The sequence below is a fragment of the Muntiacus reevesi genome, chromosome 2, assembly GCF_963930625.1.
Source record: "Muntiacus reevesi chromosome 2, mMunRee1.1, whole genome shotgun sequence".
NCBI lineage: Eukaryota > Metazoa > Chordata > Mammalia > Artiodactyla > Cervidae > Muntiacus > Muntiacus reevesi.
In genome coordinates this window covers 200,630,230-200,687,143 of record NC_089250.1, presented here as the reverse complement: position 1 = coordinate 200,687,143, position 56,914 = coordinate 200,630,230, and the positions used below count along the sequence as shown (strand labels likewise).

The 56,914-nt window shown below is 40.0% G+C and overlaps 1 protein-coding gene across 2 annotated transcripts; it reads right to left on the bottom strand.

The window, feature by feature from the left end:
- Positions 1-218: 218 nt before the first annotated feature.
- Positions 219-31,843, bottom strand: RBBP6 (RB binding protein 6, ubiquitin ligase). Of its 2 annotated transcripts, XM_065924514.1 has the most exons (18): positions 30,575-31,843; positions 25,758-25,857; positions 23,405-23,441; positions 18,962-19,006; positions 16,844-16,932; positions 16,624-16,720; positions 16,131-16,270; positions 13,107-13,279; positions 11,548-11,651; positions 11,100-11,437; positions 9,229-9,325; positions 9,054-9,132; positions 8,892-8,946; positions 7,203-7,271; positions 5,605-5,967; positions 5,215-5,316; positions 2,589-4,346; positions 219-2,223 (listed from the first exon to the last, which is right to left on the bottom strand). In XM_065924514.1, exons 1-18 carry the CDS (start codon positions 30,738-30,740, stop codon positions 639-641), a joined length of 5,397 nt encoding a protein of 1,798 aa, XP_065780586.1. In that variant the 5' UTR covers positions 30,741-31,843; the 3' UTR covers positions 219-638. The 2 variants fall into 2 exon arrangements, with proteins under 2 accessions (XP_065780586.1, XP_065780587.1); XM_065924515.1 differs by lacking the exon at positions 5,215-5,316.
- Positions 31,844-56,914: the final 25,071 nt, after the last annotated feature.

Genomic DNA, 56,914 nt, shown 5'->3' with positions numbered 1-56,914 from the left:
TAGATTTATTCAACCAGAAATCAAATTAACCACGATTCCTTATTTCTGGCCACCTATTATCAGCCCACAAATGAAGTACATTTTCCACGTTTACTTCAGAATTTATACATACAGTTCAGTTCATACTAAAGACTCAAAGGATACTTTAAATAGGGAAATGGAAGGGGGAAGTGAAAGGTCATGACACAGTTTCCTTCAAATAAGGCAAACATTCAACATTTGAAAAGTTTACTGAAAACTTTTATTGTAATCAAAAAGTGACATAACAGGGTTGTAATGAATTCAGCAAATCATTCTGCTGATATTTTAGAACTGATATCAGCTTTTGCCAGGCAATTAAAAAAATTCAAATGTGAAAATTTCACAGTACAGTAAACTCCACCCCAACTAATTAATGGTGGTTAAAAATAATAGGCCCTAGCAAAACCTCTCATGTTACATGGTCACAACTCACAATTCTGTACAAAAGTTCGTGTTATAAAGCTCTGATGTAAAAATCAAATAATCAAGCAGCAATATTTTAAGTGCAGCACAGGGTCTTCCGTATCATTATTTACAAGGCTTGAATCTCTTTACATTATAACAAAATTTAATACAGATGACTTAGGAATTAAGTCAATTTTTTAAAATCTGCCCTTCTACACAGTGACAGATTTCACTTTTTGGTCATCCTTCTCCTTCTCCTTTTCTTTATCTTTGTTCTTCTTTGACTTCTTTTTCTTATGTTTGTGTTTTTGGCTTTTTTCCAATTCTGCTTCAGTGCCTGCATGCTTCTTATGCTTCTTATGTTTTTTATGTTTCTTGTGCTTTTTCTTTTCCTTTTTTTTCTTCTTCTTCTTGCTGTCCTGACTTTCTGCAGAGCTGGCACTGCTGCTGTGGCTCCGGGTCTGGCTTCCAGAAGGGCTGTGACTTCTGCTCGGACTGACACTCGGGCTGCTCTGACTATGGCTCCTGGGGACGCCTGCCTGGCTGACTGTTGCTGTGTCCAGGCTCTCCTTTGCTTTCTCTACTACTTTATCTTTCAGTTCCTTAGAAACCTTTCCTGCAGTTTCTTCCTCTTTTATAGACACATTGCTTTCACTGTCACTTTCATTATAGTCTGGTTCAAAAGCAGCTTCATCAGTTTCTCTAGTTAAGTCAGAGGACAGTCGAGAGGAGTGACTTAACTGGGGCTTAGGTTTGATGGTGTTCTTATCAATTTGCCCAATAACTTGCTCTTTCTCAATCTGTGGGTCAGGTGGGTTAAGTATATAAAGTGATTTATTGCCACTTGACTCTTTATTGTTCTTTGCCTCTAACATATGTTTCTCACGATCTTTACAAGGATTTTTATCTACAGATTTTGTCTCTTCACTTAAGCGTTTAGTATCATAAGTGGCTTTAGGGTCATGAGGTTTTTTGTCTCTCGTGGGACTGGAATTACTTTTTTTGGACTCTCCTGTTCCTTTTTTAGGCAAATCTCTCTCCTCCCTTGGCTTAGCTTTTTGTCCAGATGCAGAGTCTTTACTCCGAGAAGGAGAGTCTTTTCTTCTTGTTAATTCATTCCTTTCATCTCTACGTTTGGAACTTGAATACTCTCTGTTGTCATAATCTGTTTTTTTGTCTCTGTTGGGAGTGAAGTCTTTATTTGAGGAACCTCGAATGGAATCATGCTTATCTTCTTTTCCAGAAGTTCTAGTCTCTTTGGAAGACTGAGACAGACTTTTAAAATTTCCTTGCTCATTCAGACGGTCCAGATTACCATCTTTCTCTGGCTGAGTGCTGTTGTTCTTCCTCTTTTCTTGGTTTTCCTTTTCCAATACTGAGTGCTCTCGATCTTTGGTTTTCCCTTTTTCACTAGATGCAGAGTTTTTTGAACTTTTCACCTCATGCTGTGCAATTTCATGGCTCACCTCCTTGGTGAGTTTCTGAATTTTCTCTGATGACTCACTTTCTTTTTCAGCATACTTGACTGCGTTTGGTGGTTTAGTGCTAACATTTTTTATAACACTGGCAGGTTTTCCCACACTCGATACAGGCTGTGAGGTGGATTTAACATCTTCTTCTTCAGATTCAAAGTCATCTTTATCCCATTTGGATTGGGGAACCTGGATCATAATAATAACATCTTCAGCAGGAGCTGTGTTATCATTATTATATTCTTCCATTGTTTTAATGACAGTTCGCTTTGTATCTGTTTTTTCTTCAGATTTCCGCACAGGACTGCCTCCAGTTGAACTGGTACTAAAAAGAATTAAAATATTTTTTTATTCAATGAAGAACTCATAACTGTTAAACACTAATGAGTATAAAAAGACTTAACTTAAATATGACAAATGCCCTTTCAAGTTTCAAAAGCCCACTTACTCTGCTCTAAGATACATGTGTATGATTACATAAAAATAAGTGTGGCTCACTGCCAAAATCTACTTAACATCTGCTATCTTTTAACAATTGTTATTGTCAAAGACAAGAGTAACCAGCTAATCCCCAACATCAATACATTCTTAAGGAACATATCCTCCCTTTTCTCACTCCCGACATTATCAGATACCTGGTATAATCCACAATGCAACCCCCCCCATCCCCGCCCCCCAATTATCAGATACCTGGTATAATCCACAAGTGTTGAGCTGGATCCTTCAGTTCCAGTCACTTTTCGCCTGACCTTTCCTTTGATTTTTTCTTGTTTCACTTTGCCGGATGCTGATTCCAATTTTTCAGAGGGTTCTTTTGTGTTAGATACATTTTCTGTACTTCCAATTTTTTTACCAGTTTCTCTGTTAAGTTTGATTTTTTTGGCTGGAGCAGCTGATGATGAAGTTTTGTCTTTTTCAGGTGTCCTATCCATCTTTTCAATATCAAGCTCCATTTTGCGCTTGGGTGATGGTTTCACTATTTCAGTCACTTCTAATTTAGAGACTTTCATTGAAGATGACTCAAAATCTTTATCTACACTTTTTTCTTCAGTTTTTCTCTTCCTTTTTTCTCCTTTGCTATCAAGTGGCTTACTTTTCTCATTAGGCTTCCTGGTCTTTTCTTCCTTACTAGTTATCTTCTCTGACTTGATGTCTTTGGAGTAGTCCTTCTTCACTTTTTCTTCTTTGACTGGTTTTGTCTCCTGGTGTTCCTTTACTGACTTTGAGTGAGCTTTTCTGGGGGTACCAACCGTCTTTTCATCTTTTTGAGAGGAAGATGATGATTTCACATTGTCAGTCTTCGGGGTCTCCTCTTTGGCTTTTTTAAGTGGAGGTTCAGATCGAGGAGATTTTTCACGCTCTCCATCTAGTTTTTCTTGGGGTCCTTTAGCAGGTTTTACAACAGTTTCTTTTTTTGATACAGTAGACCCATCATTTTTCCGTTTGGTCTTGTCACCTTTTGCTTTAGGTTTATCTTTTTCTCTCTTGTCTTTTTCAGACACTGATTTAAAAGTAATAGATTCAGCATCCATTGGTTCGTCTCTAACAGGTGTAGCATCATCTCTACTTGGGAGAACAAACAATGAGTCTGTTTTATTTTCTTCACCACTTGTAGGCTCTCTTGATTTCCTAGAATTGTCTAGTAACTCTGGGTTTAGAAAGCCTTCGCTTTCTTCCCCCTTTCTTCTTTTTCTATGTTTCTTATGTTTATTTCCTTTACCATCTCCTGGAGCATTTTCACCTTCCTTGTCTTTTGACTTTGTATTATCCTTCTGATTGTGACTGTCTCTTGATGAAAGCTTTTCTGGATAGTTGCCACCTACATTTCGACTTCTATGACTCTGTCCACCAGAGTAATCCTCTCTGCGGCCTCTTGTGAAGGGAGAATTCCTAAGGTTAAGCGGTAAAAACCTCTCTGGAGAAAAGTTCTCTCTATTTGCTGATGGTCTAGGCTGTGCTCCAGTAGCATAGCCTTTGTAGTATTTCTCATACCACTCTCGGTATTTTCTCTCCCATTCCCGATAACGTTCTTTCTCAAATGGGTCTCTAAAGTCAACACTCCTCCCGTAATAAGCTTTCATGTCGTAAGGTGGTGGGACTTCTCTGAATCTGTTAAAATATTCACGCTCTGTTTCTCCTTGAGGTACATTACGTTTATTAGGAGACTGTCCCCTAAATGCTTGAGGAGATCTTGATCGTGAATGATACCGTCTATATGGAGGTGACCTTGACCTAGATCGATGATACCCGTGTGATCTAGATCGTGAACGGTAATTTCGACTCTTTCCTCTGCCTCTTCTGGGGTATGGAGGTGATCGTGAATAAGAACGAGAATGTGAGCGGCTAAATGATCGAGAATAAGAACGTGACCGCGTTGAACCAGATCTTGATTTAGAATAAGTATATGAACTTCTTGAATAGGATGAACCACTATAGGGAGACTTGGACCTAAAACAAAAACAAAAAACAAAACAATAATTGATAGTTGAGAAATATATGCTAAATAAAATACAGATGCTTGCATTCAAGTATGTTCTCCTCATGGTTCCATATTTCTTTATATCAAGTTTCATCTTAGATGATTAAAGAGGCACAGTGACCTCTATTGGAATGGAAAAAAGTACACAAAGATCAGAGCAATCACTTGTTCCAAAACAAAAGTGAAGTCTTAATAATTAGAGTGAAGTGCATTAATGTACCGTGAATTATATGATCTAATCAACACTAAAGAAAATGCCAATTAAATTTAAATTTTACTTCCTATCTGATTATTTTAAGTAGCAGTGATTTTTTTCTTTTTGTCCTTTATTGGCCAACAGTCTAGCTTTAAAAGGAACCATATTTCAAGCATAAGCTTAAAAAAGAAGTCTTCTAAACAAGCTTCTAGGGAATTTTTATAATTCAGTTTTTCTATCAATAAAGCAATTTGTAGTCTAGTGTTATTTCATAATTACACAGGTTAATGTTCCAGCAGAAAGCTGTAGCCTTAAGTAAGAGGGTCCTCAGAAATGTATTCTTTGGCTACTCCCCTATTTCTTTCCTTCTATAAACATTTCCCAATTTTTTCATACTATAAATAACTTCAAGGGACAAGGGTAATTTAATCCCCATAACTGCTAGTTCTACACAATAGAATTTACAGTGAGATACTATTTCAATAAACAGATACTGGGAAATAAGCTACATTTCCATTTCTATAAACCTAGACCGAATCAGAAAAATTCCATAACTGTGATGTTATTTATATCCATAGCTAATCCCTGGATATTCAAAGTCCCATTTGCAATTCTGTTGTGAAGGCTTGCAAAACACTAACCTGGAAAATGAGCGCCTACGCTCCTTTTGAATCTTTTTGTATTCCATCAATTCCTTAGCAAAATCATTTGTAAACTCATCTAGCTTGGACTTTTTCTTTTCCCTAGTAAAATAAAGTTAAAGAGTGAAAGTTAACAAAAACCATTTAAGAAAACTAACAAGACAAATGTAATTAGATTATGAATGAAATGAATGAAATTGCCATTAGTTTTCCACTTTAAAACTATAAATAACTAGGAATCCCTGAGGAAGTTGCTTGTATGACTTGGTTTAATTTTTAGGTGATTTTTCTTACACTAACTGGAAACACTGGAAAATGCTTCCAAAGATACCTGTTTAATGTTACATCAGAAAATGAAAGTGCAGAGTAATTTCAAATTAGAACACTTACTCTTCTTTTAGTCGTCGTTGCTCTCTATAGAATTCTTCCCTGGACAAAGGTGGTGCTTGTGTTGTTGGGATGGTATTAGAATGAGCAGTCTGTACTCCAGATGACACCCAAGGTGCTGATAAATTGGCTGGAGCTGGAGGAAATCCTGGAGGGGGAACACTATACCCAGCAGGTGGCGGCTGGCCAGGAGGAAACTGAGGAGAAAACTGCGGAGGAGGAACACCTGGAGCGAGAGGAAGTGTGTGGGGAGGAGGAGGATACAAGGGAGGGGGTGGGACAGGTACAAAAACTGGGGTTGCTGGTAGTGACGGGCCTTGAGTTCTCTGTGATCTTTCGCTGTGATGTCGTCCGCGGTTTATACTTCTGGAAAAATAATTCCAAGATATTAAAGCACCTGAGACAAGTAAGCTTATCTTTTCTACCCCAAAACTATTTAAATAAGCATCAGGATACTGATATAAATTGTATGTAAAGGTAACATCATTCGTATGTTAAAAACTTTTCAGGCCAGTTAGGGACTAAGAGGATGTAAGTTTACAAGGCCTTCTTTATATGGAGACACACTATATTTAAAAGTTCTCTTGTGAAGTTCCAATTATCACTTCACAACCATCTCGTTACTTCCTAATCCATCATTAAAAGGAGCTGATAGGTTAAAGTCTCTGTGATCTGGTTCTCCCCAAAATGCCTTCCAAGATCAAGTTTAAATGAAGAAAAACCACTTCCTATAATCTTTTTGAGTAAATATGTAAAGACCCTTCAAACTAGAACATTTGTAATCAGTAACTGAAAATCTGTTTTTTTCTGACACAGTTAAAAAAAGTCAAATTCTGCCTCATCAAAGAAATAGTGGCTTAAAAAAAAAAGTGGGCTTATTTCTGTTAAGTTTTTTAAAAGAATCTTTAAATTATAGGTAACTGGTATACAACAGCAGCAGTAGGGGTTTAGATTTTAAGCCTCTTTTCAGAGAGTCTGATTTAGTAAATATTCTATTAAATATGTGATTTAGCAAAAAAACAGCAGTTATCTTTCATAAGCTTAGCAATTCTCTCTGGTGCACTAGAAGATACCCTTAAGAATGACGCAGAGAGTAAAACTTATACGGGTTACTTCTGAGACTGACACTGCGTGTGTATCTCCAGAGCAAGGGTCCCTAACAATCTCCTGTCTCTTCTTTTGGAAGAAAAGATGGCACAAGACTGGGACAACTGAGTCTAGGGGAGAAAAATGTGCAATTCTTCACACTTAGGAGTTGAACTGGTTAACATTCACTTTAAGTTAATGACACCTTACACATTGCAGAGGCTTTACTGACTTCCCTCTTCACTCAACAGAGATAAGCCAACATTCTGCCATGTGCTGACAAGGAGAAAGTAGCCCTTAAGAAGGAGTAGCAATGATGTAGCCTTAAAAAGTCAACAGTAAAAATACTACATGTAACCTATTCTTTCATAGGCCTCTCAAGCACAACTCGATTTAAGTGAGGTATCTGCAAACCAAATGAACTCACTCCCCTTGCCACTGCTACGCTTTAAGTTTTGTTATATTTTTCAGTCTGTCATCAGATTACTGTTATTCAAGGTTTTTAGCAAGCCTACCTGTAGCAACTCCTCTCTCCTCTTCTAATTTGCTGTGGTGGAGAAACCAAGTATCCAAGTTTGTTGGAACTGTGTAGAAAGATAAAATAGGCTTGAGTATAATTAATACATGATCTTTCTGTGCACAGACTTTAAGATACCTATTTTTTAACTATTCTGGAAACTTTTCCTTACTCCCTGACCCTGATTCTTGCTTGTTCCAGACAGACAGATATAAGCAAGCATTACATGTACTTGAATATTTTTTCTGATTAACATATTATGAACAATGAAGCCTCAATATAAACTTCATGTAGTATATTTTAATTAGCACTCTATAAGTTACCCTGTGAACTTTGTGTTTTTTTTAAAGATTCCATGTACTTAAAAAAATCATGTATTTATTTCCTGGCTGTGCTGGTTTCTGCCCGAGCTCTTCTCCACTTGTGGCGAGCAGGGCTACTCTCTGCTGCAGTCTGCAGGCTTCTCACTGGACTGGCTTCTCTTGTTGCACAGTGTGGACTCCAGGGCCCCCTCGCGTCAGCTGTTGCAGACCCTGGGCTCCACAGTTGCAGTTCCTGGGCTCTAGAGAGCACATGCTCAGCAGTTGGGGTGTATGGGCTTGGTTGGTCCTAGGCATGTGGGATGTCCCCGGACCAGGCATCAAAACCCTGTGTTGGCAGGTGGGTTCTTCACCAATGAGCCACCAGGGAAGCCTTGAACTTAATTGTTACAGAAAAGGAAAAGAGTCCTTTTATATGCTGGGAACTACGTGGAGGTGTCTGACATGTGAGGTAAATAGCACATTTCCAATTCTACAGATGAGGCAATGGAGGCTGAGAGGTACAATCACACACCCACTGTCATACAGCTAGTAAGTGCAGATCAAACCCAGATCTGTCTTCAAATCCCGTTTCTTTCTACTGATATATTCGTATGTGTGTGTGTTAGTCACTTAGTCATGGCTGACCCTGTGACTTCATGGACTGTAGCCCACCAGGATCTTCTATGTAATTTCTTCAGGCAAGAATACTGGAGTGGGTAGCCATTCCCTTCTCCAGGGGAATCATCCCAATTCAGGGATTGAACCTGGGTCTCCCACACTGCAGGCAGATTCTTCACCATCTGAGCCAGCAGGGAAGCCTTTTCTACTGATATATTCTTAACATATTTTTTCTATAATGAGTCTGGTTTATCTTTCAAACAAAAAGATCAAAGTTTTAGAATATAGGCCAGTTTATATAAATTTATGACCTATATAAACAAATATTATATAAAACAATAAATAAATCTGATTTTTAATGCCATAAAAAATTATACCCTATAGAATTTTTTGCTTTTTCTTCTGAGAGGAGGAAGGACTTATTACAGGAACCGTTCACAAAGCATGTCTCTCAAACCTTATAGATTTCAATATGCAATAGAATTTAATTAACTGAGCTACTCAAAATGAGAAATTTTGTGATTGATAGGCTTTAAATTTATGAGTTTATATTTATTTTAGAAAATACATTCTTTTAGAAAACAGTTCTTCACATAGTCTTGTTTGTTACATTTTACATAAAAACTGTAAACTATGGCATATAAAAGACTTTATAATAAAAAACACTCATTTAAAAAAAGGCACTCAGCAACATACTACTTAGACTGTAATTTCTATCCTCTGGTTTGAAAGCAATCACCTGAAGATTATGTGAAACATATACTTACTGTTCCCAACCTGGTCGACCACCACCTGGACGAGCAGCATTTATTCTTACTGGACCTTGGACAGAAAAATAAGAACAACAACTAAATATAAAATTACATGTTAAATACAGCTAGAATTATTTTTTAAGGGAAAAAGTTCAAACCAAAGTGATTTATACTCACCAGTTGTGGGGATCAATTGTCCATGCAGTAATGACTGTCCAAGCAAAGAGGGGGTTCCAAGTACAGGCACCTGGTAACCCTTTAGGAAAAAACACAAACAGTTAAAAAACAAAACAAAAAGCTCTACTGTAATAATATAAAAAGGTCTCCAAATTTAAAAGCCAATGAAACTTACCTTCTCTTCCATAAGAGCAGTAATTGCAATTGAAGAAGCTCCCTTTGAATGTTCTGATGCAAGTGCTGCAGCTGGCAGTATTTTATTATCAGAATCCCTGGAAAATAAAATAGTTTACAACAACATTAAAAGGTCACTAGAAATGGAGATTTAAGGTACAAACTTCTGGTTATATGAGATAAGTGAGTGCTCAGGATGTAACATACAACATGATGACTGTAGGTGACACAGCTGTATGGTACACTGGAAAGCTACAAAGAGAGATGAGATCCTAACAGTTCTCTTCACAAGGAGATGAGAACTCTTTTTTTTCCCCTTCTTACTGTATTTAGGTGAGAAGATGGGTGTTAGCTGATCCTACTGCAGTGATTATTTCACAACACATGTAAGTCAAATCAGCATGCTGTATGCCTTAAACTTCAATGAGAACATTTTCCATATTTTTGAAGAAAAATTCCACTATTACAAAGACTGAGTCATATTTAAGAGAACTCAAACACTTGTAGAGTTTGAAAAATAATAGATCTGCAGAAAATGTCTGCAGTACACAAATATTCTTACTTCAGGAATGCATTATCTGTAATGATAAGATTATAAGGTTTCCCTTTGCATATAGCTAATAAAAATTATTAAAAGAAAAAAAATTAAAAATTATATCCTGTTGTTCCTAACACTGTTCTCCATCACACTTGCATTAAGATGAGTTAAATCAATGATGATGAAAACTTCTGGGGAAAATGAGCCAAACTGGACTTTTGAAGGGTTCTTCATATGTAAGTGAAATGTATGATGAAGGAATCTCCTTAAAAAGTACAGTCTATGAAATGATAGAAATTGGTGCAGTTTTAACACTACTAAAGCTTAGAAACAAAAAAAGTTGCAAAACCAAGAAGAGAAAAAAAGGATTTTTTTCTGGAATTCTACTTCCAGCTCTAATAAATCAAAAAGGTACTCTAAGGTAAGTCAATGAATAGTAGACCATTCCCACTATTAATCAAATAAAACGTTGAACTAGATCAGTGGGATTTTATTCTTTTTCATTATGATTTGTCACATGATACCGAATACAGTAGGACCTTGTTGTTCACCCATCCTATATACACAGTAGTTTGCAGGGATCTCTTAAGTATACTTGTAAAGGTCCTACTCCTAAAAATTCTGCTTTTGGGAACATGCCCCTGGCATCTTAGTTTTTAAAAGCTGGTTCATTTTTTTAAGACTTGGACTTATAGAGCCACTGGACTATATAGTCATAGGTCCCTTTCATTTCAGAAGCGGTAGGATTTAAGTGAGGTTTTACTACTCTCCTATATAATTACACTCCAAAAAAATTACTTCTGATCTTTCTACCAGTGTTTCATCCCCTCTCCTCTGTTCTTAGTTCTACTCAAATCTACTGTTTTTTAATACCATCATTATGACCATAAGTGAACTCTCCCTCCTGTGAACTGCAAAAGCTATTATGGGATACTATTCAACATTTAAGAGGGGCTGCTGACAATCTGTATAGTTTTTGACTTTGGGATATTTAATCATTTACAAATGAATCTCCCTTCATTTGTCTATTCCTCCAGTAAGACTAAGTCATTTCTTTTTTTTTTTTTCATTTGGCCATGCTGTGTGAATTGTAGGATCTCAGATCCCCAAAAGGGATTGAACCCCAGCTCCAGCAATGCAAGAGCCAAGTCCTAATCACTGGACTGCCAGGGAATTCCAAAAGACTAAGTCATTTCTTACAAGTCACCCACCTCACCGAGTACAGTAGGATGCTGCAGACTGCCGGTCACTAAAACAACAATTTAAGCAATATACAATAAAAAAAAGTCACTGGTCTCAGCTGTTTCCTAACAGTGACAGATACACAGACTTACCGAAAAGGTCCATCTGATTTTTCTGAGTGGACTGATATGGAGACTGTTGCAGTTATATCAGGTACGGGGGCTGAGGCAGAAGATGGATTTCCAGGGACAGGAGGGGCCAAAGAAGACTGATTAGAGGTTAATGAAGACATAGATGGAGCCGGGTGAGTTGATGAAGATGTCACTGGAATCATCAGAGGATCTTGTTGTCTTGATATTGGAGATCTCATCAGAGGTTGTAGGTTCCGCTGAATGAGTGGTCTTGGAGGTGGTATTGGGGGAGGGGGTGGGGGTAACTGTTTTCTTAGTCTTTTCGTATAACCAGTTTCATTTTTGAAGTTATTAACAGCCTATAAACACCAAACATAAAAATGCAGAAAAAATATAATATTTACTCAAGTACAGTTAAATTAAAAGATTTTTTAAAATTTTTCATAAAAGGGGATATAAATATAGCTACCTGTCGTAAGAACTTATTGGCAATTAAAGCATCAGGAGAGACATCATTCTGATGACATGTTGGACATGTATGTTCATCTGATTCCAAGAGCGCTGTCCTTATACCTATGTATAAGATTTTAAATATTAACAAAAGCACAGTTAGGAACCCAGTCTTTGGCAATGAATTGAGAAGATGGTTTATATGTGTTCAGTTACACTACTATTTTCCAAGCACACATTACTAATCACTTTTATTCTTAGATTAAGAAATTTAAAAGTAAAATTTCTCTCCTGGTATCACTCCTCTGCTCTAATCTCTACCTTAAACACAGAAGTAATGGATATAAGCTAAACAAGCACTTAAATTGAGAGAAAGGACACTCTTTCTCAAATACCATTCTCTTTGGTTAGCTAACATCTACAGTATTACAGGAAAAAATAGAAATATAGCCTAGAAATAGACATTATGTTGTAAACACAGGGCTTTAAAAAAGCAATCACTTGGGAATACCCCAGTGGTCCAGTGGTTAGGACTCCACACTGCTAAGGGCCAGGGTTAAATACCTAGTCAGGGAGTTTAGATCTTATAAGTTATGTGGCATAAACAAACAAAATTTAAAAAGGCATCACTAAGAAAGGGCATTACATATAGCAGAAGCATTATTTGGGCAAGGAAATCAGAAACATCTATAGCACAGCAGGTAAGAAGGAATACCAAATTACAGATGCACTGATTATGCTTCAGTGTAGTAAAAAAAATCCAGTTATATAAGTGGTTTGTAAAATTTAAGACACACTCTGAAAACAAGCCTTAAGTAACCTCTTGACTTTTGTCTTCACTGAAGAGGCTCTGTAACAAAGATTTGTATTCCAAAACTCTCTTTTCTTGTTTTTCTTCTGGCTGCGCCACATGGCATACAGGATCTTAGTGGAACACCCCCCACTCCAGCAGAAACACATGGAGTCTTAACCACTGGACCACAAAGGAAGTCCCCCAAAACAAACTTTAGAAATGAAAAGGACCAAAGCAGGACTGAGCAACGAAATTTTTAGATGACAACATTTTCATCTGGGTAAGAAGGGAAAAACTTAAGGTAAGTGGCAGAAGAGAATCAAGTGCTAATATAATATAAATGACTAGGAAAAAGAAAGTCACAAGCAACCCCCACGCAAGTGTTTGGGTAATATGTTTACAGACTGTAGTTCTCAATCACCCTTAGGAATTTTACAGTAAGCTATTTTTCACATTCCTAGAAAGGGATTTTTTTTTTTTAAAAATACTTTGGAAATATCTAAGGCCCCCAAAGCTTTTATATTTCTCTATACCATTTAAAACGTATTTGAAACAAAAATCCTACATTTTACAAAACCTCAGTAAAGACACCTTGATGAAGGAAAAGTGGTCAATTCTAAAGGACAGACTTTTTTCTTTAAAAGGAGCAACAAAAAGTTATTAAATGTTCACTGATGTATCAATAATTCATATTTTGTTATTAAAATATATATTGTTGCTAAGAGCCTTTCCAAGGAAATACACACACTGAAAATACATATCTTCAAAGTTTAAACATTTCTTACATTCATCACAGTAACTGTTTCCACAGCAGGGAATGACAACAGCATCAGTCATAATATCTTTGCAGATGAGACACAACAACTCATCTGGGATAGGATCATCTTCTTCTGAAGATGATGATGGTTCCTCTGGTAAAAAAGGTGGTTTTTCTTTCTTCCCAATTGCATATGCTTCTCTGTAAAAGAAGGTCTTAGTGTTTTTAACACTGTTATGGGAAAATATTTCCAAGATATTTATATATTCTACTATACAATAGTGGGAACTTATAACCTAGCATGATGCCAAATTAGTTTATACAAGTGTAGTACTTTCCAAAATAAGGAAGCAGTTATGAACATCCTCCCCTAAACAAAAAGATATAAAACAAAATCCTAAGAGAGTATAACAAACAGAAAAAAAAAAAAAAGCTATATAAAATTGGCTAAAAGGATCTTAGATTCTGTATTTCTAAGAACTGTGAATCAGAGCGGTACAGTGACACAATCAAGTACCACAAAGTTATATTTAAATGGCAGAGACAGGATTTGAGCTTAAGTGATGACAACACCCTAATCACTGTTCTCTAGCCTACCATGTTTCCTGTAAAAAGTTTTTTTCCTCCTGAGTCTAACAGTCTCCAAACCTGTGAAAATACTAGTGTGAATGTCACAATACGGGAAACCAAAATTGGTACTGAGATTACACAATTAAGGTGGATAATTCAAAGGAAATATGTCACTAATTACATCAATAATAAATAAATAGAATTAGACTTCAAAACAGTGGTCTTATACTTAATATTATGAGAGATTAATCTATTTATAGACAGTTGGAGTAGGAAATGGCAACCCACTCCAACATCCTGTCTAGAAAATTCCATGGACAGAGGAGTCTGGTGGGCTACAGTCGATGGGGTCGCAAAGAGTTGGACATGACTGAACACAAGAACTATTACTGACTTAATTAAGAAAAATGTGTAAAAAACTTAAAAGTAACACCTCATTAGACACTTGGGGGTCCATTTTTTGGTAGAAATTTTGTGGAAATGTTGGATATTAAATATATTAAAAAAAACAAAAAATAAGCCCTTCTCAGACTTATCACCGCCTCTTCCAATACCCCCATCTTCTCTGTAATCAGGCACATTTGTAAAACATAGGAATTCCTAGAGAAATCTTTTCTCTTTCATTCAGGAACAGTGTGTTCAACTCAATGCTAAAAATGAAAGAATCTCATCTGGACAGAGCAGGGTACCTTAGGTGTGTTATTTGTGTTGCAGTTGCTCCATAGACATCACCACGATTCCAGAAATAAGTATCAATTTGCTTATGCCCCATTGTTCCCAATTTGTGAAAGAGGAGTCTCCCACTGCCCAAAAGAGAGAAAAGAAGAAAAAAAAAAAAAAAAAAAAGAGGAGAACAGAGGATAGAAAAAGAAACAGAAGAAGAGTCTGAGTTGCTTATCAGTGGTGTTAGTGGAGAGGGTGAAAGTTTCATTTAAAATATTTGGGTTCCCATTTTCCCCAGTATTTGCTGTGTGTTTGGCACAAATGCACTTTTGTATTCCAGTATTCAAATAGCAATGAAGTTAATTATTAGTTATGAGTTTACAGGTGATGTTAATTTTTCCAACAAATTTCTATTTAAATACTTTTACATTTACATCTTATTGTATTAAGATGAAGCGGTCTGCTCTTAAACTTTGTCTGTAAAAAGCCATCAATTTCAACCTAAAACTGTTTGGATGCATGTATGAAACATCTGAATTAGAAACAGCATACAACAAACTGCTCTAAGATGAACCACAAAAACACACAATGGTAGACTGAAAAAATAGATGGGAGTGAAGTTGAGAAAGTGAGCAGGGTTGGGAGTTTAGAAAAGTATTAATTCTTATCTGTTAACTAAAACAATGTATTTACCTACTCAAAAACAATCTTTTTTCAGCATCATTCTGTAAGCATAGCATTTTCGTTGTCCTTACCTGCTCATCACATTTTGATAATACAGCACAAAGCTGACAAAAACTGTTCTTAATAAACATTCTGTCACTGGGAACATGGATATCCATTCTTTAAATTGATGTTTCTCAAGGCATGCCTTGAGCATCCTCTAACCTCGTATTCTCCTGGAGGACTTGTTAAAGATGCAGACTGAGAATAATAATCCCTCGGGGGCGGGGGAGAGGAGTGGGACAGGGCACCTAGACTGTTTAACACACTTTTGCAAGAGCTTCTTATGTACAATAAGGTCACGAAGCCATAGTCCAAAGGAACACTTAATATTGTGTTTTATATTGTGTGAGTTTGCAACTGTTGAGGGTAATCAAAAGGTAATCAAATATATTTTAAAAAGCAGATAAAATGGGAAGTTACCTAGCTGAGCTACGCCACTAAGTTTACTGTCGATTCATTTCATTAAAAATTGGCTCCTAAAATAAAACCTGAAAACATGTGAAAAATAAGCATTAAGGTATGGCTTACAGAGCTACTAACAGTTTATAACAGATAAACAATTCTGAACTGCTATATAACAGATCTGAACTAACGGTTTATTAAATAAACCATACTTTAGAATACATAGTATACCCAAACTAGTCAAGATACTTGAATATTTCCTTTAATCTTCACACTTAAATCTGCCTTGATAACTTGTAGAACTTTTATTGTTAAGCCTCTTGTTTCTTAAAAAGTCTAAGACACTTATCTTGTTCATTTAAAAGATGCAAATAGCATACAAGATTATGTAGGAGTATGTATGTGAATGAGGAAGAAAGCAGGGAATGATAGAAAAAAGAAAAATTAGAAGACCACAAGGAAAGTGGCACTCACTGGCAACAAAAACCCCAAATACATTTTTAATTTGCTTTAAATGGAGCAGACTGCAGCCTCTCATTCTTAACACAGAAATGCAACATATAGACTGAGACTTGGTATACAATGTTTATAAGGAATCCAAGCAGCCAAGTTACAAGCCCAAGATTAAATAAAACACTATCGCCTGGACTGACTGTAATCTCCACAGATCATACCTAATTTGAATACTTACGCATCTATAGTTGGTATGGCATATTTTCCAGTGTTGGTAAGCATTGCACCTTTCATGTTAGGATCTTTCACTTCCATCATAAAACTTCTGGGAATTCCAGTGCTCTTTTTAATCCTAGGACCAGATTCAAAGTTCTTATCCTACAGGTAGGGGAAAGGAGAGAGGAGAAAGAGAAAAAGCAGTTACCATTATTTAATATTAGCTGACACACAGTGTTTACTATCTGCTTGTATTATTTGTAGAGCTTTACATATATGATTTCATTTAATCCTCACAACAGCCATGTGAGGTAAGTACTATCACTATCTTCATGTCACAGAGAAGAAACAACAGGCTTGCAGAAATCAGGTAACTTGCTCACTCAGTGGCAGTGTCAAGATTTGACACCAGTAGTTTGGCTCCAAAAGCTGTGCTCATTTGCCACTGTAACACAGAAGCCAGTATTTACCAAGAAAAATAATATGGCTAAGGAAAAATTTTAGCTTGAACTTACCCCATTTGTTGGGCAATTCTTAATATAATGGCCAGGTTTACCACAACGGAAACAAGTATAAGACGGAGGTGGTGGACCCAGAGGTTTCTTCATGTAACTGAAAGGGGAAAAAAAATTTACATGTACACAAAGACTTAAAAAAACAAAAAAGCTTTTGACATGGGGGGCTGTTAAGTGCCACCCCAAAGTACGTATTGGAATAAAGTACTTATAAACTTACTTGATTGGGTCGTATTCATGGCCAGATTGCGACATCATTGCTTTAATTTTATCTTCTTCAGAAGCATTGGCTTCAGCCAGATTGGCAGTCTGTTTAACAGGTAATTATTTGACACACACATTAGAAACACATTTAAGACCACACAGCCAAAGACAACACCACTCATCCTGTAAAGAGTAATATCTAATCTTGCATAAAAACAGTTATTTACAAGTATAACCTAGAAGAGGCATGGGGAGTTCCTTAGGTCATTACATGACGTTTGGGTGTCTACAGGGTTGAAGAAAGTCCTTCTGGGGGCACTCAAACCTTAGACCCTGTTTGTACCTTACATTAAGATTTACATACTACTCTTCTAAGTTAAAAACTGAGATTAAGTTAGAGAAACACTTGACGTTTTTAAATATTAAAATAATTCAAGTGTCACAGCATTAAGCATCAAGTGTCAAGCACATGACTTAGCGGTAGGGTTGGGGACAGGACACTGAGCACATTATGCAGCAGATACTAGAAATCAGAAGACTCTAAGCAGTGGTGCCAAATTTCAAATTAAGTGCAAAGCACATGCACTGGGCATTCAAATTATAAATCCAACTCTCCAAAGATTTATGAACTTCATCTTTGAGGTATTACATACAGTAGTCTAGATAATAAGCAGGGTCTAAGGGAGTGAGTCCTAATAACTTGAATCTTCAAGCATCTAGCACTCATTATCAGCCATTCATTAGGTTTTAGCTTTACATTCATCCACAAAACAAGCAACCAGTTTTAACATTTTATTGTAATTTTATATACAAAGAATGCTTAACATTAACAGAGCTTAGAACAACAGCAACATTTACAAAAAACTGGATTACAGATGTTGAACAACTAATTTGTTTGAACCCAAACATTAACTTACAAATAGTTAAAAAAAAAAAAAAAGTCACCCAAAGCTCCAAAACTCCCCAACTGCTTCCCACAAAGAAACAATGGAGGAATAGACCAGAACTCAAATATGGTCCTTACAGTACAGAAGACTTTAAACAGTGAACTATAAGTTGCTAAAGATGTTAACTCTATGCTAAACCACTTTGCATTAAAAAATTATTGAGGATGGTTTTAGAATTATCAACTTTAATGTATACTTTTCCCACAACAGTTTAAAAAGCTGTGTTTGTTCCTAGGACATTTTGGGGACACATTCTAGGGGATAAGGACAAAACCTACAACAAAGCCAAGGACGAGATAGGGACAGCACCAATGGAAGCTCGTCTACTCGTTCACTTTGGTTGCGAAATTTAACTTTGTTTCTGACAGCAGGGGAAAAAAGGATTTTTGGAAAGCTTCCTTCTTGGCCCTCAAAGCTGTACCTGTTCTCTATCATGTGCCTTTTTCCCCTAAAGGCATAATCTGCAAACTAAGTCTGTTGTTTAAAGTTAATCCATCGCTAGTGCTTTCCCAAACGAAAGGTACACACTGTCGAGCAGAAAACTGCAAGCAATCTTATTGCAAAACATGGCATACACAATGATTTCAGGAGGTAACAATTTGCCCCTCTGCCAAACATACACATTGGTATATTCCTGCAAACAACTTTATACAGTTACACAATTCATGTAGTCTGTGTTCAAACAAATTAGGTTGTTTAAAACTTTTTCTAAGGCAGACAGACTACAAGTCTATAGCATAGAGAAACAACTGTATCACATTTAAAACGTTAACTTTCAAGGGATCAATTCAAATATTCAAGAAATAACCACGCAATTGTCCATGTAAAGGAAAGCTTCTATTTTGGCTGCATAAAGTCCACATAATTTACAGCCAAAATCAGGGAATTCCTCCAGAAATCTGTTAGTTTCCACTGTATAATTAAACAAAATGTACGAGAAAAAAAGAAAGTAAGTGTAGCTTCATTTGTTTCTTCTGTCTTGAAGATGAATACTCCAATATTATGGTGAAGCAAAATACTCCCCCTATCTTCTCAAAACGGCAGCTACTCTTTACAGGATAGTAATAATATGTACAAATGTTTCTGCCAAGTATTTCCTCCCCCAACCCCTCTTAAAACAACTGCTCCACATTAAAAAAAGTTATGATGTTAGAAAAAGATTTATATTTTCAAGAATATATATATACCTTTGTAAGCTGGGCCAGAGAAATAGACGCAGAAGAGTCATCAATCTGTTCACAAAAAATTAAACACACATTCAAGTTCCACACTGAAAACATCTGAAAGTGATCATTTACTCCCTACTGCCACTTAATGTTCAAATATTGGGTATTTTTATTAGAAGTTTTCGAAAGAATGTTATCTTGTTTTAAGCTGAAATGTAGCTCACCCCACTTATCCTTCTTCACACATCTCACATACAGTAAATAAAGGCTAATGGTTGAAGGGGACTCTATTACAATGAGAAAGCAGTAAAGAAAAGGATAGGAAAGCTGCTCAGTGTGGTGATTAAATACTAAGTAGAGTCCCAGGTCTATCCGTGGTCTCTAAAACTAATGATGCTCAAGACAATGTACACTAGAAGAGAGAATAAGAAATCTTTCTAACTTTCCTATAATGCCAGTATACAACCCTGTAAAAACAAGCAGCTCTTTAAAGGCTCAGATAATTGCTTTAATAAAACAGCTCCCAAATAATTGCTACTTTTCCCCTCTTTTGAGTATGTACTGCTCAGTCTGAATAAGTTGATTCTCCCATACAAAGTATCAATAGCTAATCTTGCCAAAGAAACCACAGCTTTAACAGGGCAAAAATTTTAAGCCAAATAAAGAGAAATAAAAGTCATCCGGGGCAGGGCAAACAGAGCAGTTATAGGATGGACTTCAATATGCAGGGAAAATAGTTACTTTAATCAAAGGGAGCAAGTATTAAACATGGATATAAGAGGGTTTTAAAAATGTATGTTCAAATGTACTTAAAAGTGCTTCATTATTTGTTCCCCTGAAATATATTAATATCAGTTTTTAAAAAGTGTTTATGCATGAGTGTGTATATGTATATACACAATCTTCAGCATGTAATTCTAAAGACATGATTTCCCTACAAGTGTACCAAAAAAAAAAACATTATCAGCTTCCTATGTAGTAAGTGGGTTGCTTATTTAATATGTTACAAATTTCCCATGCATTACTGGTCAGAACTCTTCTTTAAAATGGAGAGAATGTAACAAGATGTCTGGATCAAAGAAAAAAAAAGTGAGTCTTCATCATGCATTTTTCAAGGATTCCAGAGAACTGAGAGTATTTGAAAAAAAAAAAAAAGCAGCATGACTTGGAGCCCCAAATAGAAATGTAACCAGTTTCAATATGTAGTTCTTAGCTTAATGCCACCACAGCAGGAATGCAATAAATGGAAATAAAACTAATGCCGGCTGAATTTAAAATACATCCTATACACGTTAAGAGTTTTAAAAGCCAGTTTGATGGATATTATTGCTGGGATGTTTACCTAAACAAAAGGTTCTCAGCTCCACACTGAGGGACTGTAGAGTCCATAATACACTAGCCCCATATACATTCCTAGCCATATAATCTATCAGTGGGTTGAAGTGTTCTTTCCTTAAAGAAGGAATATCTCAAGAGGTAAATTTAGAAAAGAAAAATTGAAAGAACACAGTCTATTTTTATCCAGAAAAATTCTGACCTATTCAATCTATTTTGAAGAGTGTAACATTTTATATTAACCAAGAATTACCTGAATTTTAAGAAATAAGGACTGAACAAACTGCTGTCAACCATCATCTATATTATGTTTCTAATCAAAGAAACAAATTAATAGCCTTTTAAAATAGACTATTACTATATAGAATATGCATGCTGATCACTTCCTTAGAAAGCAGCAGTTATATTACACTTTTTTTTACTGCTGAAACCAAAAAAACTAACGTTTTTTGTTGTTGTTGTTCTCACTCCTAAAACATAGCTGTCTTTTTGTTATTATGCCAGGCTTTCCTATTCTTCCTTTGGGCCAACTTATTATTATGAGCATATATTTATTTAGTTATGAGTGGTTTTAGATATTCAACAGCATCTAAATCCCTTTTTTCCCACCAAATAATCTGTGGATTCTTTACCAACTGAGCTATCAGGGAAGCCCCTATAGCACTTTAATACCCTATAAAAATACAAGCAGGTAAAATTTACCACAAATTTAGAAAGACATCCAATTGTTTTCTACATATAGCAAGATATTAAGAAATAAGTGTAAAATGCTGACAAGAAGTGACTTAAAAATGAGTAGGAATTTATATGTATTAAACATCAATTAAAAAAACCCCACTTTAAAAAAGTAGTCTCTAGAAACACTGATTAACATGCACACTGTGGACATGATTAAAATTAACCTACCTCTCTCACATCTAATTTGTGGCTTTACTTCTGGGAGCAAGAATCTGAAATCTTTTATGTCAACTATACTTGCCTGAAATTAAAGGATCTTACAAAATGTAATTCTGATGTTAGCAGGAAGGACCCACAGCTTTGGAATAGCAACAGAGAAGGTAACTACAAACAGCAAAGCTGTGGAATATAGAAACAGCCATCCTTGATTAGAGTTGGCTTAAGTTACCAAAAATGTGCATACATTTACTAATCAGAACTTAAAAACCTGGCTTTAGTGATTTTGTCTTAATTGTGAATGTGCATAACATACCTAAGTCTCCTAAGATGGGCACTAATTATGCTTTATGAATATATTTTCTTGTATTTTAAATGTCAGCAAATGTACCCCAAGCAAATAATGGGGATATTATGTTATCTAATTTCTCCACTTCAAATAATTCTACCTAAAAATTAAAGCCACTTTTAGTTATTTTTTTTTTAAAAAGAAGAAAGAAAAGAGAAACCTAAATAAGCATAAAATAAACTGCTTCTTATAAGTGTAATACAGACATGCCAGGGAACACACAAGGCTAAAAGAATGTTAACTTTATTTATGAACATGTGATCTGTGTTTATACACATGCTAATAAACAAAAAGGAAATAATTGTTTTCAAGAAATAAAACTTCATCTGAATTAGTTTAAATACTGTATAAAATGTACTTTATACAAAATGTGTTACATTAACTACTACAGTCACCAGTATAGTCAATCTAATTTGTGCTAGCATTTGGATACATAAAAATCAGTTTTAAACCAATCACCAGCAAAACAGAAACTTGTGGACAGTTTTTACAGCATTATGCTTAAAAAAAAAACAAAAACCCCCAAACCCCCAAAAAACCATATACCCCAAAGAGGGAAAAAACTCCCCAAACACTAAGTTTTGATTTTTGAATCACTATATTTAGTTCCATGAGAACTAAAGGCCATATACTTTAGAAAACAAGTCCAAAGTTCAGATATTCTATGTTATTGTGTTTAAGATTCAATGATCCAAGGTTAGTGAAAATACCTGATACACAATTAAAAGATCACTAGTATTTTAAAAGGATAAAGTTGAAAGAGCAAGCAATACCCTTAAATTCTAAGTGAGGATTTCAGACATCTTGTATTGTGTACAGATCAAGCCTGAGCACTCAAATGTTTAGAGAACCATCAAGTTTTACAGAACTCAATTACTACAGATCTCTGTCCTGGACCAGGTGTTTTACCCTACAACTCAGGAGTGCTGCTACCTTTTACTTAAAAGCTCAAAGTCAGAATGGTGTCATACTTAAGGTTATTAAGACGTTAACCTGCTTAAGGGGAGTTATCTTTGATAAGCTACAGCTTTCAGTTAGCTTACAATTATTGCAGCATTTTAATATCTTATGAGAAGAGGGAAATATTTTAATTTGGACAACTGAGCAGGCTAGAAGTAAAAGACCTCTATTAAAACTTGAGTACTCAATTGTATAAAATCATCGACGAGACATTGATATACTTGTAGGGGGCCCAATTCCAGGTTTCACTTTACAATACAAATGTAAACAAAGAATAGGAGCTCAAAACTGCCAAATAAAGCAAAACTAAATAATAAAAGCTGCGTCAATGGTCTCTGGAAAGCTCTATGACGTGTCTGAACTTGGAGAAAGCATCAAACTTTAAATATAAGCTTTGGATGTTGCTAATGCATTTTCAAAGCCATCAATCAGGCAGAAAAAAAGAAAAAAAACCCAAAAACCGAAAAAAACTAAGTGATACACGTGAAAATGGCAAAATATACATTCCAAACATTTTTTTTTTATTGCAGGAAACAAAAAGCACACAACAGCCTGTACATACATACAAAATACTAACTATAGACAGACAGATGTAGAACATGTTACCATGTTCATTCGTGTAAAACCTACATGATCTAAAAAGGATCATACAGTAACTGTACAACACAGTGTCATACAGGGAGAACGCTATCATAGTTAATATGAAACAGTGCTTTTGGGGCACAAATTACCCATTTCTACAAAATAAAGTGTGCAAATTATGCCACATATATCCATATTCAACTGAGCTGTCATCAAAATACATTTTATTTACAATATGTTCTATGATCAATTGGATATTACGTTCTAAAATGATTTACTTCACTGCTACATTATAAAGGAAAAAGCAACGTGTAGAAAAAGTGTGAGATTGTGTTTTTACATACTGCTTTTGAAGTTCCCATCACTGGTTCAGTTCGACTTCTAAAAAGACAAAAAGAAAAACAGCATTAACTCTCCGAGTAGCTATTAATGAATTTTTGTGCTAAAAACATCTCTCCAACCACACATTTTTTAGGAACACAACTTCTTCTTGGCACAAACATTTAAAAACAACCAATTTCAGAAGTAATCAATATACTACCTTATTTAATTTTTACTACCTTTAAACAGTTTTAAGATGCATTTTTGGTTTAAAAAAAAATCCATACTTGGTAATTAAAGAATAGGTGTGTATCTTTCTACCTACAATAAATGTTTCCTGAAAGGTAGTATGAGGATGTTGTTTTTTAAGAAACTTTGTGGCTATTTCTTAATAGATTGAACAAGTCTATTAATCCTTACTTTTTTAATAGGTACAGATGAGAATTTTCATACCCTGAATTACCTTACAGTAAGACTACTACTGTAAATATCCTATAATTTGGAGCCCTGAGAAATTGTTGTGCTCCAAAAACTATATTTCAGATCTGAAAGACAGGTTGGCAGTTTCATCTTTTTAAAAGTCTCAACACAGTGACCAAGATAAAATGGAACTCTATTTTCCAGAAAAATCAACCGTGTGACAGCATATTTTCGTTAAAAGAATAAGTTTAATAAGTTTGTTATGGAGAATGGAACTGATTTTTAAAAATATATACACAAGTAAGCTCAAGAAGAAATTCCTTTAAAAGTCCACACAAGAAAGGGTATGAGGGTCAAATTGCTAAAATACAGGCTTCAAAGGCTTAGTTTTAGTTTTAAGTTTATGCTATCCTGACAGAAAAACATTAGATAGCATATGAAAGGAATTTCTAGCTTGTACATGACTGGGACGCCCTGAGATAAAAATGAAATTTTCATTTACTAGTATTTGCTCAGCAAATTCAAAAACACTTCAAGAGGCAAGTATGTTATAAAGGAAATCAAATACACAGTGAATTACGCATGCAATTCTGTAAGAAGCAACTATTTTCCCATGTACTTTAAACAATTCTCTCCCTAAAGTTTCTGAATATCAAAACAATCTTCTGAAACTGAATGTTTGCTATTTTTACAAAGTACTTAGTAAATTAAGGGATAACTTCACACTAAATTCTAGGAATTCTTTCTTTCTTTATAATGCCTCAAAATTATATAAAGTTAAAGGTACATAGCTCACTTGGCATTTACAGAAGGAAAAAAAAAGTCTTCAGCTTTTAAAGTTACTATACAGAAGATTTAAGAACCTCCAAATGTTAAAATATGGAATAGAACTTTACACTAAACTAAATGAGAACAGTCTTAGAAAGAAAATGTGCCCACATGAAGCAAAGCTCCAGGAAATGACTTTATTTTACCTCAATTCCAAGAACACATTCCATTTCTTAGGACTGGCAAATTCCAAAATGTTTCATTGACCAAAAGCAGAATTTGCCAGAATTTCAAGTAAGTCTATCTTACCTCTGAGTATTCTTTAAATAGCCCAAGTTGCTATCCTTTTCACAGATTATACTGAGTTGGCCAAAAAGTTTCTTCAGGTTTTGGAATGGAAAAACTGAAACGAACTTTTTGGCCAACCCGATAACTGTTATCAGCATTAAAATTGCAAGAATGTAGAGAAACTTAGATATAAAGTTATAATCCTGCCCTTTTAGTGAACTCCTTAAGCTCTAGACCATTCCTAAAGTATTATCTCTATAATTCTTACTCCAATAAAGGGCATTTGCCATGTGCCAGGCACTAATGAATTCCTCCAATTCCCTGGAGTTACATATATTTTATTTTGAGGAATCTGAGGTACAGACTTTAGGTAATTTACCCAAATACAACTTCATACAACTGGTGTGAAGCAGTAAATGGGAGTCAAATCTAAGCCTGATTCCAGTGTCTGTGCTCATGAATCCTATGAACATTATCACTTCCCAACAAAGTCCCTTATTAATGAGAAGCAAATACTACCATTACTGAATACTCCTGATGCTGACAAAATATTTAGGACAGATCTCAAGATACTTACATTCTTGCAGTGAAAAAATGGTAGAGGGGGAAAGTGTCCAGGTAATAAAAACCAACGAAGGGGAAAGAGTTACTTATTTGAGGATCATTTTCTTTTTGTTAATATTATCTACATAGAGCAAAAAGTCTACTAGCTCTTACTTCTGACTACAGTTTAACTGGGGAAAGAAATCAGGAAAACAAACATTCTCATAATTTTAAGGATTAAAAAGACATACTCACTAGCATAAAGTAGTGAGTTCAGTTCTAAAGCATACCTGTTCCTTCTCACAAAGTAAAAAGTATTTTGAGAACTTGCAAACATGGGATTTAATAAATACTTACATAACATATGTCTTGCTTGTAGATTTAACACCTCCAATAGGAATTCTTCTAACAATTACAGATGAATTTTTAGGAATTAGAGCATTATCATCAGTATATTCTGTAAATAAAAGGATAAAGAGTTGAATTTCTATTTAGAGATTTGGGTAAGTCATAGTCCTCAAGAATTAGAAAACTTCAACCAGACATAAATTTTATGGGAAATCATCTTAAATATAAAGGAGCATTAATAACCACATGTTCCTTGCATTGAGATTACTGATACTGTCAGAACAAATATCCAAAGCCATAAGGAGTTAACACCAAGTATGTCAACAGGTTCTTGGCTCTGGCACCTCTATCAGAGATGGAGGTGGAACCCCAAGTCTCAGGAAGACTAAGTCGTTCTCTGTTTAGCCAGTAATGCTGAACATCTGAACTATATGAGGAAAAAGTTGTTATTTAGAATGAAAATATTTTCTCTCTCCTGGTGGCTCAGACGGTAAAGCCCACAGTGTGGGAGACCTGGGTTCAATCCCTGGGTTGGGAAGATCTCCTGGAGAAGGAAATGGCAACCCACTCCAGTGTTCTTGCCTAGAAAATCCCATGGACGAAGGAGCCTGGTAGGCTATACAGTCCACGGGGTCGCAAAGAGTCAGACGCGATTGAGTGATTCACTTTCACTTTTCCTGGGCTCTAAACGCCAGTACTACTCGGGAAGACAGACTAAAAAGTGTGACACATTTTGAATCCTTTGTATTCAAAGAAAAAAGGGCTTTGTAATAAAGAATTCAAAGTGGGATGCAACTTTGGATAGAATGTTGATTCAAGGAAGGCCCCTCTGAGGAATTGACATCTGAGACTTACAGGAGACTGAGAAGACAAGATGTGCAAAAACACTGGCAAAGAATGTTTCAGACGAGAGAAGCATGGGGAAAGATGACACAAGAAGGCCAGAAGAGCTGAGGAAAACCACACAATGACTAGAAACACAGGCACAGGTTACATATACTTATATTTTGTTTCTAAGCACAAGAAGTCATTGAAAGATTTTAAATAAACATGATGATAATTTGATTCATATTAAAAACAAAAACTTGGGTATCTAAGTGAAGAATGAATCTGTATAGGAACAAGAACAGAAATGGTGACTAAGAAGGAGATTGCTGCATAGTTCAGGTAAGAGAGAATAATGATCTGCTCTGGAAGTGACACAGAAATCAAGAGAATGTTGTAAGGCTTTCTGACAGATGTGGGTGGAATCAGAGATGGAGGAGAAAGAGAAATCAGGCATGTATTCCTAGGTTCCTGGCTTAAGCAACTGGACAAACAGGGATGCTACTTTCTGAGAAGACAGACACGAAGATTATCCTACTCTTGGGACTATTACTTGCAATAGTTCTCTAAGAATGAAATTCAAACAAAAAAATGAATCGATGAATTCAACGATGGTTTAAAAAAAAAATCTGTTATGAAAGGAATTTGCAAAATTACCATAAAGAAAAATAATCCACTATAAGGGGATATATGTAAAAATGTACCCATCTCCCTTAATCACACAATCAAGTATTAGGGTTCACTCTTTTTAAGCTTTTATAGATGTACTGGCTCTATCCTTTCTCATAGCATTATCATAGAATGGGTTTCCCAGGTAGCACAGTGGTAAGTTCGATACAAGTTCGATACCTGGATTAGGGCAATCCCCTGGAGGACGAAATGGCAACCTACCCGGTCTTCTTGCCTAGAAAATTCCACAAAGGGGTGGAGGGCTACAGTTTATAGGGTCATAAAGAGCTGGACATGACTGAATGCACACACACATAAATTGTTCAGGAAAGGGTTCTTTTCAGTATACATATTTCAAGTAGTAAGCTTTATTTTCATAAGTATCCAATTAGAGTGATGCAATTTTCTAATGTAAGACTACCATCATTATCTTTTGCATAGTTCAGGATAGTTCCAAGTTCCAAGCAAGCTCTAAGAAAGAAAAACCCAGAAGCATGGGAGATGAGGCATCTTTAAAAAAAAAAACAACAACTCTAAAACTTGATGTCAAACACCAGATAATTAAGTTGCTGACTATGTAACTGTCAAAAGAGTTCACCATAGGAACAAATAGCAAATGTGCTCAGGAGCTTTCCAAGACAACTTTATTCACCCCATCAACACAGTGTTGTCAAGCTTAGTCTGGCTCTGATACCACATGCTCTCTAATTGACCTTTTAAAGTATCTGAATCACACTGATAATTTCCTACCTTTAAAATACCTCAGTAAGTAACCTGTTAGCTTCAAAAGATCCTCTCTATTTGACATTGCCATTTTTGATCCAAAAACATGAAGAATATGGATGAAATGAAAAAACAAGACGAATTTAAGAAATGGAGAAATAGTCTTTTGAAAATTCTTTTTCCTCAGCTTCCAAATCTTTTTTACCCTAAGTTCAGAATAAAGGCTATTTTGTTGTGTGTATGTGCTTTTTTTTTTTGCTGGGGGGGGGGGGGCGCGAGGTAATAGCAAATAAGCAGAAAAATTACAAAAACAAGTTTATATTGGAAAAACACAAAAAGATAATTTGAGATTCATTTTGAAATGCAGTCTAGAAATAAAGAAGCAGAATTCTTAAACCTGAAACATGAAATTCTGATTCAAGCATTTCAGTCTAAGATTTAAGAGTCCTAAACATGGACAGACTTCCAAAACTGTCCAGAATCTTTTATAGAAACATGATAAAACATCAATTCGAACAAACTAAAGTGATCCAGTTCGGCATTCTTTCCTAGGTGATCTCCTAACTATGAAGCTATAAACATTCATTCTGTCCTCTGCAATTCACTGGATGGTGCTAAAAACAAGTGGCATTCTTCCTCAACTGCCTTGTGACACTGATACTACTTGCCATAAAATTCATTAAGTGCCTAAATATCTTTTTCTCTCCTAATTTGAGGACAGCATAAGATGCAAACTTTCTCTTTTCTTAACCAATCCAACAGCAAAGCTTACTACAGCAAAGCTTTCTCCAATAATGACAGTTCACAAATATACAAAAAACACAGGGCTGGGCAAAGCACTTTCCTGCTTTCAGCATTTGTAAAAATAAGGTAAAAATAATTTCCTAGCTTAGAAAAAATATAACACATCACAAACTCTTAAATTCATGGACAAGAATTCCATCAACAATAATTTATTCCAGTCTAATGCTGTAATCAGTTATTAGATGAAAAAGACTGATGGAGTCTAGTCTTAAAGGAGTAAACTGTGTTATACTCAAGCAAAATATGAAATCTTTATGATTAAAACTGCCTTAATATTCTCTAATTTTACTTAATAGTTTATTTTTTCTCATTCATTAAGTATCATTAACATATCCAGGTGTCCTAAAATTATTATAAATCCATCTGTTAAGTGTGGCTGTAATGCTTAAGGAAGGCTTTTCTGGCCTCAAGAAATATTTCCTTAAAGGTATTTTCTTGAATAATATTTTTAAAAGCTGTTTCTCAACTATTCATGATCACCAGCAATTTTTCCTCACAATCATAATTACCAAAACCTCACATCTCTTAGGTCTGATACACTGGAAAACCGGAAAGGGGGGAAGCGGAGAATATTCCTGCACATGTTATCAAGTGAGTATACAAGGTCTTTCTTACTATTTTTGAGTGCTGTTCCTTAATACAATTATATTTATGTCTGGATGTAAATGTAAAAAAAAAACAGCTCTTGTACTTGACAAGTGGGGTACCTCCCCCAATTTCAACTAAAAGAACCCATGTCCCACTAAGCCAAATTTAGTGATCAATAAACTACCCTAACTAGAACTTCACTTCACTTCTAATCTTATAAAAAATAAACAAAACTCAAGACACAAAACGACACATCAGCATTGCAGTCCTGAGAAAAAGAAACCGAAGTTAAGTTCAAAGCCAGAGTCTGAAAATAGAAACTCTAAGAGGCCATTCTGTCTCATTCTAGTATCTATGTTAAATTCTCAGTATCATATAAAAAGCTTTTACAAAAGAGAAAAATTTAAAGATTCCAATTAGTGGCTTATGTATATTCATATGACAGCAGACTATTTTTCAGTATCCTAGTATCAATATAATCATATAAAATCAAGCAACCACTATTTAAAAAAATCTGTACTTTTGATCTTTCTGAAACTGATAAAATTTACGAGTAATATGATGAACTAAGAGTTCAACTACTTAATTCTGGAAGTTACACAGCAAACAAAAGTGGTCACACCAGAACATACCAAGTTCCAAAAGCAATTCCAACTTTAAAAACTGGCTAGATTAAAAACATCAAAGGGAGGATCTTTCTCCAAAGACAGGCAACTCTAAACTTAAAACTAACTAAATAAATCGGGGAAGGGAGACGAGGAGGACATAAAATTTGCCATCAAAACCCCTACGGTGATTAAGTTAGAAAGTTAGAGATGTTTCTCCAGCGCTGCTTTACAAAGAAGCCTTCCTTCTGCTCTCCTCTCCTGATGGAAAACAGATTAGGAAATGCCCCAGGGTAAGCACTCAAGACAATCTGGATGACATCCCCACCCCCTAACACCAAAACCCTCGTTTAAAAAAATCATTTGGGAGGAATCATCAGACAGTTGGGGATCGCCCGGTTGCAGATGATCCAAGTATAGAGAAAACAAATCAAAGTCAATTAAACTCGGGGGCTGACTGCTGCAACCCCTGGCTATCAATGAAATTCGTCCCCAAAGTGTTAGAACGAACAGTCCCACAAGAGACATAATGGCGGTTAGTCTCCAGCCAGGCACCTCGCCACCAGCATCTCTCTTCCACCAGCCAGGATCCGGAACCCGGGCGGCTCTTACCTTCTTTCGTCTGTGCGTTGGTGATCTGCAGGTCGCAGTCGGCAGCTTTCAGCTTCTCTCTCCCCATTATCTGCTTCTTTAAGTCGCAGAGGGAGATGTGGAGCCCATCAAAGGTGACGGTATCATAGTTGAGTTTAGAAGAAAATTTATAATGCACACAGGACATGGTGCCAAAGGATTCCTAAGGTTCAGCGAGGAGACGTGGACACGCTCAATATATGTATATTTATAAACTTAAGAGCAAAGTATGTACACACACAAAACACTCAAGAGACACCGAAGGAACCTAAAAGGCCTCAGATTAAATACCCCCCAACCACAAGCAGGGGTTCGTAAAAACAGTAATTCAGAACCCGCCCCCCCCGGATATTCAGAATCGCTTCATGTGGGAGGAGGCGTACGAGGACGGGGCAAGGGGGCAAGCAAGAATCCGCCAACCGGCACAATTGTCACCCGGCTGGGCCCCCCTCGCTCATGCTAAGGGCCGGCAGGAGACGGGGGCAGCGGTGCAGTCAGTAGCGGTCAGTCCACACGTTAAGAGTCCGAGTGACCCCGCGGGGTCAGGGGTCCATAGCGCGGCCGCACCTCCCGGATGGTCTCTTTCTCCGTGGATGGGGGTGACCCAGGCCCCGGGAGAAGGCAGAGGGGAGAGGGCCTAGGCCCGGAGTCCACGAGCGGCCTCTCGCCTCCTCCTGGCTTCCGGACGACCGGCGTCGGCTGCCCCAGGCCCAGGCCCCCGCCACGCAACAGACCCCTTTCGCCTGCTCCCCGCAGGGCCACGGGCGGCCCCGCGGCCTAGGCTGAAACGCGCGGTCGGCGGAGGAGAGGCCTTCCCGCAGGCCGCCCCCGGCTCCGCCTCCCCCCCCGCCGCCGCCGCCGCCAACGCCAACGCCGCTCAGACACAAAGCCGGTACTAGGCCTCGGCTAGGCCTCGCAGCACTTCCTCACCACCCCGGGCCCCAGCCAGCGGCCGGGGGGCTTCGGCGGACCCTCGCGACGCCGCCGAAGGCTCCCTGACGCTTCCTCTCGCCGAGTGCTCCGAGCTTCTCTCGCCTTTCGCTTCCGTCGCCTCTCGGCCCAGTACCGCGAGATTAGGCCCGGAAACCGCCGGGCAACGGCGAGGGCTCCGCCGGCTCCCTGTTTTGTTTCGCCCCTCTGCCGCTCTCGGGCCCTCACCAGGCGCCGGCGACACCTCGGAGCCAGGCACTATGGCGGACGCGGCCTGGCTTCGGGCGAGCGCCCCACTCCGGGGTCTCTTAAGCAGGGATTGCACGGGCGGCGCGCGCGGGGCGGGGCTGGCGTGCGCCGATAGGCGGGCCGAGGGGCGAGGCCTGGGCGTCACAAAGCGCACGGGCCCGCCCACGTGACCCCGCGCTTTGTGACTCCGGAGCGCGGAACCTGAACCAGCCGGGTGAACGGAAGAAACCATCTGCCTCAAAGGGCGGGGTGGCAGGCCGCACAGAGGACCGGCTCACAGCGCGGTTCCGGAGGGGGGGGCCCAAGTTTCCGCTGGTGCCTGACTGGTTCCCACTGAAAAGTGGCGTGTGGGAGGGGCGCCTAGCTGACTCCTCCTTCCACACAACACCCATCGATTCTCCCGAGCGCCCCAATTTCAGTAAACATTATGGTTGCTATGCAGTTAACTATGGTTGCCATGCAAGCCCCCCCCCCCCCCCCCCCAGCTTCCCCTTACGACAGAGTGGCTATCTAAAGCTCTTCCTAAGGAGAAATTCTGGAGCAGCCCCGGGCTAGAACAGATAACAGCCCCTACTGTGAAGATTTAAGGAGCTCTTACTACGTGCTAAGCACGGGGCTAAGCGCTTTACAACACTTCCAGGTTCTGAGCAGTTGCCTGCTTTGAAACCCTACCAGTGGGACCCTAGATTTTACTCCTCTATGCCTCCAGGTTCCTCGGTTATAAAACGCTCTTAAAAAAAAAAAATCGTACTTGGCTTACAGGATTGTCATGGATTAAATGAATACGTTTTCATTGTTGAGGGCCGTGCCAGGCACATGGTTCAATGTGGCTCAATAAATGTTAGTTTAACAACGTCAACAAAAAACCCGAAGTGGTCAGCACTACCACTCTTTCCAATTTATAGATGAGAAAACTGAAGCTAGGGGCTTGCACTTTCTGAATCGCAGAATCAGAGGAACGTCTTTTTGGTAGCGGGGTCCGAAATTCCTTCGCTAATTGCACTAAATGTACTAAGCACCCCCTCAGTAGATTGGCATCTTTTCCCCTAGATGCTTGGGGAAGTTACCATTACACCCATACAATTCATAATGTCATCTTATTGGAAAAGTCTCCGGAGGCCACCTTATCTAAATAGGACCGTCATCACTCTTCATTCCTATACATTTAACTTTTCTTCCAAGCACTCATCATTACTCACAGAGTTTATGTCTACTTTTAAATCGTCTGTACTGAGAAAAGGGGACTTTTATCTCTTTTGCTTATGCTATATCTCCACCTTAGAACACTGCTTGGACATAGTAGGCACTCAATGCGTTGAATAACTTAATACATTTTTAATGTGACCTATAGTAATTGCACGGTTTTAAGATTTTGACAAATTAAGGACAGTCGGAGAGATACAAATACAATTTAATTCAACCACATAATCATCAATGCTTTTCACATGTAACACATTTCTCTTACCTTTATCTTCTTTGGTAACCCACTAAAATTTTCTTGCTCTTGGGTCCACTTAAGGGCTGCTTTTCTTGAAAAAAAAAAAAAAACCAAAAAACTCTGTGTGAATGGATGAGGGAAAAATCACATCTAATGAAAGAAAATGACAAATCATCCTAGTATCTCTGCCTCCAAAGTGGTGAATCTATATCCTTTCACTAGTCTTTAGCTAATCCCACCAGCCCTAATTTAATCAGTCAACTTGATGAGGTTCAAAGGATCCCACACCCTCAGAGTAGAGTAGATCAGAATCCTGTCAGAAGAGCACTAAGAGTTCTTTGAAAGAATACACACATCAGTGGTATGACTGGGTCCAACAGTCAAGAGCCCTTTATAAAACTGTTTACTCTGGGCACTTATTTTTGGAGACCTCACTCTGGATCACACCAAACAGGTCAAATGTATTCACATTAAATACATTTTCGATGAGCTTTAACTAAGTAGCTTGATTAATGACAAAATTTCATTAAATTCCTTTATTAATATCAATTTTGTAAATTTCTTTTGGTTGCACAGAGTTACGTTCCCTGCCACTGCTGTACTCATCCCCCCAATTTTTTCAAATAATTTATTTATTTGGCTCCGTTGGGTCTTTGTCGCTGGAGGACTTTCTCTAGTGTCAGCAGTTGTGGCTCCTGGGCTCTAGAGTACAGGCTCAACAGTTGTGGTCCACAGCCTTAGTTGCTCCACAGCATGTGGGATCTTCCCAGATCAGGGATGGAACCTGTGTCTCTTACATGCAGCTGGATTCTTTACCACTGAACCACCGGGGAAGCCCTCTCCAATATTTTTGTAAGCCCTTGAGAAACCTTTTGTTCTATACCTATGGTGAACGAAGCCTCCGTTTCCAAGAGCCTGTAAGTGGCTCAGTCGTGTCCAACTCTTTGTGACCCCGTGGACTGTAGCCCGCCAGAATCTTCTGTCCGTGGGATTCTCCAGGCAAGAATACTGGAGTGGGTTGCCATTTCCTTCTCCAGGGGATCTTCTCCACCCTGTGAGCAAACCCAGGTCTCCTGCACTGCAGGCAGATTCTTTACCATCTAAGCTACTAGGGAAGCCCTTCCAAGTGCCTCCTCTGTAGCAATTTTGCGACTCTCAGAGCTAGGATTTTATAACTTTGTCCTTCTCAAGCCCACTGTACCCTCATCCCTCCACCAAACACATGCATTTAGTAGATTCCTTACTTTATTTACTTTGGCTAAAATTTCAGAATTGGGAGACCCACGAAGCTCTGGCTCCAGCAGTGAGAGTGAAGACTGCCCTCATGGAGACTGCAGTTTATTTACAGTTATAATCTAATCTCCCAAATGCCCCAGATCATCAGATTCTTAGTCTGGTCTGCATGCCCTCAGACCAAATTCGTCAAAGGTAGATATGTATGTCCCCACAGCACCGATCTACCAATATATCTTCCCCAGATGGTTGATTGTCCTGATATTACTTTTGAATTTATTTATTAGCATTAAGGCTACAAAAATTTTTGCATTTTTAGTAAAATACATCAATCTTCTCCCCTTCATGTGTTTTGTGTTTGGTGTGGTGTACGTGTGTTGTCGTTGTTGTTTTTGGCTGCGTCACACAGTTTGTAGGATCTCAGTTCCCCAGTGGACTAGGGACTAAACTTGGGCCCTTGACAATGAAAGTGTCAAGTCCTAACCCCTGGACTGCCAGGGAATTCCCTCCTTCAAGGTGTTTACCTTTACTTCTGTACAGTTCCTGGCCATTCAGCACCCGCCTTAGATATTTATTTGCTTATGTTTCCTTCTAGTTTATGTATGAACTTCCTGAGTTTAAATTCTTTAATCTGTTTGAAGGGTTCTACACAGAGCAAAGATCATTCTATCCCTTTTAAAACAGTGCAAGGGACTTTCTGTCTTTTGTTTTTTAACTAATTTTTTTTTAGTTCTATGTCTATAACACATAGATGATTTTAGTTTATAGAAGATTTTTGCTACATTATTTTTTACTCCCTTCTATTTGGTCTTCTTAACAGCATTTTAAGGCACATTTAATTTGTTGAAAGCTGAAGGTCATTGACTATTTAAGTCCCCACATGAACTGAGTTTTTGAAAACTGATATGAGCAACCTATTTCCTCCCCACTATTAATTCATGTATTCACTCATCACTCATTCAATTGGGAATTCCCTGGCTGTCCAGTAGTTAGGACTCAGCACTTTCACTGCAGGTTCAATCCCTGGTCAGGCAACTGAGATCCCCACAAGCCATGTGGTGTAATCCAAAAAAGAAAAAAAAAAAAAAATGACAATACCATGCATAGAAGACATGTGTAGGGAACAGTGAGATCCCTCATGATCATTGTGGGGTATACACTGGAGCAGTCATTTGAAGAAAAATTTGGAAGTCTTTTGCAAAACTGAGTATTCCTTTACCCCATGAATCATTAATTCCCCTCCTTGATTTGTGAAAGAGTTAAAATAGTACTTTCCTAGAAACAGGGTAAGTGGTTGTAGGAGAAGAATGAGAAGATGTTCAATGAGTAGAGAGTTAGTATATATATGTATATGTCACTTTTATATATGTAGTATCTTTATATATATAGTATCTCTATGTAGTATCTTTATATATATATAGTATCTTTATATATATTATATATATGTGTATATAGTATCTTTCTCATATTGGTTATAAACACAGGCAAAATTTGGCTCATGAATTTGGACAAGAATTTTATGGAAGCTCTCTTTTTAATAACAAAAAGTTGAAACAACCCAAATGCCCATGCTGTGAGAATAGATAAATACATTAAAGTCTATCCAGACACTGGAATGTTGTACAGCAGTGAAAATAAATAAAATATAGCAATGTGCAATAATATGGTGATAGGAATCTTTTTAGCTGTTCTTGAATCAAAAAAGCAAGTCTCAGAAGATAGTATATTAAGTAATACCCTTTCTGTTAATTTCAAAAACAAGTAAAACTAAACAATGCATTATTTGGTTAGGCATTTGGATATAACACATCTAAACAAGACAACTGGAGAGTGGTTCCCTCTGAGAAGGAAGGATAAAATACAGAGGAGGAACTCAGAATTATCGGTAATGATCTTGTTCTTGGATAGGTTCACTCTTTGTGATCATATGGACGGTAGCCCACCAGGATCCTCTGACCATGGAATTCTCCAGGCCAAAAGAATACTGGAGGGGGTTGCCGTTCCCTTCTCCAGGGAATCTTCCCAACCCAGGGATCAAACTCAGGTCTCCCACATTGAAGGATTCTTTGCCATCTGAGCTACCAGGTAAGCGGATAGGTTCACAGGTATTCATTATTTTACTGAAAATAAAGAACAATTAAACTAAAAGGGAGTCACGCACAGAACAATGATAACAAGTGGTCAGGAGATCAGGGTTATGATTAATTCATTGATGTGCCCCTGAGGTTTCAGCCCTCCCTTCTTCCTGTTGCTGGCAAAGAATCTCACAGACAGGGAAATGAAGCCTCTTTCAAAGAAACCAAAGTTAGTCTAGCTCCCTAAACTCTTGTAGCACTTAAAGCCATAACTGTAAAAACAAGCAAACAAACCTCATGTTTTGCTTATACTTGTATATTTTGGTTCTAGTTTTCTTGTGTTCAGGTCAGAGAGTCTACCTGTCCATCAGACTCGGGTTGACCTGGGGGACCTGGAGTCAGAACATGGCCCCAGTGACCTCATATTGTCCTCTGTCTTCTAACTTCACTCCACCCCATAAAAGTGGGACTCAAAACCAGGAATGTTCTGAAGAGGTGAGGCCTCATAAAAGCGTCAGGGAACATTATGTATAGACAGACACACGCCACGCTTGCTGCTTCGAGGAATGCAAGGGTTCTGCGTAAACACAGAAGAGGAACAGGAATGGAAATGTTATTGTGCCAGAGCCCAGGCAAAGCTCAGAACCTCTGAGAAGCTTCTTCTGTCTAGGGTGAATCCGACCTATTCGTTCATTCCCTCAGATATGAAGTATGTAATGAGCATCAGTGTATGCCCGGCACTGTGCCGGCTGCTGGGCAATCTGCAGTAAACCTATCAAAGCCCCTGCCTGCAGGAAGTTTACAATAAGGAAGGAAAGTCGTGTGATTTTCGAGGCTCCCAAACTTGCTGTGTGACCTTAGGAAAGTACCTTAACTTCTCTGGCCCTTGGTTTCCTCCAGGGATGTTTTATGCGCTCACGTGACTGCACTCAGAAGGATCCTGTGCTTGGTTTAACGTCCCGCTGTTGCCGTCTAGACATTCCTCAGAAGTTTCATTTTCATTTTGCCCTGAGTCCCACAAAGTGTGTAGCCGATCTTGGTTTCCTCTCTTTTGGGCGGGGGCTGGGGTTGGGGGTGGGGCTGGGTGCTGTGTCCTGCATCATGCGGGATCCTAGTTCTCTGACCAGAGATGGACCAGAGCCTCTTGCATTGGAAGCAGGGACTCTTAACCACCAGACCATCAGAGAAGTCCTTGGTCTTAGTTTCTTGATTTGTAAGACAGAGTTAAAATCGTGCTTTCCTAGAAACAGAAAGTGGGCTTCCCTGGAGGCTCAGCAATAAAATAACCTGCCAGCCGAGGCCTGCCGGTGCCTGCCGACGCAGGAGACACGGGTTTGATTCCTGGGTCGGGGAGATCCCCTGGAGTAAGAAATGGCCACCTACTCCAGTATTCTTGCCTGAAAAATCCATGGAGAGAGGAGCCTGGTGGGCTACAGTTCCTGGAGTCGGAAAGGGTCGGAGATGACTGAGTGACTATACACACACAGAAACAGAAAGTGGGATTGGCAGAGGGGGAAACGGGAAGAGTTTCAGTTTCATTACACAAAAAGCTCTAGAGATCTGTTGCACAGATCTCTATTTACTTACTCTATTTACTTTGTAAATACACTTGAGACTACCAAGCAGTACATTTAAAAATGGTTTTTACATTTTATGTTATGTGTAAAAAAAAAAAGACAAAAAACCAGTATCTTCCTCATAAGCTTGTTCATATAATTCCCTGACAGTGTGTGGCATAGAAGCACCACATAAATACATGTGGCAAATGCTAGAAATGCTTCTGTGAAGCACTTCCAGTGCAGGTAAACATAACAACACAACAGCTCCGGCTGGCATTTGCCACCCGTTTCCTATTCACCATGCCCTGTGCCAAGTATTTTCAATGCAAACCTCCTTAAATTCTCCCAAGAACCCTGCGAATAAGTCCTGATATTATCCCCATGTTATAAACAAGGCAATGAGGTTCAGAGAGGTGAAGTTGTATGCTTGTCTCATAGGATCCACCATTTCAAACAGGGTGTGCCTGGCTGGGCGGGGCAGTCTCCCAACCACGACTCTGTGACTGCAGGGGTGTCCTACGGAGGGGCCCACAAGGAGAGGTACCCTCTCTTTGGGTACCAGGAGCAAAGCTGATCCACTGCCAGCAGACTGTCTCCCACCTTCTTTCGTCTCACACTTCTTCCCTGTTATCTTCAGTCCTGTGTTTTATCTTATCTCTGCTCCTGGATTAAGTTTTCAGAGGGCACAGACTGCATCTGCTCCAGCTGTGTCTCCCGGCAGGCACCTGGAATGTGCTGGATAATTATTTGTAGAGTTCCAAAACGACTCTTGGGAGATGGTGAAGGACAGGGAAGTCTGGCATGCTGCAGTCCATGGAGTCGCAAAGAGCTGGACGTGACTGAGCAACTGAACAAGATCAACAATAAAATGACTCTTGATAAGTGGCTCTGTCTGGCTTCTCTAGCAGTAACAAGCTTGGTAGATTAAAGCAGGGCTGTGGCCTTGAATCTACCCATTAAGGAAGTACAAATGGGGTGCCTTTAAATACACAGGCCATCTCTCAGGCTTTGTGTATGCCCCTCCCCCCAACTCTGCACCCAGGATTGCTGATCTGATGGGCCGGGCTCTGCAGTATCTCACTTACCTTTACCATGACCCTGGGAGTTAGGTCTGATTCTTTTTCCTGTTTCATGTAGGAGGAAATCCAAGGCTCAGAGAAGGAAGCCCAAGGTCACATCCCTCAGAGGGGAGGCCAAGGTCACAGTTAGGAGTGATAGAGCCAGGTTTAGACCCAGTGCGTGCACGGAGTCTCTCTGTTGGGGGTTCCTCGCTGTGTCTATCCCCTGTGCCTGACTTGGTGTCTACCCAGCCTTCGATTTGCTGCTGCTGACAAAGGCATCATTCATCTCATGGATACTTATTGAGTGACAGCTTGTTCCTAGCATTGTTCTAGGCATGTAGGATAAGGCTGTGAATACGACAGGCAAGGCTTTTGCTATCCTAGAGTTTCTGTTCTAGTCGAGGAATGTCACAATAAGCAACTAGATAAGTAGAGAGAAGATAACTGTAGAATGTGATAAGTGCTATGAAGAAAATTAAACCAGATTAGGGAGATGGAGAGTGATGGGGGTGGGGGCTGAGGGTGACTTAACACTGGATGGTCAGGAGAGGCCTCTGTGAGAAGGTGCCATTTGAGTGTGAAGTTCTAAGAAGATTCCAGGCAGGATGCATGCCCTGTGCAAGAGCCCTAAGGTGTAATCAAGGGACAGTCAAAAGGCTGGGATGGCTGAGGCACGGATATTGATGGGGAGTGTCTGAGCTTAGGCCACAGGCATATGTAAGGGGCCCAATCACATAGGACCATAAAAGCCATTTAAACAAATTTTGATTTAGAGGGGAATGTCCTAGAGGAGTATGAGAACTCAGACAGGACCCTCTCGTGTTAACATTCAGAGCAATTTGAGTATGACTGATACCACAGCTGAACTATAATTATCCTCAGAAGCATCTGGGAGGTTCCAGGAACTTCGAGGGACCCGGGATAGCATGGAGCTGTCAGGTGTGGCCATTTAAAGGCAGAGTCTGGGTGGCGCATACACCGTGGCTCATAGCATCATTCCCAGTGGTCACGCGACCAGGGTTACACTGCGGATAGGTGGGGAAGGATGATCCAAAGGAGAGCTGTTTCTTCCGGTTGCTCCTGGAGCCTGTTCCACCTGTTGTGCAAGCTGGTGACACAGATCTGGCAGGAATGAGTCAAAGGTAACCCTGGTCATCTAGGTCTGTGATTTGGTAGAGGAAGGGGCTGGTGGTAGAGATCCTCCACAGTGAGGCTGGCAGAGGGAAACTGGGAGGAGAAACGGATGCCCATATTTGAACCCTGACTCTGTGACTAGGCATAGAGCTGGTTTCCAAAGCAGAGCCTGAAGGGTCTGATTCAGCAGGACTTGGCAGGATGTGCAGGTGTTTCTGATGCACAGCTAGGATAAAGAGCCTCCACATTCCTGGTTGCACGTGGTTAAGTGCACAGATGCAGGCAGCACATAGTCTTGGTGGAAATCCCAGCTCTGCCACGTACTGCGTGAGGGGCACTGGACAAGCCAGGTAAACTTGCTGTGCCCTGGTTTTCCTCACTGTCCAATGCAGCTGATAATAATAGTACCTCACTCACAGGTTACTGGAAAAACTAAATCCCCCGAGAGCAATACCTGCATAGACTAAGTGCCATGTGAACATTGTTGCATTATTGCATTGATTATCAGGTTCACCCTGTAAGGAAAACATCATCATCATTCAGATTTATAAATGAGAACTGAAGTCAAGTGACCTTTCCAAGGTTACACTGAAAGTATTTCATTTGCCAAAATAAAATGATCCCCCCAAAATCCCCCAAATCAAAAATACAACACCCACACTCACTATCAAATTACCTACAACATCTTTCACAGAGCTAGAACACTTTTATTTTTTATTAATTTTTTATTGGCATATAATAGCTATACAATGTGTTAATTTCTACTGTACAGCAGAGTGAATTAGCTTTATGTATACTATATCCCCTCTTTTTTAAATTTTCTTCCCATTTAAGTCACAACAGGGCATGGAGTAAGAGTTCCCTATGTTATACAGTAGATTCTCACTAGTTATATATTTTACGTAGTATCCATAGTGTCCTGGAGAAGGAAATGCCAACCCACTCCAGTATTCTTGTTTGTAGAATCCCATGAACAGAAGAGTCTGATGGGCTATAGTCCATGGAGTTGCAAAAAGTCAGCCCGACTGAGTGACTAAGCACACACGCGTGTGCACACACACACACACTCACATATGCGCACACACATGCACACACACACACATTCACACACACTCTCTCACACACTCTCACATGCACATGCACACTCACACATGCACACATGCACACTCACACACACTCTCACACACACTCACACACACTCACACACACTCACACACACTCTCACATGTACACTCACACACACACTCACACACACACTCTCACACACACACTCACACTCTCACACGCACACTCTCACACGCACACTCTCACATGCACACTCACACACACACACTCTCTCACACACACACTCACACACACTCTCACATGCACACACACACTCACACACACACACACACATGCACACTCACACAACCCCCCATAGTGTTTATGTGTCAATCCTAATCTCCCAGTTCTTCCCACTCCTCTCTTTCCTGCTTGGTGTCTATGTTTGTTCTCTACATCTGTGCATCTGTGTCATCTTATGTAGTATTGGTCTTTCTTTGCCTGACTTAACTCACTTAGTGTATGTCCTCAAGGTCCATCTAAGTTGTCACATGTGGCAGGGTTTCCTTTATTCTCGTAGATGAACAGTATTCTAGTGTGTGTGTGTGTGTGTGTGTGTGTGTGTACCACATCTTTATTCATGGATATTTAGGTTGTTTCTGTATCTTGGCTATTGTGGATAATGCTGCAGTAGCCATGCTAGTGCATATATCTCTTCAATAATCTGGAACAAAACATTTTAAAAATTGTATAGAAACACAAAAGATCCCAAAGCAATAGCCAAAACAATCTTGGGAAAGGAGACTGGAGTGGGAGGAATTGACTTCAGACTCCTCTGTTGACTCCTTGACTTCAGGCTATACAACAAAGTTATAGTAATCAAAACAGTATGGTACTGGCACAAAATCAGATACATAGCTCAATGGAACAGGACAGAAAGCTCAGAAATAAACCCATGCACTTATGGCCAATTAATCTATGATAAAGGAGGCAAGACTCTACAATGGAGAAAAGACAGTCTCTTCAATAAGTGGTGCTGGGAAAACTGGACAACTGCATGTAAAAGAATCAGTTTAGAACATTCTCTAACACCAAATACAAAAACCAACTCAAAATGGGTTGAAGACCTAAATGTTATACCAGATACAATAAAACTTCTAGAGGAAAACATAGGCAGAACACTGTTTGGCATAAATAGCAGCAATATCCTTTTTGAGCCACCTCTTACAGTAATAGAAATAAAAACAAAAGTACATAAATGGGACCTAATTAAGCTTAAAAACTTTTGTGCAGCAAAGGAAACTGCAAGAAAAATGAAAAGACAAATTACAACTGGGAGAAAATATTTGCAAATGATGCTCATACAAAGGGATTAATTTCTAAATTATACAAACATCTCGTACAGTTTAATAACAAAAAAAAGTCCCAACAACCCAATCAAAATATGGGGGGTGGGGTGGGAAAGAGGTCCAAGAGGGAGGGAATATATGTTTACTTATAGCCGACTCACTTCATTGTACAGTAGAAACTAATGCAACATTGTAAAGAAATTATACGCCAATAATTTTTTAAAATGGCAAGAAAAAAAATGGGCAGAAGGTCTAAATAGACATTTCTCCAAAGAAGACATACAGATGGTCAACAGGCACATGAAAAGATGCTCGACATTGCTAATTATTAGAGAAATGCAAAACAAAACTACAGTGAGTTATTACCTTACAACAGTCAGAACGGTCATCATCAAGAAGTCTATAAACACAAGCTTCCCTGGGGGCTCAGTTTTAAGGAATCTGCCTGCCAATGCAGGAGACACAGATTCGATCCCTGGTCTGGGAAAATCCCACATGCCCTGGAGCAACTAAGCCTTTATGCCATATGGACTGAGCCTGAACTCTAGACCCCGGGAGTCACAACTACCGAGCCCACGTGCTGCAACTACTGAACACCGTGTGCCCTAGAGCCTGGGATCTGCAACAAGAGAAGCCACTGCAATGAGATGCCTGCACACGGAAACTAGAGAGTAGCCCCCACTACCTGCAACTAGAGATAAAAGCCCTCAGAGCAACAAAGACCCAGCACGGCCAAAAATAAATAAACAAATAAAATCATATAGTAAAGTCTACAAATACTAAATGCTGGAGAAGGTGTGGAGAAACAGGAACCCCCCTGTACTGTTGGTGAGAATGTAAATGCGTATAGTCACTGTAGAGAACTGTGCAGAGTTTCCTTGAAAAACTCAGAATTACCATATGATCCAGCAATCCAATTCCTGGGCATATATGCCGAAAAGACTCACACACACAAAAACACCTCTAATTTGAAAGGATATATGTGCCATGGTGTTCATAGCAGCACTGTTTACAATAGCCAAGAAACAGCCTAAGTATCCATCAACAGATAAATGGATAAAGAAGATACATAATCTATATACAATGGAATGTTACTCAGTCATAAAAGAATAAAATAATGCCATTTCCAGCACATGGATGAACCTAGAGATTCACATACTGAGTGAAGTAAGTCAGACAGAGAAAGACAAATATCATATGATATCACTTACATGTGGATCTAAAATATGATATAAATGAACTTATTTACAAAACAGAAATAGACTCACAGACATAGAAAATGATCTATGGAAACAGTGAAAGCGATAAATTGGAACTTGGTGTTAACAGACACACACTACTATCTGTGGGCTTCTAGGGTGGTGCTAGTGGTATAAAACCTACCTGCCAATTCAGGAGACGTAAAGCACATGGGTTAGATCCCTGGATCAGGAAGTAGGAAGATCCTCTTAGGTAAACAATAAAGACCTATAGCACAGGGAACTATATTCAGTATCTTGCTATAACATGTGATGGAAAAGAATCTGGAGAAGAATATAATATGTATGTATGTACATACATATATTATATATACATATAATATATGACTGAATCACTTTGTTGTACACGTCAAACTAACATGTTGTAAATTAACTACACTTCAATTTTCTTAAATGGCTAAAAAATAAAATAAAATCTTTTGGGAAAAAATCACACTCAATTTCAAAATGCTCCAATGTTCTGGGGTCCAATGGGCCCACATGACACTTTACTCTGCAGACAGGAGGCAATATTACCTTTCTTGCAGAGTGGTCCTGAAGGTGAAATGTGGCAGTTAAAAAGAGTGAGGCAAAGTCCCTCTTCCAGTCAAGGACTTATAACGTCCCAGATCGGTCACATACAGTTAACAGCTATAAATGCTGGACAAAATATTTTTAAAAAAAATTAATGATCCAAGGGCTTCCCAGGTGGTGCTAGTGGTAAAGAACCCACCTGGCAATGCAGGAAACTTAAGAGATGAAGGTTTGATCCCTGGGTTGGCAAGATCCCCTGGAGGAGTGCATGGCAACCCACTCCAGTATTCTTGCCTGGAGATTCCCATGGACAGAGGAGCCTGGAGGGCTATAGTCCAGAGGGTCGAAAAGAGTTGGACATAACTGAAGTGACTTAGCATGCATGAGGGCACTGCGGAATGACCAAAGACAGGCAGATGCTAATGGTGGCCGTTACGCAGAAGAAAAGGACAGGACCGGGTGAATGTCCTGTTTTCAAAGGCAGTGCAAATCTGTGCTAAGTGGAGGCTCTGGAGGTGGGGTGGCTACAACTCTGCCAGAATTCCTGGGTTTACTGACCTGAAGAGTCAGAGGGCTGAGTGTTTATGAACATGTGCTAAGTCGCTTCATTCGTATCTGGCTCTTTGCAACCCTATGGACTGTAGCCCACCAGACTCCTCTGTCAGTAGGATTTTCCAGGCAAGACTACTGGAGTGTGTTCCTGTTGCCTCCTCCAGGGGATCTTCGGGGCCCAGGATCAAACCTGGGTCTCCTCCATTGCTGGCAGATCCTTTCCTGATTGAGCCATGGGCTTCCCTTTCATGAACACTGCCTCTGGAAATTGAGGGGGAAATCATGGAAAGGAAGATCTAGAGAAGAGGAAACCCACATTCTATACATGACCCCTGCTGAAATCTCTAGCAGACCACTTGTAAACAGGGCAACTCCAGCTGTGGTGGTTAAACAAAGTGAATTGCTACACTTCAGAGGCTGCTTACCTTCCAGGGGAGTTAGTCTGCAGCTTGAGTTCAGCCAGTGTCTGCCTGCTTCAAAAAAAGGAAAAAGGAATGCGACAACCTGCTATGTATTGATATGGGAGGATGTTCAAGATATATAAGGTGCAAAGCACAGTCAAACCGAGTGTATAATAGGCTTCTAAAATTATATGCACACATATTGTGTATGCATACATGCATATGTACATATGCACTTGTGTATATCTAGAATATTTCTGAGAAGCTGAAAGGATACACAGACTGGTAACAGTGATTGCCTTCTGGGAAGGAGAGATGGAGTTAGATGGTTGGTCCAGCCACATGAGCGGAAAGACTACTTTCTTTCTCCCTTTGCTTTTGTATTTTTTCTTTTGAAGTCAGATTCATTGAAGTATAATTTTCACACAGAACACTTTATTCATCTTAGCTTACAGGTTTCTGATTTTTGGCAGAATATAGTCACATCGCCAAGCACCATCGCCTCCAAAATTCCCATGTGCTCCTCTGTGGAGTCAGCCCCTCGCTCTACTTCCAGTCCCTGACAAGCACTGACCTGTCTTCTCTTCCTGCTATTTTACCATTCATCCTATAAGTGGATTCATACTGTATATTGCCTTTTTTTTTTTGGCTCCACTATACCAGCATGTGAGATCCTAGTTCCCTGATGAGGGATGGAACTCATGCCTCCTGCCTTGGAGGCACAGAGTCCTAACCCTGGACTGCCAGGGAAGTCCCCATATTGTATGTATGTTGCCTTTTGAGGCTGGTTTTTTTTCACTTAACCTATTTAATTTGACATTCATCCACGTTGTTGTAGCCATAGTTCATTCCTTTCTGTCACTGACTCATCTTCCATTGTATGCATGCATAGTGGTTGGTTACTCATCAGCTGAAATATTTGGGTTGCTTTTTATTTTGGCTGTATGCAGCTTATTATATACTATTGAACATGTGAGCATGTTTAGTTGCACCAGACTCTGTGCAACCCCATGGACTATACCTGCCAAACTCCCCAGTTTGTGGGATTGTGCTTGCAAGAATACTGGAGTGGGTTGTCATTTCCTCCTCCAGGAGATCTTCCTGACCCAGGGATTGACTTATGGGATCTTAATTCTCTTACCAGGGATTGAACCCACCCTCTCTGCAATGGAATCTCCGAGTCTTATCCCTGGACTGCAGAGAAGTCCTCGAGTTGTTTCTTGTTTGGGTGATGTATGCATGACACTGCTGTAAGATTCAAGTTTAGATTTTTGTATGAACACGTGTTCATCTATCTTTGGTAAATACCTAAAAATAAGTTATTGAGCCATCATACATGTAACTTTACAAAAAAAAAAAAACCTGCCAAACTGTTTTCCAAAGTAGCTGCACCTTGCATTCCCACCAGCAATGTATAAGACTCCCAACGGGTCCACAACCTTGTCAGTTCTTGATATTTTCACTCTTTTTCTTTCTAAAAAGTCATTCAAATAGATATGTGGGTGTATCTCATGTATATGTCCCAATAGTTAATAATGAGAAGCATCTTTACAAGTGCTTATTTGTCACCATATGGGGTCGCAAAATGTAAGACACGACTTAGCTATTGAACAACAACCATCTTTGTAACAGAATTTTTGAGATGTAATTCACATACCATAAAATTTACCTTTTAAACATATACAGTTCAGTGGCTTTAGGTACATTCACAGAGTCATGCAGCCATCATCACTAATTTTAGAACATTTTACTCACCCCACAAGAAACCCTGTACCCATTAGCAGTCATTCCCCATTCATGCCTGCCTAACACCACCTCGCCTCCTTCAGTCCTGCCCCGGACCGTAATTTGTCTTCATGGATTTGCCTGTTATGGACATTTCATGGAGATGAAATGATGCACTATGTAGTCTTTGCTGTCTGGTATCTTTCACCTAGCATCGCGTTTTGAAGATTCATCCATATTTTCCAGGTTTATCATGTTGTAGCACGTATCGGTACTTTTTGCTGACTAATTGTCCACCTTTTATATGGCTGAAAGATACACCGTTGTATAGTTTTGTTTATCCGTTCCTTCACTGGTGAATGTATGGGCTTTTCTCTAGCGGTGGTGATCGGGGCTAGCCTCAGGTTGCAGGACACGGGCTTCTCATTGCGGTGGCTTCTCTCGTCTGGAGCGCTGGCTCCAGGACGCTGGGGCTTCAGTAGCTCTGCCTCCCGTGCTCTGGAGCACAGACTCAATAGCTGTGGTGTATGGGCTTAGTTGCACTGCACGTGGGATCTTCCCGGGTCAGGGATGGAACCCATGTCTCCTGCATTGGCAGGCAGATTCTTTACCACTGAGCCTCCAGGGAAGCCCCTATGTTTAACTTCTTGGGGAACCAACAAACTATTTTCTATAGCAGCTATTCCATTTTGCTGTGTGAACTCAGAGACCTCAGGTCATTCCCAGGAAGGCCTGCCCCAGCCCAGACCTGAAGCTAATAAACCCTTAGTCACACTGCCCCAAACCCTACCCAGCAAATTAGAGTTGGTTTATTAAGTGCCTCCTCTCCCTACAGAGACACTGTTCGTGCACCTCCCTCCTACCCACCCTCTTAAAAAAGGAAAAAAAGAAAGAAAACTATCAGGCATCTCTGTCTGCCAGGACCCCATTTGCTTAGTTGCAAAGTCGTGTCTGACTCTTCTGCGACTCCATGGACTGTAGCCCACCAGTCTCCTCTGTCTGTGGGATTTCCCAGGCAAGAGTACTGGAGTGGGTTACCATTTCCTCCTCCAGGGGATCTTCCTGACCCAGGCATCAAAGCTGCATCTCCTGCATTGGCAGGCAGATTCTATACCACTGAGTCACCTACGGCTCAAAGCAGCCTCTAAGTCTGTTTTCAGGTCCCTTGAGAGTTACATTCAGATGAACTTCATTGAACCACACACAAAAAATCTAAGCTTCTGGGGTGACATATAAAGGCTTACTTGCTCCTTTACTTAAAATACCCCCCTTTTTGGCCCTGGCACTTGCAGGGACCTTATTTCCCCCACCAGGGATCACACCTGCTCCCCTGGCAGTGGAATCGTGGAGTCCTAACCACTGGGCCTCAGGAAAGTCCCCAAATACCCGCTTTAGATCACGTATAGTGTCCTAGTGAAGGTACACAGCCTATATCTAGAAACACTTGTCAGCCTGCCAGAGACATCCTAAAAGGTTCTCCTAAAAGAAAAGCAGGGGGAAATTTCACAGGGCATGATTCCACTCCTATGGGACAAGATTCTTTCAAGACAAGGGTAGCTTCCTTTTTAAAAATTTAATTATTTTTTGAATTGAAGTATAACTGATGCACAATGGTAGCTTCCTTTTGAGAAAGCTAATTAACTAATTTTTTGGTTGTGCTGGGTCTTCGCTGCTGCGCAGGCTTTCCCCCAGTTGTGGCGAGTGGGGTCTACTCTCCAGGTGCAGTGCAGGGGCTGCTCATTGCCGTGGCTTCTCTTGTTGCAGAGAGCAGGCTCCAGGTGTGCAGGCTTCAGGAGTTGAGAACATGGACTCAGTAGTTTCGGCCCCCGGGCTCTAGGGCACAGGCTCAGTAGTTGTGGAGCACAGGCTTAGTCGCTCTATGGCATGCAGGATCTTCCCAGATCAGGGATCAAACCCGAGTCTCCTGCATTGGCGGGCTGATTCTTTACCACTGAGCCACCCAGGAAGCCCCACAATGGTAGCTTCTTATATGACAAAATAGTCTAGGGAACATTGGCAGCGGTTGGAAATGTGCTGGGGCCAATGGAATTCTGAGAATCTCAAAGAGCTGTCCCTCTTGCTTGAAAACACCTAGTGTGCTCAGAGATTCTCACTTGCTTCCTCCCAGGGCCACAAAACAATTCAGGAGAAACAAGCTATTGCTCCTCCCCCACCTCTGCATCAGTTTTTCTGCTGAAAGGATGAATTTGAATGTACTGATGACCACTGGGGAAACTGCCTGGAACTGAGTTCCTCAAGAAGCAGATCCTGAGACAAGGATGTAAATGCACATAGTTTATTTGGCAGTTGATCCCAAGAAGCGTCAGTAGGGAATTAGAGTCACGGGACAGGGAAAGGAAGGAAGCCAATTAAAAAAGTGTTTCATGGAACAGATTACTGCTGTGGGTAACTGGGGTACAAACCCCACTGGGGAACTTTTAAAAAATTCGACAGCACTTGCACAGCTTTTGGGATCATAGTTCCCTGACCATGGATTGAACCCATGCCCTTGGCTGTGAAAGTGGGGGTCAGTCCTAACTACTAGATCGCCAGGGAATTCCTCATAAGTTTATTTTCTGTGTCTGTGAGTCTATCTATGCTTTGTAAATAAGTTCATTTGTGTCATATAAATGTCATATGTGAAATCATAGATTACACATATAAGCGATAACGTATTTGACTTACTTCACTGACTATGATAATCTCTAGGTCCATTCATGTTGCTGCAAATGGCATTATTTCATTCTTTTTTTTTATGTTTCATGAAATAGATGTGTGTATACATATATACCATATATATATAAAATCATATCTTCTTTATCCATTCATCGGTTGATGGATATTTAGGTTTCTTCTGTGTCTTGGCTATTGTAAATTTGTAAATAGTGCTGCGATGAACATTGGGGTACATGTATCTTTTCTTTCTTTCTTTTTTTTTTGTATCTTTTCAAATTAGAATTTTCATCTTTTCTGGATATATGTCCAAGAGTCAGATTGCTGGATTATATGATAGCTCTATTTTTATTTTTTTCTCTTTTTTCCCAACGTTTTTTAATACTTAAATTTATTTTTAACTGAAGGAGAATTGCCTTACAATATTGTGTTGGTTTCTGCCATGCATCAACATGAATAAACCGAAGGTACACATATGTCCCCCTCCTTTTTGAACCTCCCTCTCACATCCCTCCCCACCCCACCTTTCTAGGTTGCTACAGAGCCCCAGTTTGAGTTCCCTGATTCATATGGCAAGTTTTCATTGGCTATCTTTTTTATATATGGTAATGTATATGTTTCCGTGCTACTCTATTTTTAATTTTTTAAGGAACCTCCATGCTGGTCTCCACAGAGCACAGTATTTTCAAGGTTTGTCCATGCTGTATTATGTATCAGTACTTCACTCCTATGACTGAATAATATTCTACTGTATGAATATGCTGTTTTGTTTATCCATTCAATGGACATTTGGGTTGCTTCTGCTTATTGAGTGTGATGAACAGTGCTGCTATGAACATCTGTGTACAAGTATTTGTGTGGACATATGTTTTTATTTTTCTTAGGTAGATACCTCGGCATGGAATTACTTGGTCATATGGTTAACTCAAAGCTTAACATTTTGAGAAATCACCACACTGTTTCCAAAGCAACTGTACTATTTTACGCCCCCAATTTTTTCACATCCTCGCTTGTTCTTCTTTTTGAGTGTGGACATTCCAGTGGGTGGGAAGTGATATTTCATTGTGGTTTGTATTTGCATTTCCCTAATGACTGATAATGCTGAGCATCTTTTCCTGGGCTTATTTTGGCCACCAATTTTGCTTGTGTGGTGGTTTAGCCTAGATCTTCATCCCTGAAGGCTCTGGGTCCTAGGTTTCCATGCTGGAAGGAGGCTGGGGTGGCTGTAATTGCCTCTTTCAAATTGGCCATGGGAGCACCAAGGGGCACCCCAGGAAACCCTCTGAGTTTCAGAATCCTCTTCTCTGTCCTCATTATATACGATAGCAGCAATCCTATGTCCTTGTAATAATGAGAGTCAATTAGCCCTGCTAATGTAGTAACTGGGCTTCCCAGGTAGGACAGTGGTTAAAAAAAATCCACCTATCAATGTAGGAGACGCAGGTGACTGCGATTTGATCCCTGGGTTGGGAAGATCCCCTGGAGTAGGAAATGGCAACCCACTACAGTATTCTTGCCTGGAAAATTCCATGGACACAGGAGCCTGATGGGCTACAGTCCATGGGGTCTGTACTGTCTGACATCCAAAGTGTCGGACACAGCTGAGACTGAACACACAATATAGTAATTGCTTTTTTTTTTTTTGCTTGCATAAGGAGTTTAAAGTGACCAGGTAGCAAATTAGCTTTAGGTTAGTGGAATGAGCCATAAACCTTCCCTTAGGAACAGAAACTTCAGTTCAGCAGGGCTTCAAGCTGCAGGGAGAGGCAGTATAGATTCCCTAAGTGCATTGCTGGGAGTGATGGTGGAGAGGCAGTGATGTCTTTGGTTCTCATATGCATGCATTACAACTTTTAGGGACACACCATCATATAATGGCCATTGGCCCAAAGTGTATATTGTATCTTGAGGGACAGTACCCTAACCCTCCAAGGTATCATCCTTGAGCTGGTGTCTTAGCCGTGCTTTTAAGAGGCCATTGGAGCGTTCTATCAGACACGCAGCTTCTGAGTGATGCGGCATATTATGCCCATGTCCTTCATCATAAAGGGAGTCCCTTGGTCTAAGACTTTGTCACCCAGGCTCCCATGATGGAAAATCAGACACCTTGTGTGTCTTCAGATAGTGGTGCTTGTCAAGGTACTGTGGATAGGAAAGGTAAACAAACCCATACTCGAAAGCCAGATGAATCCCAGTAGGGACAAACCACTGCCTCATCCAGGGGAGAAATGGTCTGATGCAATCTCCTTGCCACCAGCGGGCTGGTTGGGTTCTTCCGAGGATGGCATCATACACAGGATTCAGGGTCAATGAATGATGCTGACAGGCTAAGTGTCCAGTTGCAGCAGTGGCTGGGCCAGCCTTGGTGGGAGGGAGTCCACCCTGTGGGGTCCTTGCTGAATCTCCAACTCTGCCAGGTGGTTATTCCATCTAAGGGCTCACAGCTATGGCACAGTTACAGCTGATTGAAGAGGCCGTCCAGTCTCCACTGGACAAGTCATCCTGCACGCTCAGCTTTTAGTTGCTCTCTTTTGCCCTCTAATGGTTATTAACAAAAGGCACGAGGATCCACATACATCGTGCTTCTCCCACAGATCCACCCACGTACTTCCGCTCTAAGATCTCTGATCCTCTAATCTTGCTTCTTCAAGGCTCCTGACCAATCACTGAAGCTGCTTGCCCCTGCCAAGAAGCTAGCATATATCCTTAACTCAGGCCACTTCTCTCTTCTCACAAAGTTGATGACCAGATATACCGCTCAAAGCTCTGTCTAGTTTTCCCAAAGCTGCCTCTGAGTGGAGAAGTCATGTAGGAGCAGTGCATTTTCTTTTATTTATTTATGTATTTATTTTCAGCTGTGCTGAATCTTCATTCCTGTGTGGGCTTTTCTCTTATTGAGGCAAGTGGGGGTTACTCTCCAGTTGCCATGCATGGGGTTCTCATTGCAGCGGCTTCTCTTGTCATAGGGCACAGGCTCCAGGGTGCGTGGGCTTCTGTAGCTGTGATTCCCAGGCTCTAGAGCACAGGTTCAATAGTTGTGGTGCATGGGCTTGTGGAATTTTCCTAGATCGGGGATCGAACCTGTGTCTCCTGCATTGACAGGGGGATTCTTTACCACTGAGCCGCCATGGAAGCCAAGAGCAGTGTATTTTTAAGTCATACCAATGTATTGAGCCAACCCATCCAGGAATTTGGCTTGGATTTTCTCCTTCAGCAGGCCTATAGGAAACTCTTATGAGCTGAGGATGAAGGCCAGAGCAATAGAGATAGGTAACAGGGAGGCCTGGGCCACATGTTTGTATTACTGAAGTAAGACCTCTGGACCGGCTCAGGACTGGTCCCAAATGTGCCATTTCCACTGTACTATGGGTTTCTAAGACACTCGCTCAATCTTATGGCTTGGTGGGTCTAACAATAGCCAGTTCATGATGGGTGTTCCACGGTTAAGTACTCAGTCTCTACTAGAGCCCAATAGCATGCCAGGGGCTGTTTTTTCAAACTCCCAGAAGTTCCCTGATGCAGATGACATGGGTTTTGTCCAGAACCCAAGGGATCTGTGTTGCAGTTCTCCTATCGGGGCTTGCCAGAGATTTTACCCAGTATCATTTTCCACCATGGATACCTCTCTGCCATGGAATCTATGTGGCTCAAGTTGCAGGACCCTTTGTAAGGTGCAAACCCTACTACACAGCCCTATTTTGCTCTGGGCCCAATTCAAAACCAATAGCTCCCCAACGTAGCAAGAAGTAGTATCCCCAAGTATGTATAATTTGTCTCTAAAACCCTGAGAGCCCATCTTCTGCTGTATCTTCTTGGTAATATGAAATGAGAGGTGCAGTATCCTTCCCTTTGTTTCAGAGGGGATGACTTGCTTTGCCCTAGACCACCAGGCTGGAAGGAAAACCTCACCAGTGTGGCAGACTCCAGAGTCTCTGTAGAGTTTGTCTCCTCTCCCGTGGTACACCAGAATGTCCAGACATCTTCCACTTCCTGTTCATCAGCTTTGACGGGCATGGTGTCATCAGTATAGTGGACCAGAGGGATATGTATGGTGGACCAGTGGATATCCAGAAGATTGAGATCCCTTGGGATGACATTACAACAAAGAACCGGGGAGTTGGCGTCACTCTGGACAAGACCACAAATGTGAACAAATGAATGGAACTCCTCTCGATCCTCCTTTCTTTTTTAAAAATTATTTATTTATTTTTGGCTGCACTGGGTCTTCATTGCTGTGCATGGGCTTTTTTTCTAGTTGCAGCAAGTGGGGCTACTTTTGCTCTGGCTTTTCATTGCGGTGCCTTCTCTTGTGGAGTACTGGCTCTAGGCACTCGGGCTTCAGCGGTTGTGGTACATGGGCTTAATTGCCCCATGGCATATGGAGTCTTCCCGACCCAGGGATCGAACCCATGTCCCCTGCATTGGTAGGTGGATTCTTATCCACTTTACCACCAGAGAAGCCCCCAGGTCCTCCTTTCTGATGGGGGTTGAAAAGAACTCACCTGCCAGGTCAACAGAGACACCCAATACAGAGGCTGTTCACCTTTGCAGCGAAGATTTCCAAAGAGCAAGAGGCAGCCACTGAAGGGGGTCGATTGGGGGAGTCATATAGTCATATTTGCACTGTAAAGGGTCACTTGGGATTCTATGTAGGGAATCGATTGGAGGAGAGGCTGGGAATAGATCCAGTCCGAGCTCATATTTTGTGCTTTTTGCATATTTGGAGTCATCGTCTGGTGCATTTGGCGGTATTTTCTGGATAATTATGTATTAAAAAGCAGAGACATTACTTTGCTGACCAAGGTTTGTATAGTCAAAGCTATGGTTTTTCCAGTAGTCATGTATGGGTGTGAGAGTTGGGCCATAAAGAAGGCTGAGCGCCGAAGAATTGACGCTTTTGAACTGTGGTGCTGGAGAAGACTCTTGAGTTCCCTTGGACTGCAAGGAGATCCAACCTGTCAATCCTAAAGGAAATCAACCCTGAATTTCATTGGAAGGACTAATGCTGAAGCTGAAACTCCAAAACTTTGGCCATCCGATACGAAGAGCCAATTCATTAGAAAAGACCCTGATGCTGGAAAAGATTGAAGGCAGGAGGAGAAGGGGACAACAGAGGACGAGAAGGTTGAATGGCCTCCTTGACTCAGTGGACATGAGTTTGAGCAAGCTCCAGGAGATGGTGAAGGACAGGGAAGCCTGTCATGCTGCAGTCCATGGGGTCGCAAAGAGTCAGACACAACTGAGTAACTTAACAACAAAATGTGAGATAGTGAATGACCAGCCCTCTCTAGACCCTGGGTACTATCTTTATTGTCAAGCCAGTTTTTCTGTTACTAGTAACCAAAAGCATTCTAACAGACTGGTAGAATGTAGCTCTGGAGCTGCTTGCGACATAGAACCTTCCTTCAAATGAAACCAGCACAGAAAACGGAGTCAAGAGGTTCAGAAACATAAATTCCCTATTCTATTTTTTGAACACCAGATTCAGCAGTGCTGGCATGTTCAATTACATGAGACATGGAAGCCACCTAGATATTCATCGACAGATGAATGAAGAAGATGTGGTATATATTTATAATGGACTATTACTTAGCCACAAAAAGAATGAAATCAAGCCCTTTGCAGTAACATGGAAGGACCTCGGGTTTCCCACGTGATCTAGTGGTAAAGAACCCACCTGCCAATGCAGGAGACATAAGAGATGCAGGTTCGATCCCTGGGTTAGGAAGATCCCCTGGAGGAGGGCATGGCGACCCGCTCCAATGGTCTTTCTTGGAGAATCCCACGGACAGAGGAGCCTGGTGGGCTATAGTCCGTAGAGTCGCATAGAGTCGGACACGACTAAAATGATTTAGCACACGTGCACAGATGAACCTAGAGATTATCATATGAAGTGAAGCAAGTCAGACAAAGACAAATATCATGGTATCTCTTACATATGGAATCTAAAAAAATGATACAAGTGAATTTATTTATAAAACAAGTAGACTCATAGACATTGAAGACAAACTTATGGTCAGCAAAGGGGGAGTGGGGGAGGGATAAATCAGGGGTTTGGGATGAACAGATGCACACCACTATACATAAAATAGAGAAACAGCAATAACCTACTGTATAGCACATGGAACTATATTCAATACCTTATAATAACCTATGATGAGAAAGAATTAGAAAAAGAATATATACATATACACAAAGCTGAATGTCTCTGTGGTACACCTGAAACTAACACAGCCTGGTAAACAACTATATTTCAATGAAACAAAATGAGAATGGGACTTCCCTGGTGGCCCAGTGGTTAAGAACCCGCCTTGCAGGAGATCTGGGTTCGATCCCTGGCTGGGGAACTAGAATCCCACCTGCCTCGGGGCAACTAAGCCCCCTGAGCTGCAACCATGGAGCCCGTGTGCTCCAGAGCCCACGTGCTCCCCAACTAGAGAGGCCCACGCACCACAGTGAAGACCTAGAGCGGCAAACAAAATAATAATAAATAAGGCCATTAGGGTGGGCCCTAATTCAACCTGATTAGATTTAGGCCACAGAGAGAGACATGAGGGGAGCCCACAGAGGACAACCACGTGGAGATGAAACAAGAAAGTGGCCACCTGCAAGCCAGGGAGGAAGCCCTCAGAGGAATCCAACCCTACTGGCACCTTTTCAAAAAGTAATTTTATCTCTATTATTTATTTTATTTGACTGCACCAGGTCTTAGTTGCGGCATGTGGGATCTAGTTCCCTGACCAGGGATTGAACCCAGGCTCCCTGCATTGGGAGTGGAGAGTTTTAGCCACTGGACCACCAGGTAAGTCCCATTGCTGGCACCTGGATCTTGGACTTCCAGCCTCCAGAACCTCCTCTGTTGTTTAAGTCCCCCAGTGTGTGGAATGTGGTGATGCCAGCCCCAGCAGACACTTCCCCAATCCTCTCCCAGTGCCTCCTGGGGCCACTTCCCAAATAAACAATTGACACTCAAATCCTTGTCCTAGGAACCCAACCCTCAGACTAGTGATGAGAAGGTCTTGGGGTGCACGGAGATTTATAGATCAGTCTGTAATGCTCAGAAGTCAGGGATGCAGCAATAGAGTGCAGGGGTTAAAAGAGATTTGGGGGGAATTCCTTAGTGATCC

Excerpts from the sequence above, each read along its gene's own strand:
- RBBP6 (XM_065924514.1), bottom strand. The coding sequence starts at position 30,740 with ATGTCCTGTGTGCATTATAAATTTTCTTCTAAACTCAACTATGATACC. Across the intron at positions 11,438-11,547 it reads CCAATAAGTTCTTACGACAG|GCTGTTAATAACTTCAAAAA; the intron begins GTAGCTATATTT and ends TGGTGTTTATAG. Across the intron at positions 5,968-7,202 it reads GGAGAGAGGAGTTGCTACAG|AAGTATAAACCGCGGACGAC; the intron begins GTAGGCTTGCTA and ends TTATTTTTCCAG.